At 40.4% G+C, this 60301-nt stretch overlaps 1 protein-coding gene across 2 annotated transcripts; it reads right to left on the bottom strand.

Annotated features, from left to right (window-relative positions):
- Positions 1–28333: 28333 nt before the first annotated feature.
- On the bottom strand, positions 28334–50572 carry TMOD2 (tropomodulin 2 (neuronal)). Of its 2 annotated transcripts, XM_010287576.1 has the most exons (9): positions 50365–50572; positions 48422–48578; positions 37018–37140; positions 34817–34903; positions 32010–32140; positions 31281–31388; positions 30864–31007; positions 30391–30535; positions 28334–28368 (listed from the first exon to the last, which is right to left on the bottom strand). In XM_010287576.1, the coding sequence occupies exons 1-9, from the start codon at positions 50488–50490 to the stop codon at positions 28334–28336; spliced, it is 1056 nt and encodes a 351-aa protein (XP_010285878.1). In that variant the 5' UTR covers positions 50491–50572. The 2 variants fall into 2 exon arrangements, with proteins under 2 accessions (XP_010285878.1, XP_010285879.1); XM_010287577.1 differs by lacking the exon at positions 31281–31388.
- Positions 50573–60301: the final 9729 nt, after the last annotated feature.

Below are 60301 nucleotides of genomic sequence, written 5' to 3'. Positions count from 1 at the left end.
TTCTGGCAGGCCCGGGGGGGTGGCTAACGCGTTTCGCTAACGTGCAAGCTGACAGATAACTCGCATTTTCCTGGAAAAAATTACCAAGCGAAACCGTTCTCTCTTGCTATGCACCGCGGTTTGTGAGTTGGCCTCCCTGCAGGCCGCAGGCCTCGGCACTGTTCTTCCACAGAAACTGCTGCGCCTCAGCGGTGGGCCTGGGGCCCCGAGGCCCTCACTGCGGGGCTGGGTGTACAGAGTCCGTCCATGGGGATTTATCACTCATTTGCCAAGAAAAAGGGCCGCATGGCCTTGTTCTGGGTCCCAAGATCTGTATCAGCAGTAAAGACTTGATGATTTTCCTTTTGCCAGTTACGAAGTGCAGCGTACTGGTGGCTGTGACTTCAACCAGTTGTCAGCTGGAGTCTCAGCAATGCACAGTTTGTCATTGAGACTGAGAAGCAGAGGGTGTAAAAAGGAATGCTTTGGGCATAAGTGCACAATAGAGAAGTGTAGTAATTATGCCAGATTTATTAGAACAGTAAGAAGTGAGAAAATTAATTTGAGAAAAAAATTATTTCCTGACTAATGGCTTATGTCTTAAAATATCCATGTTATTTTACAGTGAATATAATAAGTGTTTTAAGTGATTACTTCTTGCCAAGAAACCTGTATAAGCTTTCTTTGAAAGCTGAACTATTGTTACTGAACTGGGAGCTTTCTAACAAAAACTGTGTGGTACATACAGATGGTGCACATGTGTGCACCCTCTACAGGCACAATAGGTACCAAAACACCAAAAGTGTCCGGAGCAGCCTGCTGTAGACTGTGCTTGAGCAGGAGTATTGGACAAGGTGCCCCCCAGAGGTCACTTCCAACCTCAACCACTCTGGGATGTTGGGAAGTGGTGTATGTGTAACAAACGCCCAGTTTGGTGTAATTTTTTTTTTCTGGGAAGTCCTAGAAAGATGGACCTCTGGCTTAAACTTAAAAAAAAAAAAAGACATGCATGTGATAACCTCGACACTCCTTAGCCCAGTATGTATTCACATAACTATTTGGAAAAAATGAAATGCATCAACTGACATAATATCTAGTTGTAGTTTTTAGATTAATGATGTTCAGTGGGTGGACCGTGGAGTCTCTCTAAGGAATACAGTACAAAAATCAAGGCAGATGTGACAAATGTTGCTAATCTGGCTACAAGTTTCCAGGCATAAGTTAGGAAAATATAAAAGCTGCCCTGAAAGATGCACAGTTACTGGTAAGGAATGACACATCATCACTCCATCACATGAGAAGCCAGTGTGACAATCCTAGAGTGTCCAAACACAGGAACTGTAGGCAATGTGTGGATAAATCAGGGCAATACAAGAGATCATGTCAACTGATGGCAAGAAAAGGTTACTGTAATGTTTATGCAATCTACAGTGTATTTGAGAAGTTGGAGGCTCCCCTGGGGATGTCCAGTTGAGGCTATCCCAGCTCTAGAAAGAGAGCACCAAATTACGACATCTCTGTGCTTTCACAGTTCCTTGTGAAACAGCTTCATCTGCTGAGCTGCATCATCAATTCAGCCGTGACCCACCTAGCAAAAGAGCTGAACTGCAGATCAGCATTTATTAAAAATATCTACTGTGTGTGCAGTGTGGAGTCATGGCTCAGCTTCAGCCTCTTGGGGCTGATCAATGGAAATTACAAACATCTGGATGCCTGCCTAGGCCTGGAATTACTCAGACCAGTTACTTCAGCTAAAGTGGCTTTTAGTAAAGGGGAGCTGCAGGTCAGTAAAATGGAAATGTTGTTTAATGTTACTGATACAATGAGCTGAAAGTGCAATATCAATTAGTTTGAAAATGTGTTTGACAGGTGTACTAATATTAGGCAGTATTATTCCCTCCAGTGTTATCTTAAACTTGGTTTAAAGTGTGTTGCACACATTTCACATTTAAATAAGCTGTCACAACTCTGAACAGCAGCAGCATCTCTTGCATTAGTATAAAGATACCACAGATTTTAATGTTGAAAGCTTTATTTTAGTAATAAACCTTTTCAAGGATATCTATGAGTGTTTTTTTCCTTCTGGAGTTGCTGGATCGTCTTTTTGCATCAGTAATTTGTGAAGATGTTTGTTTCTTACCCCAAAATCCATATTATAGCCGGTGGAATGTTTGGCTCTGGGTTGTTGCCAAGATACTTGATCTAATTAACTGTCTGACTTTTCTCTACATACAGTGAATACTGTCTAAGCCAAAAAATTAGTTAAAAATTTGAGCCAGAACTTAAAGTAGGTAACCCATTTTAACCTGTATTTTTAATATGCATTCGGAATGACTTACAGAAGAAACTGGAAGTGTCTTGCTAATGAGACTTCATTTTTAAGGAAGAAAATTGTGTTAACAGCGAGAATGTGGAGTTCATGCTGCTGAAATATCTTCATAGAGTGGTCTTATGATCTTGTGAAAGCTAAGGGAAATACTAACTTGCCTAAGATTTCTTAGTTTTAAGTTTAAGATGAGAGGCTCTGAGATGCTGTTAATTGTCAGACCGCTGTCTGATTTGGGTAGAAGTTGAAGATCATTTCTCAATGTCATAGTAACGGGGCTTGAGTCAGCACTGTAGTGCAAATTGGCATTGTGCCTGTACTGCTTGCTTATGGGGTTTCCCCATGTGACTCCAGACAAGCTAACAAGCTGCTCTGGCAGGCTGCAGGTTTGTGCTGGTTACCCACCCCTGGAGGTGCAAGCATTCAATGTAGGGACATCAAACCTGCCAAATTAGAAAGAGTCCCTGCTATAGTTCTGGGATTCTCACATCCCCATAGCAATGTTCTCCCCCCCTCCGATCTCCGAATGAGCAGCTTCTTGGCATATGTGGCTATTTCCTGATGGGCAGGGGTTATATGGCAATTATTTCTAATTCATTGGTTTGCTGCCTGATCGTGTAATTCTCTGTCCACTTCTTTCCTCCCTGTTCTCTTCTGTCTTTCCTGTTTCTTCATTACCGCTTCTGTGATTTCTTTCCCTGTAGTAGCTTCCAGTTCCAAGGAGCTGTACTTGTCCAAACCTATTTTTTGCATTAAACCAGTAATTCTTTAGGTAATGCTAGCAGTGAAGTCACATAACTGGGGATTGCACTTCACACTCTCATCAGCCTTACACCAGACAGAGGAGTCTGCTCCTCTGAGTCATTGTTCCAAGGCTGGCTGCAGATGTCATTACATCTATTACTCATTTCACATTTCAGGGGTTATTGCTGCAACTATAGCAGCTAAAAACATACTTTTCAAAATTAAAGCTTTGATTTCAGAGACTTCAGCTAAGCATTGTGGAGTGCCTGCATGACTGAAGGGTTACTTAGAGCTGAGTCTGAAGAAGGGGAAACCCCTTTCTGCATTTTTTAAGTCAGGGACATGTTCAGACCTAGATAATACTAGCTCTGCATTCTTGTATAAAATCCTCGTACAGGAATTGGATGAGGACAGAGAAGATGTATGAGAGCTAATATTACAATATTTACTTACTAAACAGTAGTTAAAAGTAATTCTAATGAAGCATTCAATTCAGGAACTTTCACTGCCTCTTCTGTTTTTCTGAATATAAGAGTTTTCTTTTCCGTAGAGCTTCATGATTAATCTTATAAATAACCAACAGTATTTAAGTCTTGGATATTTAGCTGCCATTTTATCATTGAAACTCATCCATATCTAGATCAATATATGCACAGTGGTCTAGATTTTATTTTAAATATTATACAGGTCAACTGACTAAAGTAAGCAGTCTTCTAAAATAGAGATCAGTGTCAACTGAGTCTAGTTAAGGCAGCCCATATGATTTAATGGCAAAGTAAGCAGAGAAGAAAATACCTTCTAGCCAGGTAATCATTCTGTTAATGATCAGATATTAATAAGCTACTTTGTCAGTAAAGAAACCCAAATGTGCTTAGTAAAGGGTTAAATGAAACAGTGAGCACTTCCTAACTCTGCTGTTTATGATGCAAGTCAGGGACATCACCATTTATAATAGTTGCACTGATGTAGGACAGGGATGTTTTAGTGTGGGTTTTTTCTAATTGTTCCCCAAATTATCTTTCTGGGCTATGTGTATGGGCAGATTCACAGTAACTAGGACAGAATAGACAGAAAGAATGTATCGAGCTATGCTATCCACCTCTACTCATATTGCAACCTCCGATTTAAAAAAAAGATGTAATGTAGGAAAAAGAGCAGAGACAAATCCTGCCTTTTAAGAATAATAACTCTGGGTTCTGCAATTCATTGCAGCAAGGTGAGAGGGTCCTGCATGAATTTCAAAAGGAAAGTAGGTATGTCTGAACTGATGCACATTACTTAAGCTGTGCACATATTCCTCCTCAAAATAAGCCCATTATCTAGCAGTAGCAGCTGTGAGCCATTATTAATATTTAATGCTCTTAGCAAGGGTTACTGTGGGTTTCTGTAACAAGGTTACAAGGCAGTGTTGCAGTATCATGTGCTGTGAGTTTGCATTCTCAGAGCTTTTTTGAGTCTCTTTTTGTGCCAGTAAAGCTTTATTTATTCCCCTTCCCTAACATTTGCAGAGGCTGAATATATTTGTAAGCTGCATTGTAGTGCATGATTATCCATTCTCCATTGCCCCTAGCTTTACTTATACATCGACCTGCTGCTTAGTAATGTGTTACAAGTCCCATGCTGGTAGGAGCAATCCTGCTCAGGAAAGGATGCAAATGGTTTAGGTCCCATGGCAAGGGCGGGCTTGTGCTATCACAGATGTGTTCCATTTCCTCCAGCTGTGTGGCTTTTGGTGTGAGCTGCTAGAGGATGATGATGCCAGTCAGCCTCTTCCGACCTACATCTTTTGACTGATGTTTGTTTTCTACCTGTGCATGCTGAAAGGGCAGGCAGTTCTTGGATAATTCATAGTTTTTTCCACTGAAAATACATGGGCTGAACATGCAAGATGGAATTGCTGTGCCTTGTACATCTGCATCTGAGAAGAGGCCATCCATGGCTGTAGGAGACCTTGGGTCCTGGGGCCAGCAGGCAGTACCCAGCGCAGCACTGGGGACTTGGCAGGCAGGGAGTTGCTGCTGACACTGCTTTGGAGGAGTGTGAGACAAGCTGTGCAGTGGCTCTTCAGGGACAGCCTCTGGCCTCCAAGCTCTCTTTTTGCTCAGGTCTTTTTTTTAGCCTTTTTATTGTTTAACTTTTTCCTTTAAGTCATAAAAGCCTTGAAATCAAACTCTTTACAGCTCTTGTTAATAAGTTATCAGGCAATGAAGTCAACAATACAGCAGGAGGAAACATTTGGAGCAGCAGTATATATAGCCATTAACAACATAAACTACATAAAATGCTGCTCTATACTAAGATGCAATTGCTAGGAAGATGCCATTGGACAGTATCTGTTGTACTTCAATGATTTCTGTGTTGAATGTATTCAATCGACAACTAAAATGTGAGGCTGTAGCCTTCCTTAAATTCATGCCTTGATGTATGCAACCTTGAATTATATGTAGCAGATAGATACATGTTGGCTAACTTCATAATGTGTCGATAGTGTGGTCCCTCTTACACTGTTTAGTCAGTGCATTAGTGACAGGAGATATTGGCAACATAGCTTTTACTTCCGAGGGTGGCTTATAGATATGCAGGTCATGCTCCCTTGTGTTGCTTGTATGGTGGTGTTCATGTAAACCCTGCTGCAAGACAATGGCAACACATCATCCTCATTTTGGAAGAGGAGGGGTGCAGAGAGGGACACCAAAAAGTGTGTTGAAAACATGGAGTGTTGGAAACATTGAAGGTAGAAGTGTGTGAAGAACAGACAAATTTTTCACTAACTCCTGGACAGCTGACTGTTTATCACTGGACCTCATGACACCATATTTGATTTCAATTTCCAACATAAAATGAAGGTCAAAATCAGTTCTTGTGTATTACACTAGAATATTAGTCATTGCAGGCTACTTTTGAATTCAAACACGTTTGTCATTTACCTTCTGTGTGTTTCTATTCACGCTGCCTCACCTGTCCATGCTAACTGCTGCTCCCCATAAGCTTCCTCTGTTCGCATGTACCTGCACCCCAGCTAAGGCCTGTATATGCAGGATCCTCACCAGTATCCCTCTCTGCCATCGCTGCTGAGCCTTCTGGTGCCAGGTTAACAATAATGTCTTCCTTTCCCTGCTGAATTCAAATTCAGTGCAATTAACCCCTGCTTTAGCCTCTTTTAATTAAGAAGCAATAAATACAGTAAATCTGGATGCAATGTGATAGTTAATGGCACCTCCACTGATGTGTAAACACAATGAGCATAAGACGGCTTCTGTCATGTGGGAGAGCTGTGCAAAATAGCCAGAGGGCTAGTAATAAGGAAGTGTCTTGTCTTCACCCCATTACTTCGGTGACTGGCTTTTTCACTCTCAACATTTCCAGTTAGAGAATATTTTATTGGAAAATCTGTAAACAGGTGATTCACCACTAGAAATGGTTTATTCATACAGATATTTAAAAAACCCCTCACTTCATTCATCAGTAGGTGTTTTTTCTCTAAAGTGTCATTAAGTACCTTGCTTTGCCAAAGTAGTTCCAGTCATAGCTCTACCTAGAGCCAGTGGGAACTCTCTTAAGTGAAGAACCACAGAGGAAAAGACTGATTTACTTATATTATTACAATACCTTCTTTTAAGGCTTATTTTTAACAACAGTTTTGCATAACCTAATCTAACAGGTCAAGAATAACTTGTTTATTTTACACATGCTTTTAGATTTGTTTTAGCTCAGGAAGACTTAACAAAATTAAAATCAAACAGTCCTTTTAACTCTTCCTTCAGTCTTAGGTTTCAGTACAATAGCTATCAACTACTGATTTCAAAGAGGTCTGTCCTTTATCAAAGTGTACCTCAAACAGCTTCATCAGGGAGTCCAAAGAAGCTGTCCACAAATTCCCCAATAACATGAATGAAGTCAGCAGACATGCAAAAATCCAAATCAGAAGCCTTTCTTCTCCATGTGCTACCTACTGAACTATGCTTATTCTTTTTTATGCCTGCTCATTGACCCTATTTCTCTTAACTGTCCATCCTCATCCTACATTTTCATCTTTGTTGCCCTTTCTCCTTCTTCAGGTTGGATTTGACTTCAGCTATGGAGTTGAAGTAGTCTAAGGCAGAATCTGAACTGCCAACAGATGTGGTCTGTCCTCTAGACTCCAGTTTGCTTCAATCTGTGGAGTCACCTAGGTGATTAAGAGTGTAGCTTTGACATTCAAGCTGTAAATCTTCACCTGCCTGTAGATATCCCAACAGTCCTCCGCCCACTTGAAGGAACAGCTATGAGAAGCATACAGGTGCTTGCTTTTGTGATGTATGCTTGCAGGGTATACATGTGTCTAAGAGGAAAAAGACCTTGGAAAGAGTAGCAGTTGAAAATAAAGGGTGGGGGTTCTGCTTGTGAATATTTTCCTTCAAGGAAAAACAAAGTTTAACTCTTGCCTCGGAAAGAGCAGGTCAAATTAGGTTTTTGCTGTGAGTCACTTCTGAAATTACCTGTCTTTGAGTGCAGAGGATGCCTCAGATTACAGCTTCCCTGGGCCTGATGGTGGCCCTTGAAGGGAGCAGCCCGTCACTGGTAAGAAGGAAAGCTCCTCTTTGAATAAGATGACAAATCAGTGACAAGGGTGCATTGAAGCTGTGTAGCAAGCTTCTACTCAAAGAGCTCTCTTTGCCTTCCAAGATGTTTACTGGTGCATATTTTCTTCCTGTGGGAATATTTTAATGTGGCCTAATTGGTCTTGAAGCTCATGTTGTCGGTCAGTGCCCAAAACTGGAGTATGTTTTTGGCCTGTGACTATTTTTAGCTGGTGTAAATAGGGCAGTAAACCAGCAGCATTCATGCTTTTTATTACAGGCTTCTCACTTTGGGCACGGAGGAGTTGGCCTTACAACTATTATAATGGCTTTATTAGAAATGAGAAGGTGATGATGGACCAAGTGGGTCATTGTTCTGTATCCTGACAGTTTCTTTGTGCTGTTCCTTAACTTCTAAAGACACGATTGTACAACAACTTTCTGTGATCTGGTAGAAGACAGTTGGCTGGCTGAGTGAAAACTAACTTTTTGCCCCTCTTGGGTAAATTGTTTCCACTGAGGAGGAGGGTGGGAGGCTAGGGTGTGGGTGCATCTGCCTTTCTTTCTGGTAGCTAAGACACTTCCAAACTGAAGTGGCCATAAAGTCTCTGCTCTTATTTTTCTGGTATTGACCTCTTGTTCTTTCATTGCTTACACTTCAGTATTTTGCTTATATTGCCACCCTGTTTATATAGATACAGAAAGCTTTGAGATCAACCTGCAAACAAAATCTTCATGGTGAGCTAAAATAGTCCAGTAGTTTGATGTCCTTCATTTTTGTTCCCATGTTTGGTGTTTTTACTGAAATGCTGCCCTCGAGTGGTTGACCAGCTGATTGATCTCGACTGGAGATCTCCATGCTGGAGATCTCCTGCCTGGCTGGTGCTCCGTGTGCCCCTTTGGGGCTAAATGTTCCCAGTGCCCAGGTTGCCCCGAGCACATCGAGGCTCTGGAGCTGGTGCTGAGCTGAAGCCAGCTGGTCAGCCCGCTCTGTGCAGTAACTGATGCGAGGTTTCCAAGTGAGGTTACAGCACAGCAGCTTGAACGCCCTGGCAGCAGCAATGTCCTCAGCTTTTACAAGAAAATGGAGAACTGTAATTCTGAAAGAAATTTAATGATTTGAGATGCTACTTTGACCACAAGCCCTCTAAATTTAATTTACATGAATGCTTCTTCCAGTAACTCTGTTGGTTGCACTGTTTCACTTCATGGTTTTAATGTAGAAACACTAACTGTAGAAAAGTGTCTTCCTGTGACGGGTTAAAGATCTCTGAGCTTGTCTAAGCAGTACTTCCACTGTGTTCTCTGGGTTTAACTTTCTGTTAAACTCTTAGCAGGCTTGAGTTAGTCTCTGACAGCGTGACACTTCTGGAGAAAATGTCATGTAGCAAAGGTCCTGTATGAAGGTAGCCTCTGAACGAGCTCCAGATCACCCTGACAATTTAAGTCAGAATACAAGATGAAGAGTCAAAGGAATAAAGGTGGCCTGTGGGAAAGCAACTTGAGGCATTACTGCTTTCAATTTGATACTTTGCCTCTCTGCCAGAGGTTACAGTCTTTACAGCCGTTTTGCTAGAAGCTGTAGGATGCTGGCTCCTCAGTCAGCAAGTCATAGCTTAGTGTACTGGTTTAACTCAGAGTTGCTTGTTTTTTATGGGCCACTGAAAAGTGTGTCAGTATATGACTTGTTTTGCCTGCAAGATAAAAAGCAAAAACAAGAATGAGGAAGGGTTTTTATGTGAAGGGAGTTATGTCTTTTGGGAGGACTCTGTTTTAAGCATTCCTAGGGTATCTGAAGAATATTCCATGTTTCCATGCTTCATTGTAAACCAACTGTCCAAAGGGGTGTGTAGTGGTATATAATGGTATATAATACCATACTTTCTTTCTACAGTATCACATCGAACTAGGGATAGGCTTGTTCGTTCAAGCATCAGTATGGTTTGTGGAGTCAGGTGTAAGTGAATATATAACTTCGTGATAATTAGAATAGCTTCTTCCTCATCAAAGAATTTTGGCTGCAGAGTTCCTTCTAGGGAGTCCTTCAGGACTGGTTATTTAAGTGCCGAAGTCTTCCCTACTTCATTATTCCTTCTGAATCTCTTTAGGTGCCAGGCTGATACTTCTTTTTTTTTATTATTTTTTTTAGCTAGTTTCCCCCCTCACTGCTCCGCCCTCATCCCATAAAGTACTTGCTACAATGATCAGCTAACTCTTGCTTGCCATCCTTTGGGTGATTAGCCTTTGCAATAGTTGTGCCTATGTGTGTATGAACATATGGCATGTATGAGTATGTGAAGGCCTCTGAGAGCCTCTGTGAAATACGTATGTCAAATATTGACAGTAAAATCTCCTTGATTATTTGGCTCAGCTGAATACTGCCTGTACTGAAGAGCGCTCTCAGAAATTATTTGCATCTCTATTTCTAATTGCTGAGAGCTCCTTAATTAAGACTGGTACTGGCCATAAAATGTGATTTATTTTTTTTTTTAATGATTGTGTTGGCACTTTATGTGCTTTTACCCAGCACTGTCTGAAGTCCCATCAGAACAGAATAAAGTATGGGAAGACTGTCTGTGGCATTATTACCACATATAGAAAGGAATATATGCCATATATAGAGAGGAAATGCCCAGAATATTATGGTAGTAAACCAGGTACGTACTAGTTTACGCTCTGCATTTGTAAACATGAGTGCCAGACTTGCAAGCACTTGTTACAGACAGCTAATTCTAGAACCGAAGCTAGTAAGTTGGAGTGCTTGAAGCAGTAGTTATCTCTAATATTAAACCAGCAATGGGTCAGATGCTAAATGTCAATGACTGGGCTGTACGTGTATGGAGGTTTGGACAATGGTGGTTCTGAGAAGCAGTTAACTTTCACTGGCCTTGCAACTGAAAAGTATTTAGCTGGCCAGAGCTGCAATGAGAGGAGGCAGATTCTCTCTTTCAGCTAGACTGTACTAGTTACTTTAGATATCACACTCATTTATAATAAAAGTGAATACATTTTGATACATTTAATTCATTATTTACATGTAATTTGATGCATTTAATTTTGGTACATTAACAATTTACAATAAATGTGAGTTAAATGTATCAAAGTGGAAAGCCAGTGTATGAAACAAATTTAAAGAAAATAATTTGCTCTCACTATGTGAAAATGGAAAGAATCTCTGCTAGTTTCCATCAGAAGCTGTAATAGCATACTGTCACCCTACAGCTTTCAGTTATATCTGCTCACAAATGTGTTCTGGTGGGCAGGTAATCTATATAACAGCATAATAACCTTACAGTATAACAATGCTGGATTGATGCGTAAACACCCCTGAGTATATCAAATTGGTGTTTTATGCTGAAACTATGGGCACAAATATAGGCAGTAAAATATTCAAGTGGAATAGAGTAATAAATAGGAACAATAGATTAGTATAATCCATCAAAAAAATAGATTATTAGGAGTTCATTGTTAGGATTCATATTTAAATTTCCTGGTTCTTCTGTAAAAGAAATGAGATCAAAGAAAATGTTTTGCTTGGTGGGTGCAGTAAATTGGTTTTTTTATGAAAGCTTTCTATAGTGATTACTCTTTTCTATAGAGTGATGCAGTATAGTAGCAGAAGCATGTGAGATAGTGAAACCTAAATTGGAATAGGGCCCATTGATTTGCTTGCTGCTTACATCAAATAATCTTTGTCTTCCTTGAATTTCAAATTTTGGTCATGCATAGCATCATCTATGCTAGTGTCTTGTGTCCTTATGAAGATAACTTGAAAGGAAATAAAGGGAGCAAAATGGAGAACACTGGTAAAATAGGAATGCTTGCTCCCTGCAATTCAATGCAGAAAAGAATTTTTCCTTCCCTTTCCCGGCTGAAATCCTCAATATAGTTTTGGCTTTAGTTTCCAAGCTCAGTCCAGCATCCATTTGTTACTGTGCAGTGAATCTATGTGTGATACTAACTAGATGTGGCAGCTCTTTTCTAAAATAGACTGTTCCAATCTGTCACTTTATTCTTTGGCATCAGGGATTTTCATTTTCCTGGGATGAACTCCACTGCTGGCCATCCAACCTGATGGAGAACAGCAGAACAAACTCTGCCATCAGCTAATTCACCTGAACAGAGCAATGTGTGAGACCTACCTCATCCTGTGAGTGTCCTGTCATTCGCCACGACTCACTTGCCATCTTGAAAAATACTTGTTCAGCTAATGGGAGGAATTACCTGAAAGAGCCCAAACATTATAAAATGCATAAGCAAACACCTGTGCTGTTCTTAGTCATACGAGTTTGCTGGAACTTGCCTCACATCTTCATTCCTGTTAAGCAATTCTTTCAAGCTGCTCTGAATCATTTCCTAACTCCATGTCACATGAAGAGCCTGAAAAGTTATCTTCAGTGTCTCAGAATCAATCTTCTGCTGTTTCCTGTTGAGCATCCCTGGCAGGTTTGTTTCATTAGGAAGTAATCATGGATTTAATTAGCATTTAGTGTCAAGGTTGACTTTCTTGTAAAATTACATAAAACCCTTGAGGCCTGCCTGTTTGTTACACTGGTTACGGCTGCCAGGATGCTTTCCTCCATCAAAAAATGCAGCTTGATCGTGAACATATCACCACACAGTGTTGCTTTTGTTCACTGTATGTGGTGTTTGGTATCTTGCTTCTGAAAGAGCATGCCACAAAAAGCAAAGAGAAAGAGGTGGAGCAAGGGGTAAAGGAATCCATCAGAAGAGCAAAGTGGTCAGGAACTGTGTTTTCACCTTGCATGTATGAAATGTGAAGCTGAACTCTGCAGCTCCACAGCTGGGAACAAAAGCTCAGAGACTTTAAGCACATGTCAGAAGTAGACTCAGAGCAGCCCTCTGGAGCCAGACACTGTGTAAAGCTGTGTCTGTGCCTCACCAACAACTTTGTGTAAAGAAAAACTATTAAAATGGTTACTGTGATGATTTGGTCCTTGTCTTACGTGGATCCTGAGGGATTAGGATGGCATTGTGGGGTGGGTATTTAGGCCCTTTGTTGCCTCTGTTCTCTTCTGCAGCATAATGTGAGATAATGTGACTCTGCAAAAAGAGCCAACTAGCCTTTTTTCTCCTCACCTCACTTCTATATATTTAGTCATACAGATTAAACTCATCAAGCTGACTGCCAGTATTTAATGCATGAATTGAGAAACAAGAAGTACTGAATATATTAATCTCTTAAGTGTTGTGACCTAGATGCCATCTGCTTTCATTAATTACTGTTCTAATTGTCTGTCAGGGTAAGAGGTTAATATTCCTTCATTAAAAGCAGAATTTCAGACTATCAGTATATTTCTGCTCACTCATATGACTCATTATTATGAAATGTAAATTGAGTACAAAATATGCAAGAAAGAACGTTTTTAAAGTAGAATATTACATACTAATTGTTCTTCTGGTTGAGGTGAGGTCTGTTCATGTAATCAGTCCAAGTTAGTGCTGAGAAATACATAAAATCTAAGAAAAATGAAGAGAAGTCTGCTGAAATAATCTTTCTCACAGAAAGATATGACTGGATATCAAGTGGATCTGGGGGCATAATTTTTGTGAAGTTGCAGGATTTTTCACCTATCAAATGTACTTACTCATCTCAGTGAATATTTGTACAAATGGCTCAAACAGCATAGGAACTCTTATAGTAAACAATGACACAGGGCAATGAGTGCCTTAAAATTAGCATGCAGAAGGATAATGTTCAACAGTAGTTCTGAGATGCTGGCTCTGAATTAGATACTAAAATTGGAATTGTATTTCACAGCTTTGAATAGGAAAAAGCTGGGTTTGAACAAGAGCTGTGTTGTTGTTTTAACTGGCAAAATTATCTTCCTTGAAGGAAAAGGTGTTGTGAACTGCACTTCAGCTAGCTTGGTTATACCAAAACCAAGTCTGTTTTACTGAAGTAAAATTAATAGACGTGTTTAATCGCCTTGTGAATTGGGATCATTATTTTAGTATAGTCATAACTACAAAGGAAAATGTTAATCACTGGATTATGCAGTGACCTTTTAAATCCATGGTATTTGCAGTTATTAGACTTGCTTCAAAGTAGGAGTCAGAAAGTACTTTCAGTAGTGGACCTTTTGGAAATTGTTTAAATGTTTCTGTCCAAAAAATAACAATCAAAGAAATGCTACTTTCCAGTTACTGATTTTTGAGTTGTTTTTATAATCCACACTATGAATACACATGATGGTCTCCAGTGCCTCAGTGTCCTGAAAAAACAGCAGTTTTCAGCTTGTATTTATAAACTTGTGAACTTCTTTTTTCTTGATTAAAAGGCCTTGATGTTGTGGTTGGTTTGTTTTGTTTTTCCACATTAAATCTGAAAGTGGAAACGAGAAGCCCAAGTTCTTTCAGGCAGATCTTTCTCCCCCATAGGACTGCAGCTGCTTATGAATTGTAGTTCAGTGGCTGCAGTGGTACTGGTCACCTGTATGGGGTTTCTGTTGGGAAAGCACCTGCAAACACAGAAGGGTTTCTGTGGAGAGCAGTGGGTGAGGACCAGGAGGTGAGGAGCCCTTGCTCTCCTGCGGAGGCTGAGTGAGGTCCCTGGCCAGTCAGTCGTGCCTGGGCTGGCCCTGTCTGACTGCAGGTGCTTTATGAGGTACCTGGGCTTAAGGTCACTGGAGAGAGCAGAATATGTGAAGGCAAACACAGCTGGGCTACTGTATGTTATGTGCAATGGAGCAGACATGTGTTTGTAATTTTGAACTCTAAAATAGAAATAATAAAACTGCTGCTTTAGTTCCTAATCTCTTTGCGATGGTAACTATGCTTTTGCTAGATATTTGGGCTCTGCATGCACAGTGGGGCCTCCCATTCAGCTGAGGCTGCTAGGCTCTATAAAGTATAAATAGCAGTTACAAAAGCACATGCAATCCTTAGGGCTAGTTTTGTAGCTTTTAATTGACCCGAGTGATTATCTGAGCTACAGTGAGAGCACTACCTGAGCTGTTCTGTTGCAGGGCTTAGACTCATCTTCTTAAAAGCATCTATATGAATCATAACTCTTTCTGTCCTTGAATAACTTAAAAATGTAACAGCATTGCAAATCTTAAGATTAACAGTCCAAACCTCTTAATCATGGTTGGTTTTGACGCACATCTGAAGAAGTAGGTACCATTATGCATCCATACTTGGACTACATCCCTAGGTCCATATTGTAACATCCTGTAGTTCTGTTTCTTCATCACCAACTCCTGACCTGGCTCTGTAAACAAGCAGGCTTCTGTTGTTGAATGTTACATCTGGCAGACGAGTAAATTGAGTAGAATGTGTATTCAGAGCTGACATTTCAAAGGTGAAGCCTGTGAGGATTAGACTAGGATTGAATTTATTTTTTCCAAAAGTGATTACACTAAAACATATTTGTCTGCAGTGGACAATACTGTGCCATACTGGTAATTCAGTCCCTTTTCTAACTACATTCTGTAATCAGGAATTCTCTTAGCAAATGCTTTTGTTTGCAAGAATTTCTGCTCATCATCTCTATTGCCAACATATCATCTATGCACAAAACCTACCTTAGCTTCACTGACAGTCTGTGAAGTTTCATTTTAAGGTATCAGCTATTACATTAGTATATCAATGTTCCAACCTTAATGATTCTGTGATTCTGTTGGTCTTGTGTTTTGCATTCTCTCTGTCTCTCTAGTCCTTCTCATAAACCCAGATTCTGGCACAGTAGCAGCCTTCCTTATAGTGACCTCTGCCTCCTGCGCAGTCTTCCCTGCATGTGGCTTTGTTTTGGGTGGTTACATGGGATGAGGCTACTATTGTTTTAGCTGTGCCACTACACAGAGCAGCTTAGTTGCCCCTCATAGCTGGATGGCAGTTACAGTTTGTGCTGAATTTCAGGAGACTCAGGCCAGTCTATCACCATGAACTGCATCAGTTTCTACTTATTTTTATATTTTTATCTCCTAACAAGAGCATGAACTCTGATTAGTCTGTGGTGTGATATACAATAAATCTTTCAAGTCAGCCTGAACTGAGTTAAAATTAAAATCCTGATTCTTCTCCCAGTTTGCGTAAGCAAATGGATGAAATAAAAACAATAAAAGCTTGATGTTCTTTATTACAACTGGACTGGTTGTTTTGAAAAAAGTTTGATCTTCCATGTGTCATCAATACCTGCAAATAGGTTAGTTCTACCTTGTTAACATCAAACCCGACTGTGTCTCAAGTATGAAGTGCAGGACAAGGAAGCGATCTCTCATTGGAGAGAACACTTTGTTAGTCATGTCTTTCATCTGCACCCAGACAGGTTTTTCTCTATAACTCTCGTTCAAGAGAAAGTGATGTTTTGGAAAAAGACTGTGTCCCTCCTCCTCCCTGAGCCAAAGTAGGCCCTCAGCTCTTTAAACTACCCTCAGGAATTTCTTCTGGGCAGGTCAGTCATTTGTTCTTAGTAAAAGAAGCTCAGCAGGAGCCCTGAACCTTGGGCGAGTGTTTTCTGAGACAGTCAATGGCACCTGAGTAGTGGGGTAGAGGGGGAAGTCCAGATGCTGATTTATATCACTCAGTGCTGAGATGAAAATAGCGAGCTCTTCACAAGCCAGAGCTTTTAGCTAAAGGCTTGGCTGTATCTGGAGAAGTCTTTTGTGCTATCTACATTACAGGAAAAGCACTTCAGACTTCAAATCTTGAAGTCAAATTGTAAACTCTTGAAAGAACAGAGCTGTGCTTGTATCCCCTACACTACAGATCCTTTCTTGCTGTGGACATCAGGCAATTAGGGGGACAATGCTAGTCTCATTCTCCTGCTTCCTATTGCATACTTTGTATGTATTGGCAGTACCATTTATTTTTAAACCTGTTTTATAAGTGTAAAGCAGAGATCAACTTGAGTGCTTTTAGTTAAAGGCAAAATGGAGCTTCTCAATGCTGTGCCGTTTACTGCCGCGAGTAGATCTGCACCCCTTTCCCTAGTAGCATAAAAATGGTTGGGAGCAGCAGGTGTTACCTGGAAAGGTAATGCAAAGAGTTAGTGAGGAGATATGGGCTCTGTAATATGACTAGAGACTTCTTTTGGTGATGTATCTGAAGGTGGGATGAGCATCAGTGACCACAGGCATGTGGTTGTGGTATATGTAATGACCTTGTGATTAAGAACAGATTAATCCATCTTTCAGCTGTTAGAAATAGTCATCACTGAGGAGCTGGTCCTAAAAACCTGTAATGGTAACTGCAAAGGCCACATACTCAGGGAATGGTGGTGTTGCTCTGTTCAGCTCTACTGGAAGAACAGGGTACAGCTGAACAATTCTGAATACTTACAATGGTATGTGCTATTCTGACTATGCAATGATTTGGGGATGAGTTTAAAAATGCTTACATCAGGCCTGTGAGAATGTAGGTTTTTACAGCTGAAAAAGCAAATTGCTTCATGTTTTAATTTTTTCTTTTGGTCTGTTACTCCAGGCTGTGAATTTCAGTTCATCATTTAAAGAGGATCTTTACAGTACCTGTTGTATACCTTGTCCCAAATTTAATTTTTCTTTATTAAAAATTACTTTTAGCATCTACTCTGGATTTATGTCTTCCCATAGTGCATGGAATTTCCTTTGTTATAAAACATTTCAAAAGTGTCATTGCTAAAAATTACAAGCATGTAGAGGTTAGCCTTTCTTGTTGTCTTTGATTTTGCATCTTTTTCCTGAATGTTTGCTTGTATAGACTTTCACCTAATACTGAAACAGCAACAATCCCCAACACTTCTAACCATGTCTTCAGTTTGGAACTCTGTGCTATAGTGATTTCTAGCCTATGGTCTTTTGGATTCCTGAAGGTTAGTGGCCTACTGTCCATCTAACAGAAGACATAAACTTATCTGTAGTAGGTCTCAGATGTCCCCCTGGGAGGAGAGTGAACAAACCCTGGCCTCTTCCTTCTTTCCATGGTCAACAATACAACTGAGAGCATGCTTGGGAGCTTCTGATTCCAAGGATATCTTTTTCTTCCTTGCTCTGATGCTGAAGGGACTTTCTGAATGTTAGAGGCTGATAGGTGCTGGCAGTGAATCTTGGGTGTTTTAGCAAAGAGCACACAGGCTCTAGACAGATCTACTTGGTGTCCATCACCTTGGCACTGCCCTTCCTTGAGGCAGTGGTACCCAGCCCCGCTTCATCAGTGCTCCTTGAAGCTCAGGGCTTTTTCCCATATGCTATTTGGACCGGCTGTAGTCTCTGCTGTTTGCTGCCTGTTTGAAGTCTTTCAGTGGGAGTGAAAGAATAGGGAGTGCAGTAAATAATACGACTGGGAGAAAGGAAGGCATGAGAATCAAGCCATTAATTAAAGGCTGCCTAGTCTGAGTAACCCAATGGTTAATGCACAGTTGCCATGACAGCACTGCCCCTGGATGCTCCAGCCTGAGTCACGCTCCTCCTGCTCCCCTCTGCTGTGCTGGGGTGCCCGGCTGCGTGCATGCAGAGAGGGTGATGCTGCTCTCGCTCCTACCCAGACAATGAGCAAAGGCTTCAGTGACTCACAGCAGACATCAGAGGGGAAGGAGAAGTGTTTATTGCAGCCCCAATGAGCTCCACTGGAAAACAAATGCATGACTAGTAGATAAATCTTCATTGACAGGGTAGTGCATCAGGCTCTGTAGGAGCTGCTATAAGAAACACGAAGTGGACTTCTATTTTTAACATTTTTGTTGGGTGAATGGGAAAAAAGCATTGAATGTATCTGTGCTTCAGTTTCAACCTCTGTAGTGCGTTGAGGATGTGCACAGTACTCAGTTTGAGTGCTTTTAAATGTTTGCACCAAAACTCTTTGGCAAAATGCAGCCAACAATGATTTATTAATGATTTGAAGATGGTCCAAAGATTGAAATGTCACCTGACCAGACAAAGGGGGAGTGCAACTGATAGCCACCCCTTCTAAAGCAGGCTTGTTTCCTGGGTGTAAAGTTGACATTGGAAGGGACGTTCTGAGGATTGGTAACCTGAGGTAGCCATTAGGGCCCAGTTTAGAGACATGTGTAAAGATGCATCACCCCAAAACTATTTTATGTGCTTTATGTATTCCTCAGCTTTGCAAAAATTTCAGTGCGTTTACAGTAAGTCTCTCACATTCAGCCCAAATCTAGTCCTGCCTCCCCTCTCTCTTCAGTTAACAATAAGTAACTTGTTTGTCATCCTGTGACTTCTCTGTTACTGGGGGAAAACCTGCTGTACTTGCTGTCCCTGGCAAAGCAGCTGCCAGTACTAACCCACCCAAAGCCTCAGCGGGGGAGTGGGGAGCTGTACCGTGCAGGGCACCCCACTGAACGCCAGCACTTGTTTCACAGCTCGCTTTCTCATTGCTGCTGCTCATAAAACTTGCTGAGGGTAATGTCGTCATTTGCCTTTCCAATAAGTTGGTGTTAATAGTAGGTGACTGGTGTTTCCAACAAAGTACGTGTGTGTTCCCTGTTAAAACCCAGTGAACTAAACCCTATTTTGTGATGATGAGCAGGCAAGGATGGGCAGTAACTTGCTGCTTGCCTGGGCTTTCCTTCACGTTGCAGGAATACTGTTTGTGTCCTGTGCAGCAGGTAAGAGACAATTTCCAAATATAGCTCAGCCTAGCAGCACTGTTTATTCTAAACTCCTGGATGGTAGATGCAGTCTGCTTAGGCACCCTCAGCACACTGATGATTACTGCAGGTGCTGCGCATGGTCTGAGTGAAAGCAGTTAAAAGGTGCTTGTTAACTGGGATGGTGATGAGGTTACACTCTGGTTGTGCAGTGCCAGACTCCTCAGAGCTGGGATGAGAGTTTTACTGTATGTACACTTTGTGGAATCCCAGTTCTTTTGGGGGTAAATTTCTCTTTAATTTGAGAGCAGCTTTATTCAGGGGAAGAGATTCAAAGTGTCATCCAGAGGGCTGATTAGCTTGGCACTGGTTTAAACATTTTCAAGTAAATTAGCCTGCTGAGGTCGTCTTTGTTAGGTTCCAAGCAGAGTGGGCCTGATGTGAACATCCGGAAAAGGATCCAGAAGGCTGGTGCCAATGCTTTTTTAGTATCTCTGGCAGACATTGTGTGCCAAACTGCTCATGTGTCCAGATGTAAACTTAACCACCAGCTCTGAGCTGATATCCCTCCACCCCAACTGAGCTGACAGAGGTTTTCACTTTCTCTGTAGCAGATGGCTTTTACTTTCAGCACATGGAAATACCTGTATGTGTTGTACCTCATTCACTTTTGCCACTGCATCACTTATTTTCTGGAACACAGTTCTAGTGTGAACTTTCATGCTAAATGAGGCAAGTATTTTGGCCCGATTAAATTGTAGGCTGGGTACTGGCATGCAATTTAAGGATACTGGATACACAAGAGGCCAGACTAGGTGGCCCCATTGTCCCTCTTAGGGAAAAATGAGACCAAATAGTATCATTATAAAGCAACAAGCAGTTTCAAAGCAGCCGGAGCTGACAGTAACTCATGGGCAAAGCTGTGGCCTGTACCACCAGGGTAATTAAGTACACATGTGGCCTTTGTGATAGCTTATCTGACACTGATACGAGTGGCATAGCTGGACACTACAATGACTGTGTGCATCAGTGGAAAAACAGTAAGCAAAACCTTTTGCAGGTCTCCTCAGCACCCAGATCTCCTCCTTGGATATTCTTGCAGTGATTCGTTCTGACTCCAAGCTAGCAAGACAGCCCAGTGAGTCCTTCACAGGACCAGCAGGTACTTCAGCTGGTGTCTCTGGGGATTGCCGCTCTTCTCAGCTCTGGCTTTGTGCAGGTGTGAGTCCTGGCTGACTTCAGGGCATGCAGGATCTTGCCCCTTCTCCTTGGAAATAGTGTGGTTTTCCATTGTACAAATATGAAAAGTAACTTGTTCTGACTTGTTCATTTAATTATGGAGTCAGTTTGAAAGCTTCAGAACAATGAAGGGAAATCATATTTTTAATTGGATTTTTCTCATTGTACAGAAATACAATAGGAAGTAAGTAGAAGATATTAAGTACAACTGTCTCATTTTAATGAAAACTGTATACCAAATGGAAGCAAATGCATTTTTATTTAAATGTCATCACATATTTTTAAGCCTTCAGTCTTTCTCATCATGGAAATGATCTTTCAAACTCTATGAATCTGTAATGCTGGAAGGGACTCCAGCTCTTGGCAGGTGGCATAACTGCTGATGTCCCTGCTGGCTGGGTTTGTTGCAACTGCTGAGTGCTTCTGTTCGCTTATGACCATCAAACTTCCATGTCCCTGTTGTCAGGCACTCTCTTTTTTCTCCACAAATGCATATGAGATCAGTACTTGGCAAAAAAGCACAGTAAGGGGAGCAACTTAAATGTGAGGTAACCAAGTCCAACTTCTTATGAAGTGCCCTTGACCTTATTCCAGGCTCAGAAGAGATGCCATAAACTTCCTTGCAGTGCATTTAAGATGATGTCACAGTAGTTCACCTGGATCAACCAGCGCATTTGGAGTGTAAAGGCAGGGAGAGCTTAACTGGAGCTTTAATCAGCTGCCACAGAGTAATCAGTTCTGAAAACCAAAATTTAAAGATTATTTCAAGGGGATATCCTTATTTTCTAGTCAGCTTGACATGTTTAATGACACTCTGTTCTTTTCTTTTCCCTAAGCAGCCTAAAAGCATGCAGGATAAAATACGGGAATGGAATAGCGTGCCTGTGCCGCCTAGCGGGGCCAGGCAGCCGGCGGGGGGGAGGCTGTGGGGGAAGCCTCACTAGCAGCTCCTGCTGATGTCTTTATTTTTCCTGTTCCTGAATGCGGAGCTAAGTGAACTGTTAGAATGACAAGAAGAGAGATTCGACCTCTAAGCAACCTAGTTAATGTGGATGACTTAACACCAGTGTGTGCAGTGTGCCAACACTGCGGGAGTACAAACTAACCAGGAATGCCAACGCCTCAGTTCACCAGACACTCGTACACGGTGACCTCTTTCTCCACCATCATCATCTGAAAGATCTTAATGCTGATTTAGACAGATGATGAGTATATAACCTTTTCATGAATAAGTGGCAGAATTAATCAAGTCATGGTTGGATCTTAAAGGTCTTTTCCAACATTAATGACTCTGTCATTCTGTAATGCAAGATTCTTAATCTTGGAGTTCTCTATACGTAGTGTTCACCAACATAGATTGAGAGTCCAGGCAGCTTTTAGGTGACCTACACCTGTGGGACAGTTGGGAAACAAAAAATTTGCAAATATGAAATGTTGCTTCCAGATTGTTCAATATATTACCAATGCAGTCATCAGAAAAGAGCAAAAGTGAAATAATACATGCAGTTGCTTTATCTGACAGCCTTGTTTTCTCCTCCCTTGCTCATAGAATGAGTCTACCTAATGTCAGACTGAATAAAGTCAGGCAGCTGGCTGTAAGAAACGAACAGACCCTCATTAAGGGAGGCCCCTCATGCTGCTTTTGTTTGTGCTCATCTGCTTTACTGGAATGGACAAGAGAAACATGAATATTTAAAGCACTTTGCTGTGGCTGGGAACCAGCTGAACACAATTGTGCTGTTTTTTCCCCCCTCTTCCCCTTCCTCAAAAAGGAAACCTCAAATGCCACTGACCATTCTGCTCGATTCAGCCATAGAGGAGCACTTGCTATAGCTGAAACAGATTAGAGTGACAGAGATTCCTTGGTTGTTGTTAGTTTTAATGTGCAAATGACATCCTCTTAAAATAGCTAAAAAGTTGATTTGAGAGCTGCATGGTTTAGTCCAACACCCTCACACCCAGCAGAGTACTCGCCCTGTGGTTTCCCTCCAGCAGCCAGTGCTGCATTTGGATGCCAGCCTTCTGCAGGCTTGGCAGCAGCTTGACATTGGGCACAGAGTGCAGAGCTCCTGGCTGTGGCTAGAGAAACACAGACAGATCAGAGCTTCTGCAATATGGTAGAAGCCTGAGTCTCTTGAATCTCTTTCTTTGATGCTGTATTGAAGCTCCCTCAAGTCTCTGTGTCAGTCAAAATTGAGATCTTACTCTTGGGTAGATGTATCAAAGAACACAGACAAGAAACCTCCTGCATGGCAGAAGCAGGAGATGGATGCCCAGTGGTAAATGCAGCTTGCTGCAGTATAGACTGTAGTTCTGTATCACATTCATGGGGAGACTGACTGACATTGTAGAAAATGAAGCACATGGGGTTTGCACTGCTGGTGCTCAGGCTTGAGAGAGGAGTGAACAGATTGGAATAGGAAAGGTATGAAGATGCATGCTCGGAGACTGTAAGAATAGTATTGAGCCTCTCTTTGTAAATGAGTTGTCATTTTTCAACTGTTTGTACACGAAATTTTCATTCTGAAAAGAAATGGGTGCAAGGGAAGAAGCCAATTCCTAAAATAAAGGTTCAGAGTGAGAAGGTAGGAGACGGTATCTGTGTTTCTTGGATATATTGCATTCACAGTCAAAATCCCAAGGGACTTGAACACAGCCCCTGTAACGAAAGGGATGCAAGACCAAAACCAGTCTATTTTTGCAAAAGCTATGATGTAGAAATAAAACCTTATCTTGGAGATAGGAAATGGAGTGTGTGACTTCGTGAAGTCACAGCTTCTCTGCAGCTGTATTCTGATTCCCTTACGACTGCAGATCTGGGAATTGGGCTGCGTAGTTCCCATGAGCACTCCCTCTGATAGGTTCTGCAGATCCCAGCAGAACCATGTACTGGGACACAGATACCTCTTCTTTCACTGAGATTTCCTCACTTTCTTGAAGAGTCTCATCCATTTTTTGGCATGCAAGAGAGGAAAAGTAGAAAGATATGGTGAGATTTTGGAGTTATTGACATAAGTAAAAGCAGTCTTTGAATGGGTTGGGAAGATGTTTTGTTTCTCTGTGGGTAAGCTGTGAACTTCCCTGGGATTGCAGACAGCACATTGTGGGGAGGTGTTCTGAGGTTTCTTTTTTAATTGTCATTTTTCATGTGTGGTTATGTGTAATGTACAGAGCATTTTAATGTACAGCATAGGTTCAAAGGGTCAGCTTAACCATTTCATTAACTCAGCCTATGCTTTCAGGCACTCTACAATGTGCTTGAGTCGCTTGAAGCTTAGAGCTGTGTATATCCTGGAAGAAATCAGTATATGTGCTTGGTGTCAAATTCTAGTGAGACATCATATGGAAAATTGCTGAGACACTGTGGAGAAGAGGGCAGGAAAGATGTATGTGTCTACCTGATGCTCACAGAAAGCCCATTTTGCAGGCTTTCTGAGTAGAAGCTAGCTGAGGAGGGATAATTTGACATAGTGCTTCTGCTATGCTTTGGATGCAAGATCCTGATCAGACAATAGTGATTTTATGCATACAACTGCACACGGTTGAACTGGATTCCCAATTTTGAAAAACAGTGAAATCTCCGATTCCTGAGTTAGTGATGAAGAAAATGTGAAATTTAGTCTTTGCAGTTCCAATGGCAGCAGCCTTTCATAAATTGCACTCATTTTTACTTCAAAAAAGAACAGCAGCCTGCAAGATCTATTATTGCTTTGTCACATAATTTCAGAGTTGTAAAAATTGAAACCAGAGCTAAAGAAAATATTAAGCCTTGTAGAATAAGGGTCCTGCTTTTCAGTCATCTTTGTTTTTCGCTATGTACTCTTTTTTGGAGCTATGGCAAAAAAAAAAAAAAAAGAATGCTAGTAATACAATCTAGCTTTGGGATATGGGGCATAATTTTCAAAAGCATGTAAGTTCCCAAAAAGGGGTTGGGCACCTGGGCCAGATTCTTATGGTATGTAGCTGTCTAAGGACAGGAACCAGTATTTTATGTATTTAAACTTAAAGCTGATGAGAACTGGTACCTAGTCACTCCTGAAAATACCATGGGTTTTCATGTGCAGCTTTAGATGTCTAGATATATCACAGAAATCTGATCCAAAGTATCTCAGGTAGTGATACATTCTGAAAATTTGAGGTTTTAATTTCCCATGCATTTCCTTTAGAGAGAAGTATATCTCTTGCTGCATCTTCTAAGAAGCTCAGTTTCACAAGCGTTCACTGAGTTGGGAGGCAGGAAAGTATTAGGTTGATGTTAGAGTGTGCAAGCTTAGGCATGGATAAGTATGATGAAGTTGCTTTAAATCTGGGATGTCTGTTAAACCTGGGAGGAGAATCCAAGTTTCTCTGCTCCCAGACCTGGTTCTGAGTACCCAGAACCATCATTCACAAAGCTTCAGCCCGGTGTATGTAATATGGGGGGAAGAGAAGGTGAAACCTGGTAGATAATCCAGGCAAGTGAAAGCTGCGAGAGCCACAGTAGAGAAAGCTGCTTAATCTGATGTCAGAGCATCAAGGGAGGCTTGATTCAAGGCACAAAACCATGAGAAATTGCAAAAGCCAAATCCTTTATGAAGATTTAATTAGAAAAAACACAATGCTGGGGAGTCACTGTTACATAGCGTGGCAATTCCCTTCCTCTTGAGTAATATACATCATACAGTGCACATGCAATTACTTTTGTTTGACAGAACATCTTCATCGAGTTATACATGTACACATACAGTCCTTAGTGCACACTACGATTCACATATATGTTAGGACACGCACAAAGTTGAGCTTTTCCATGAAAAAATTGTATAAAAAATACAAACAAAACTGAAGCCGTCAACACGAGAAGCAATGTGCAAAAATAGACAAAACTACTCCTGAATGTTTGCTTAAAGAAAAAGTCTACTGTCCCTGTTCCCCCTTCAGCATTGACTATGCCAGATGTTGCTTGAAAGTAGAATTTAAAATAACTAGTCACATCCTGACCCCCTTCATGTTAGTTGCAGAGATTTTTAACCAGCTAAATAATCCTGTATTAATACGAAAATCTGCCTCCAAGCATCACCATTGTGTGCTGCTGTTCTGAACAGATCTTTGTATTGTTGCAATGTTTGATCCGTGATGCTCAAGGCCAGGTGACAACCAAGACCTCATGTGGAGCACACAGAAGAGGCAGGACAGAGATGTCCCTGGCCACCGAGCCCCCCCCGGCAGGGGCTGGCAGCAGCTGCCTGGAGAAAATGGCCAGAGATTAGGAGTTCTCACACATGCTGGAAGGAGCCAGACCTCCCAGGTCCCTGCCATGGCGTGCACAGCTCCAGGCGCTGTCTGGTCGTGCATGGTGGGGCTGGTGTTCGAGATGATACTCTTGAGCGCCTGAGGAATCCTCCCTTCAGAAACACGCCTGTGCAAAGCGCATGGCAGATGAAGGGACGGAACTCCCACCCAGCCTTCCCCAGCTGGGTACCTTGGTCCATGGTGCAAACTGTAGCTGACATGGATGGTGCCACCTGACTATATAACCACTCGTATGGCTTTGAGGAAAGCTACATAGTATGACATGCTGCAGACATCATGAAGCAGCCAGACCAATCCATCCTTGTAAAACTTCTGCATGCAAATACCAACACTTTAAATGGCAATTAAGACTAAAAATGGATTGCACTTTATTCCCTTAAATACATACGTACCATCCTTTAACAAAAAAGTAACCAATAAAATAAAATCTTCAAAATGTATTTAAAAAAAGATTGACAGTTGGGTTCCCTTGGTTGGATCAAAGGAAGAGAAGAATAGGGGCGGTGTGATTCTAATCACGGAAGTTTGTCAGCAGCAATGATCTTTTGGTTTTGGGGATGAGGATTCTTCTTACAAATGAGACTTGATGCTGCAAAGCCTGGTATCCCCCTGGTAACCAGCATGGCTTTTAAGGACTCTATTTAAGCTCATGCGGTTGTAACTGTGTTACAGAACTTGTCTTTTTTTAATGGGATATCAAAATTTTTCCACAGCAGATCCTGCATGGTTCCAGGATCTCAGCAAGACTACCCTGTGTGTTGCGTTTTTTACTTGCAAAGCAGAGGTTTCAGCCTTATTCTAAGGAAGGGAAGGAGATGTGAAAATCATAAAGGCTGGGAACTCTCCAGGGCAGTAAACTGTGGATACTGCACTTTAGATCCCAGCTCAGCAGTCCACTTCAGGAAACTATTTTAAGTGGGATTTAAGTGTACGTTATTCAGTTTGGGCCCCAGTATGGAGACCAGTATCCAATGGGAAGAGTGTTGCCTTGGACCTACTCATTTCCATTATAAAAGGCACAGAGTGGGGTTTCATCCCGCTAGCTTGCACTCCAGCTCTGGTCACAAAAATGTCACTTGGGGAAGTATGTCAAACATGTACCAACTGCTCCGGGGGCTCCCGTGGTTTCCACTGCCTGGATGCCCAGCTGCACGGTGGCTCACAGCTCTCTCCTTGGGTCAGGAGTAAGCTGTAGTGATCGTGACCTCCAGTGTTGTCCCATCACCCGGGTGAAGGAAGCAGTGCTTCGTCCCTGCTGTTCTAAAGCAGCTCTGGCAGGAGGGGCAAGTGTTTCCTGGGTAGCAGCACTAGCCCCGCATGTGCTTCTGCAGCTTTTTTGAAAGCATTGGTATGTGTGGCGCACCTAACCAGAGTCTCCCTTAGTTCTTACAGCATGCGTGCGTGTAACCAAAATGAATCTCTGGCTGTTTGTCAGACAACTGTTGGCAGTGATAAAACATAGAGAATAGTTTTAGACTGTAAAATACACAAAACAAAACATCAGACTGAATTCTTGCTAAAACTTTGATGCTGTTGAGCATTGGGGTTAGCTGTTGCTTCACAAGTGCTTTCCACTGGGTTATGATTATGTACAGCATCTGAGTTATGTAGTTGGTACAACTACTCTTTTAATGTTTTTTCCTGGTAGTACAGCTGCTCTCCTGGATTAACTAATTAATTTATCTCCATCTAAAAGGTCCTGAGAACAGTTCTATAATACTAACAAATGTACATAAATACCAGAACCAAAAAAAGTCAAACTCATGGCAAAACAAATATTGCTCAGAATACTTTAGATTAAGATTAATAGCTGTAAACTGTGCCTTCTAGTAGCAAATAAAAACCTGTTGGCCTAGGGGGGAAAAAAAACCCACAACCAAATATTGAAAGCCTATAGGATTGGCAGCACTAATATTACTTTACAGTGTGGTGTAAGAATAACAAGTATCAGTGTAACATTGTGAAATGATCCACCTAACTTAAGTTTATGTAAACAAGTAGACTTTGACAATGTTTATACATCTATGTGTGAGCCTGCACTTGGACCTGGACAGGTGGAGACCTGAGAAGGTAGAAGGGGGCTGTTCCAATGTGGTTCCAGCTGCCGAGATCCAGCTGCAGGAGAGAGGCTCAAGGGTGTGATCCTGCAAACTTGTACTGGCATTACTAGTTCTACTCCTGGGAGCATCCCATCGCAGGATTCAGTTTGGCAGGACTATACACATATAAGTAAAGATTATTCACAAACATAAGGCATTGCAGGACTTGGCCCTAAAATTTCTATTTTCAGCAGAGAATCCCGTTATCCATACACAAGTTCATATTTTAACCTATCAAAAACTGTCTAAAACAAGGGTCAGTGTCAATGTTATGTATGCTCAGTAACACAGTTAAGGTTCTGCATATTGGCTTCAGATACTGTAAAACTTTTTTCATTAAAATCAAACCAACTATGAATCTTTCTCATAAAAATTAAATTAACTGTGAAAGTATAAAATGAACAGACTGCATTTTCAACGTTAAAAGGAGACATTAACAGAAAAGAGCAACTCCCATTGCAATGGTTTTCCAGTGCCTTCCCTCTGACCAGTGAACACTGAGATTGCAGTTGTTGGCACCCTCCAATCTTGCCTTGCATCCTCTATGGCGTGGCTACTGCCGTTCTCCTTCCACCCGCTTTTTACGAACTAGGCCAATAAAACAAGAAAAGAGCAGTCAGTATTGCTTTCCTGAGAACCTAAGGACTTTTCTCACTGACACACTCCCTTCTCACTAACAGCAGGATTATGTCCATAAATGCCATAATTAACAGATCTTAAGCAAAACAATTGTATGTAAACTGTACTTTTCTATATCACAGACTGTAGAATTTCACCAAATGTTCCTATCAATACATTTTCTATAAAATCAGATTCTGAGCTGAAGGTTTTAGGTGATGGAGAATTCACCATTTCCAGTGCCTCCTCCCAGTGGCTCAATTTAGATTTTTGTTACAGTTTTATTGTTCTTTCCAAAGCCACAATGTTCCAACTAAGCTGATGCTGGTCTGCTCTAGTCTGCATGGTAGTGCTCTGGATTATTTAAGCATTAGGCATCAAAAATTAATAACTTTTCTAATTGCACAAGTGTTTTACTATTGGTAAGCACCAATCATATTGTCTTAGAAAATAATAATAAATGTGACAGAAACAGTATTCCGAAGTACTGATATCAGTGACTACTGGCAACAAGGAAAACATTTTGGGCCTTTCAGTATCTGTTTAATCTTCACATGCTCTAATCACATCAGCCGTCAGATAGTACATTAATTAATTCTGGATTCTCACTAGAAACAAAATAGGTTGAAGTTGCCATTTAGCAAAGCAGAAAGCGACAAGCTTTGTGTTAAGGGCAGGATTATTTTGACAGGCAGTCCCATGTGAATTTTTACAGCACTTAGGATGCGTTACAGCTGGTATAGAGCAGGTATAGCTGGGCACCATTTCCTACTCCATACAACAATAAAAATGTATTGAGTCTTCTCTGACTTTACCAGATAAGATTAGTGAGGTTCTCCTGTTTGTGTGATACAAAATTTGGTGTTGTATTGTCATGTCCTGTTTCTGATATTGAACTGCTGAAGTACAGAACAAAACCAGTAAAACTGGATGAATAAATGCTTTTCACTACAGAAAGTTATTAACAACAATATATTACTACAAACATCCTGTTACTTTATTATCAGGAGGCTTATTTCATAGTGCTTTCTTGGCAAACAGACTGCATTATTCCAAAGCCCACAGTGCAGTATCAGTCATTTGTGTCTGCTTTCAGTATTTTGTTGCTTCATTTATTTTATTTTATTGAATTTTTTAGGTATCATGCCCTACTAAATCTTGAACAAAACCATACAATACGAAACCAGGAAAATTAAGATTAGGTACAGAGTATATGTCTAATGGCAATTTGTTAAATAGTGGGGAAAAAAAAGTCCTTCTCTCTTTGTTGGTGAATGTTTTAAATACCATTCCAGGACACTAATAGTTTCAGGAACAATAGTATATCATGGGAATACTTAAGTACGCTAAAAATTAAAACTGAAAAAAAAAAAAAATTAAAAGTATCCGTTGAAAGAAGTGTGTTCTAGCTCAACTTTTATCTTAGTTCTCACAGAGGGAAACCTGAGCTGAAGCCAGAAAAGGCATCATGGTTTGACACCCCACTTTGTTATTAATCATTTCTACTCTGGAGTTGTTTTTCTATTATTCTTACTGTAAACTACTCCTGCCTAGTCATCTCCTCCCTGTTCTGTGTGTTGAGCACACAAGGTAGAGCATGTCACACTCAGGTAAAACCTGCAAAGCTGTACGAAGGCTTTGCCTGTACTTGGTCACGCAAGCAAGAAAGGCTTTTTTTGTTCCCTTCATTGGGCAGGCTTGGTCTGTCATGGGCAGGGCAAAGAATTGAGGAATTCTGTGTTCATGGAACAGACAGGATGGGTTTGGATCTCTACCTACTGGCCAGAACAGCTGACAGGGCAGCTAGAAATCCATGGTGCTCCATGGAAAAGGCTGAAGTAACTCCCCTTCCCAGAACACCCCTCACATATAGCAGATTGAATGTTGTAGAGTTAAAATTCAATCTCATGTACAGACAGGAAGAGTTGTGTCTAGGAAGGTCGGGGCTTGGCTTACATAAACAAATGATGAGTAGATTTAGCAGCATCTTACCCAGATCGTTGTTTTTAGTGATAGCTGCTGCTACCCTGGTTCTTGGACCTTGCTTTGTGAACTGGTACCCGAACTTGAGAATCTTGGAGTTCTCCTCCAGCATCTTGGCAATCTCCATCTCTACAGCTGTCCCCAGCTGCTGCCTCTGTTGGTGATGTGGTGAAACATTGCCAAAAGGAAAGAAAATATTTGTTTTTCATGTAAGAGAGAAAAAAGTGGTTATTTCAGTCCTGTGCTGCAAACTACACAGGGAATCCTGTCCGTAGAGATTTTGCTCTGGGTTTTATATTTGGCTTTGACCAGCTTTATTTAGAAGTTTTCCACTGTTTCGTTGCATGGGCATGGGACATGAGCTGCAGAATGACTGAGCCACAGAGGCTGCCTTGACTTTGCCAGAGCCCTCTAGGAAAACCCTCTGGGAATCCATATAGAAGGGAAACAAAAGTGGAACTCACTCAATGCTCTTTCTTTACCTGGTTATCAATTTTAATCTCTGTCAGGGATTCATTCTCTTTCAGTGCATCAATCAGTGCCAAAATACCCGTCCCAGTGATGAAGTTGGATTCCACATTCAGACTCTTCAGTGTTTTGTTCACTTTCAACATATCTGCAAATGCCTGAGGAGTCAGAAAGAAGGAATATGAGATAATGTCTCGAAAGTGTCAGGAATAACAGAGAATCTACAAAACATAAAACATGGCTTCGTACCTACAAAGAATAAAACACAAATAGGCTTAGAAGAACATAGAGGTAGATCAGAATAGATTACACTTCTACTTTGCATAGTCACAGGGAAATTCTGCAAGGGAAAACGAAGAATGCATTCTAAAGCAGACAAAGACTTACTTAAAAATTGTTGTGACTTCTTTCTAAACAGTGTTTAAACTTACAATAGCTACAGGGTCATTGCTTCGAGTAGCTGCAAGGCTGAATGTCTTCACATGTGTGTTGCTTTCCAAAGCTTTTGCAAATTCTTTCAGTGTTGGAATAGGAATATTCTGCATTAAGAAGACAAATCCAGTAATTAGGAAAGCTAGTCATATCCCTAGATGCCGATTTTAATTCTCATCAAACTGATCAATAGCTACAGTCTATGGAAATTAAACATCCCTGATGCTTTTAAGAGTATGTCGGAACGGACAAAGCATCCTCTGCTTATAGTGGCCTTCAGAGACCTGTGGAGGCCTGCGCTAGGATGCGATGTCAGCACTGCCTTTAATTGGGTCAGGCCAATGCCAGCACGTGACCGATCACTGAGCTAGCTTCCTATTTTGCTGCTGGTTGCTCAATCTCTGCATGCCAGCTCCTCCTCTATCTGCATATGTGGGCTAATTGAATTTGGCTGGTGATGATTATATAGTGCCCATGAGATCCTGCTTTACAATCTGCCAAAGAAAGGCAGCCAGAGGGAGTCACCCCTTGGGCTTTTAATTGGCATCTAATTCAATATCAGGCATTGATGACCTTGGAGCCTCTACAACAGTTCCCTCCACACCCCTTTCTTGTGTGTCCTGCTTTTCCTGAACAGCAGACACAAAATTTGAAGATAAAAGGCAAAGGCTTCGGAAATACTTGAATAAACTCTCCTATGAAGACATAAATGAAACCACAGCATCTACCTTTATGTTGTTGAGATTAATTTCTGTGAGACTAGGGTCATTTGCCTTTATCTTTTGTAAACTTGCTTCCACATTGGTTGGATTAGGTGGCTCCTCAAAGATAGGCTTGACCTTTTCACCTTTCACCACATCTGCAACACAAGATCTCATGAAATGTTGATGTGAGGAACAGGCATCATCAGTAACAGTCTGGCTTTTCAAATCCCATTTAGGTTTGTACTGTAGCATTCAAAAAAGGGTTTAGATGAACCACAACACTTGGAAATAGGAGAATTGGCCCCATTATCCTTCCCACTGCACCTTCTGTGCACTCAGAAGCATGTCACTGGATGCTACAGGCCCAGCAGCTGGGCAGTATCCTCCCAGGCAAATTCCTCCTTTCTGTACAGAAGTCCCAGTACAATTAATTTGAGCTAAAGCAGATTTAAAGACTATTGTATAGGATGTAACATACTGTAAGGGCTGCTTTGTTCTTTGTCTAACACCTGTAAAGGAAGGGGTGCTCAGAACTTGCCCATTATGTTACTGGGAATATTTATAGATGTTGTGAACATAAAGGAACATGATCAGGAGGTCCCTCTGTTTCCTTCTCTAGGCTGATACTATCAGCCTTACTATAAATTCAATTAGCTCTTGTAAAATTGCAACATCTGCACTTTCTAAATAATAAAGCTATCAAAGCATGAAAAGCAAGTCCATCTGCCAGCACCAAGATTTATGAAGTCTTTGAGTATTCATGCTCCAAAGAGATGCAGTTTTTAATGTCAGTTATGAGCTATAATTATTCTTAGAGATGCATTAAAAAAATCATAGCTTAGAACACAATTAGTATTTCTAATTCCCACGCGCGTAGTTGTGGAGATTAATCTATAAGTCCTGACCACCCAAGCCACCAGAGGCAAGAAAGGAATACGTTACTGACCACAACTATGTTTAAACCCTTTTATTTTATGTTGCAGACAGCGAGTTATTTTAAAGACTGGGGCTCAAGTCTCAATGTACTATGCATTTCTGTTCAGTGCGATGGGTAAAGTTCATGTCATACCATGGGCCAAAAGAAAAATATTTTTTAAAACTCATACTCTTAGTAGAGCTGAAGTCATACACAAATGTTGATCTGGTTTCTATTCTGCTCCCTTTTACCCTGAACTTTTTTTTTTTACTTATTCCCTGAGAGACCTCACATATGCCTGAATAACCGTCCAGCCTTCCTAGAGAGTAGGAAATTGAAAACTACTGGTAAAATGCATATTAGAGAATTCACCCTATCTTGAAGGCAAGGATGGAAAGTAAAGAAAAAACAGCAAAGCATTTTTTTGCAGTTGTGGCAACACCCTGCCAAGCTGGCAGCTAGGGAGAGACTTGCACCCTGTCCTCAGGTTAAACATCACAGTGTACTCTGCCTAGAGTTAGCAGTATTTTTCACTTTCTGCTTCTCATCGCTTCCCATGAGTTTTATCTTTTTTCTTTAATAACGGTGCTGTTTTGCCACACTGATGGGCAGCTTTTGAGATGTCACCTTCTTTCACTGAAGCAATTCATCTGGGTAAGGAAAGGTAATGCTTTCGGACCAAAGAATAAAGTGACGGGACGGTGATTTTTCTGGTTCTTAAGTCTGCAATTGGAGCATAGTTTAGCTGACTCACATAGCTCACATTTTGACTCAGTACAACAAAAATAATCTGAAATCTATGTGGATTAGTAATGCATGCAGTTGCCTGTTATGAGATAGATGGCAGCTTTCACAGGGCCCCACTTGGGGAGGCTTGCAGGGCAGTCTTAATCCTGAGAAAAATGAAGTGACACAATGTCCTGTCTACTTTCTCACCTCCCCTTTAGTAAAGAAGGATGGAAATGAAAGTTCATGGTAAAGATAGCTGTGGTTCTCAGGCCTTACAAGAAAATACTTTTTGAGTACTGCTTCCCGAGAAAAGGGCATTTTGTAATTTTGTCTTGAAAAGCAAAGTTTAGCCCACTTGATATCCCAGAGCTTGGAGGTGATGAGCTCTGGACGGAGGCTTGGCAGCCCTGAAAACTTGGAATTCAGACATACTCATTTCTCCCCTCATCCAGTCTCCTGTTGGTGGCTGAGCTAAGATCTGATTCACCAAGGGTCTGTTTGTTTAGTGCAAACATTTCTGGATTTGTTTTTAGTAACTACAGCTGCTTCTGACGGGGGATTTCCTGAACAATTACACTTCCCATGTATCTAGGGAGCCGTGTAACAGCCAGCGTTTAAACACGCTGCCACAGGGCTAACATGGAGGTGGTAGATCAGAGAGAGCAGCTGGGGCAGGAGCACATCCACGTGGTCTTTGCCTCTCTGTGAATGCAGCTTGATGTGACTCTGCCAGGGATTCTGCCACATTCGAGCCCCGTGCTTCCAAGTTGTTCTTCAGTTGCGTACATGTAGGTACTTGAGGCAAGATGGCCTGACCTGGGATGTGGCCACCTCTTAGCTACAGCTCACTATGTTTTCTGTCCACTGCCTAAACTGAAGAGGAATAAACGTGTATGTCTCGGCTTCTTAAATACTCCCATCCTTTCAACCACCTCTGCAGAGCCAGATACTGCTCTCTAGGAAAACAGAGCTCCTTAGGAATGATTTATTTGCATAGTACTGTTGTCGTTATACATAATGAATATTAAGATTATATTTACTTTAAAGAGCTCCCCCTCATGATTAATTAGTTCAGTCAAGGCAAGGCCCAGTTACATTACACTACATTAGACCAATACACCCAACCTATAGGTGTACAAGTCCCTAAAGATGACATATAGCTCACAACAGAAATCTGCTTGCTTACTTCTCACGGTTCCTTTTCCATCTTTACTGCGGGCTCCTCCTTCATCAAATTTTGGGTTGTTGACCATGTTGTGCACTCCAAGAACAGCTAAAATACCAGCAACAGGATACAATGTTAATAGCAGGAACAAAGAGTGCAGAAAAATGTGCTACACATTCTGGTTTAGTTTCCCAAACAAAAAACCCTTTATAAAATATTAACTCTGAGTCATGCTTGCTTGTAGGGAGAGTCTTTAGGGGCCTAAATACTGGAAATACAGACATTTTTAATGTAAGTTTTTGAACAACTGAATCAATGTAGTACACATATCACAGAAATGCCAGCTGGAAGGAGCCACTGCAGGTCATGTCTTGTCCAGCCTCCCTCTCAAGTGGGAGTGTTGCCATCATTAACCAGGTCAGCCATGGCTTTGTCTAGTTGCATCCTGAAAATATCCAGGGATGGAAATCCCACAATCTCTTTGTGTGACTTGTTTCAGTGCTACACTCCTAATAATTTTTTCCATAATATACAACCTGAACCTTGTTTTGCTCTTTGTTGTACTGTTTGGCATATTCAAGAAGAATTCGACTTTGCATGTGGTTAGCTTAGTAAATTGGTATTCACACTGGTGTTTCTTAAAGAAGCACATGGATGCTAATGTGCTTGGAAAAAAAAATATTCCAGGACTTTAAAATAAATAGTGAGGACATAAACTATTATGAGAGAAATGATAAGAGGAACCAAAACTCCATAAAAGAAGCTGCAAAGTTATGTTTTGTACAAATGAACTTCCATAGTGTCAGAGAATAAACTCTGCTTTGTTTGCTGATACTTCTCCCATAAATTATCTAATTGGACTTTAATTAATGCATGATCCTGTAAAATAAAAGTTATTAACTTGATGTAGATTTTTACTTTTTCCATAATAAAAAAAAAAGATAAATACTCTGTTGCTTTAGTTGCTGTTACAGATGATTTTCTGGCTGGATACTGACAAGAGCTGAGCAAAAGTTGGAACTTCATTCCATGAACTTCAGACTTCCTGAGAAGTGCCACCTGCATTATAATCCCATGATATACTACATTTCAGTCAGTGCCAAGACTAATGTATCCAGAAATGAGTTGTGTAGCCAAGAATTACAGAAGATAATGGCAAGAATAACCCTTCAATAGGATGATATAGTAGCTACAAGAGTTTTGAGTTTAACGTTGATCTAACCCAGACTCAGATTAATCTAACATGCTGAAATATTTCATGTAGATTTTCCTAATGAAAACAAAAAAAATTTTCAATAGACTTGCAATTCTCCCACCAAAATTTTTGTATAACTAGGCCCCAAAAAAGTAGACCATGGCCCTCAGAGAACCCAGGTTCTCTGGGTTCCACTCTGAGCAGGGTGGATGAGGCAGGTGTCAGTGGTTCTACGGGAAGGTCTCAATACTAGTTTGAGCAGGGTTTTAGGATGACCCATTGACTTTAATCTCACCAGCTCTGGCTGGTTTGCTTCTTCCCAAATTAGGGATTCAGATGATGATCTTTTACTAGCATAAACATATGACATACCCATGATACAAACTGCTTGAAAGTCACAGGTGGCTCAAGAACTACAGATTGGCCTTTGTTATACTGTAGGTTCAAATGTTATTTATGCAAGTGGATACACTTCAAAATTATTTCCTTTGTGCATACTTTAGAACATAAAGTTATACTCTGGATTAAAGGAAAATAATTAAAAGTTGTGAAGATACCCAGGTCTAATCATCTGGCAACCACTTTTCTGATTCAAGGGGTTAGATTCCAAATTTTCTCATGGATGTGGGATCTTCATCCATTGAATCCTCTAACAAGTTCTTCATGGCATTTGGGCTGTGAGAGCTGAGAGGAGGTAGCAATAGTATGCTACAAACAATGCAGATGTAGCAAGATCAATGGTCTCCACTACAATGCAACTACCATCTACCCTTCCTTCCCCTAAATCACATTAGCTGGTTCATCTTCTCCCCTTGAGTGCCACATCAAACATAAGTAGATGAGAGAAGTCTAAAATGCAGCATTAAGTCATGCTTGGAGTCCTCATGGGCAATGTGTGGCCCACAGGTTGCCACCTGTTGTATAGTGAAACAGGTACTTGAGAGATGATCATGAGATGCTCCTGGTGGCAAGCCTGGGCAGAGAAGAACTGGACGTGTAGGGGGATCATACCTATGTGTTATCTAACCTGCAAGGTCGTAGAGCTCAGTATCTGAAGCGCTGGCCAGGGCTTCTTCTAGTTCTGGATCCAGGGTGACCTTCTCTTCTGTACGGGTTTCTATGGGCTTTTCTTTAGGAATAAATACTTTTCCTAAGAGCAGAAAAAAGCCAGAGTTAGTAATGAATTATTGGAACAACTCCTTTGCCTCCTGGCAGTGGGGGGAATAGGTCTGTGACAGTGGAACTGCTTGGAAATATTATCAAGTGCATGTTTTCCTCTTTCTTAATTGATGCTATCCTCCACATAAGAGTCTAAAAATAGGTGTGGATTTCTGCTCTGTGTTGGTGACTGTTAATGTGGAAGCAAATTTCCTAAAATAAATCCTCAGGAGCAGTCACAGCTGGGATTTTTCTGAAGTTCCTGTGGCCTTAAATAGGCAGAATCAAGTCTACACGAAAAGCTTGCAGAAATTTCATCCCTGCATTTAAATGAGGCACTAGAAGTAGTTAAAAACATCCTACTGCAAGAGCTTTTCAGTTTACCAAATTCCATACAAGAGCCTGAATGCTCAGCAAACCTGTTCTTTTCCAGTAACTAAGTTTAATTCCCAGCCTCTCCATGAGTGTTTCCCCTCTGTCTCCTGATGATCATTCACAGAAATAGCCTTATCCTGATCATCTGCGCAGGCCTGAAGAGACTGAACTGAGCCTCATGTTTCCCAAGAAAGACTCTTTGTATACTGCTGTTACATTGGGGTTAGCAGGTGTGTGTTTCCATGCAATATTCCCCCAAGACTGAGATCATCGGCCCTTCTGCTGAAATGAGAAAGCTGTAGGACAAATCCAGAAACAACACAAAAAGTCAGACTACTCCCTTAGCCTGCTATTATAGTTCACCTCAGCAGTGTGACGATGTAACTGCAAATGCTTGGAGCAAGGCCCTTTAAATCAGAGCCAGGGCTGCACTTCATGTGGCTTTTCTCCCGCTCAACGCTTTCCTCTACCAAACCCATACAGTCAGTAACACGTTAGATGATGCCACATGCAACAGATGGTGTCATTGCTACAATAATTCTGTGAATTCCCGTGTTCTACTGTCCACTGCAGAGCGGCTCCCCTCACCTTGTCCCTAACAACTACTTCTCAAGCAGGCTTTAGTTAATCCCATTGTAATGAACCTGTGATGACCTTTGGATGCAGGTGGTTTTGGCCCACTGTCAACTTTAAATGGTCTTTTTGTGCAGCTTTGTACACTCCAGATGTAATGCATGAAGCATATCATGTGGCTTTCTCAAATGTGTCTAAATTAGTTTAATTTTAACTCTATTAGTGATATTATTTTATTACCACTAATAAATTTAGTGTAGAATTACAGATGCTTTCCCTCTGGTTTTTCAACACTGACACCCTTTTTGGTGTCAATTTTATGGCTCAATTTTTCCCCATTATGGTCCAACGTATCATTTTCATGTAGATAATACCCAATTCATTCATCTCTTTCATATAAGTTTGTCTACAGCAATTTCTGTACTGTCAGCTTCCATGACTGAGATCACTGAATAAGCTCAGAAAAAAATGTTAATGGAAATTTCTGAAACTCTCTCAAGGTTTACTGACGCAGGATTCAAATTACCAAGGCTAAATAATTTCTGAGTACAAAACTGGACAGAAGGTTATGTAGAAAGACAAAGTAGTATCATATTATGATTCATTTTTCCTGTGATATTTTACGTAACTGATTTTTTTGAGAGGAGGCCTCTAGAAACCTTTGTGGGCCAAAGGTAAGAATTATTTTCACTTCCACCATGCACTGGGTGATATGAATCAGACAGCCATCCTAGCAATATCAAACAAAAGTCAAGTGGAAATCTGGGGTGAGAAATGCTCTGTGAAGATAGATTAGTCATCCTCCCCAGATTTCATAACAGCACAGGTGCTAAGATTTCAGACTCTCTCTGTACTACCACCTAATCTGAAGGTGGCCATCTGTTAGATGGCAGCTTCTAGACACCACTGACCAAGACTTAACTTGATGCCAGCTTGAGTGGTAAGAATAACACATAAGGAAAAAAATTCATGACTATGTTGGAAGCTAGAAGACTGAAGTTAATCAGAATATCTGAGTAAACAATCAATAGTGACGTCCACTGTCCATAAAATATTTTCCTTTCAGATCACTGGTGATTCCACATGAGTTTCTAGTCATCAGTAGGTCATCTGAGATCTTGAGGGAATCCTACTTACCTTTATCTGACTGATAATGCTATCCACTAAAAGCTATAGTCCACAGAGCCATAGCTCGCGTGAAACATCTCCATCAGGCAGTAAGTGATTCTTCACAGACCCAGACCCCAGCAAGTTAACAAATACGGATGGAAGTCTATACTTTCACACATGGCATTGTAAGGGGATGCAGGACCTCGGGTCTTGTGTAAACCGGACGTGGTATGTATTACAGTTGGTCCTTCTATGTGGAGTTTGGATGTGGATTGGCCAAGTATCTTGTGTAGCAAGAAATCCAGGGGAAATGGAAACCAGTACAGGCTTATACTTTTTTCCATGCAGTTCACATATATAGGAATGCCATTTTTAAGCATTTGTTTCAGGCATATGTAATTCTTGGATGGCAGCCCAAATCTTTTTAAATGTGTATATGACTCCCAATGACAGTTTCATTTAAAGCATTCTTGGCAAATGTGTCAGAAAAAAACTCTATTACTGGTTATATGAAATATTTAAAGGGGCAAGGTCATGTCAAAGATGATAATATATATCTTTAATATATGTGGGTCTTGCTTGCGTCCAGTGGCGTTTTAAAAATATTCTTTTTTCTGCTATCTAGATAAGAACATTCTTTTGCATTATCCCACTGTGAAAAGGTGCTATGGCACAGCAGATAGAGGTTAGGAGAGCTTATGCATTTATAGCACGTTTTTAGGAATTCGTTACCTGTCCACCAACAGCAAAACTGTGCATCTGTGTTTATAGATGGCTGTCAACCATTCATTATTTTAAGGTCAGAGTTTAAAGATCCAGGAGGTCCCTCCCACATTTGTACGTTGTAAATTCATTACACAGTGCCATCATGGAATTCACTGACAAAATAAAATATGGATTGTGGCTTGCTTGTTTCAATGGTCCAGCTTAAATTTAAAATTTATTCTTTGGAAGAAGAGTGACATTTTATTATTTAAAGTGAGATTTGTAAAGAAGGCTGCTGCTCTTGGTGCTCTTTATATTTACACTGTATTTTAGAAGGTACTTTATTATAACATTCCATATGGTATAATTAATGTTGGCTGTTACATTTTTACTCCAGAATATACTAATGTTCTGTGATAAGTCTTAATAGTAATAGCTTATCTTTCTACCAATGAAAAACACAGTGACAAAAGTTATGTTTAAACGTATCATGCTTGAGCTACATCAGTGTTAACACCACTAAGATAATGTTTACATTATTGTAAATAATTTATGTACAAAAATACATTTATGTGGTATATTCTTGTGTTTAACTACAAAACAAAATTAAATTCTGGTGAAAAAAGAATAGTAAGCATTAAAATATAATTTTATTTTTACACATCCATAGAAACCTGAAATATCTGGAATCCAAAGTGCTTTTTTTAAACATCAAATTTTAAGCATAAATCAATGCAATTCTTCCCTTCTTTATGTCAAATTGGGGTAAGTGCCTGTGGTGACCTGGATGATGACTGAGGCAGCTTATTATAACCTAGGGACTTTCTAACTGTAAGTGCAGCGCGTAGAGATTTGTCCTGGCTCAGTCTAACAGCAGACCTATTCCTTTTCACTCCCTGCAAAACTTCTATTCAAATTGAAATACGATATGGTTCATGTTCTACTCGAAAGAGGCTCGAGGAAAAAATCCATTGAAAATCAGAGATAAGGATTCAGTAAAAAAGAACTACAGAGAGACAAAGAAATGCAGAATGAGATGAAAGGAAAATAAATTCTATGAAAAAGAGAAATATGCTGGGTACAGTTATAAAACCATAGATGTAATTTTGCCACTAGGTTTCAGCAAGCTCTGATTTCCCACATTATGGAAATGCCACCATTAAAGCAATGTCAAAGTAAAGCAAGGAAATGAGACATATCCCTACCTCCATCTCTTTGTACAATAGTTAACTACATAACCACATATACATATCTATAGGAAAATGTATTCACTGAACAGGGAACTGCTTCATGTGTATTTTCCTGAAGTAAGTTTATTTGTTTATTTTTATATAAGGGGCAGGGGGAGGAATTCGAATAGCATAGTTGGTAGGATTTTACTAGTGTGTCCAATCTAAAAAACATTTTGAGGATTTCATCTTCATTTATAGTTTAGTGTATGTCCTTTTATTTAAAATCAGTTTTATTAAGGATAATTTCTTAATTTTATAATACAAATGCATTTTCTGCCATGATTGTAAAGCAAGTTCAGATTATTGTACTCTCAAGAAAATACTGGCTACAGTTAGAACTTCTTACTTTTCAATGAATCACTGACTACAGTGAGTGCCTGTTTATTCTCAATTGCAGTATGCTACACTGACCTTAGAAGTGAAACTCAATTACCCTGGAAATCCGCCTTGCACAAATCACAGGCACTTGATTCACTTTTTCCATTTTGCACTACATTTTCTTTTGAAGCTTCCTTAAACTCCTCTATGAGGATCTATGAAAATGGAGCTAAACTAGTTCTTACCAGGAATAAAATTTGTATTAGGAAGAAGAAAGCGGGCCAAGTTCAAATAAGTGTGAAGCTGAAGGCTAGTAGTAATTAAAATGCAGTATCATAACTGCTGCTGTACTGTTACTTTTGGATTAGTGTGCACATTCTATGCCTTAAAAATTATGATAATGGAATAGGAAGGTTGCAAAGTTAAGCTTTCCAAAGTTATTAAATCTATTATGCATCTACACAAAGAGCAAAGTTAAACTGCAGCAGCATCTCTGATCAGCGTGCTGTGATTCTGCCACCTTAGTGATACCCTTTAAAGAATTCTTCTGAAAAGTATACTTTCTCAAATAAAAAAAAATAAAAGCCAACCTATAATCTTTAAAACAGAAGGAAGCCCAGAATTTCATCAGACCCTCCCATGGCTTATCACAATGGTCAGGATCCCTGTAGCCGTCCTCTGGATTACCACCTGGATTAACCTGGTCACCAACAGTAGCAGAAAGCTCTTATGTCTGATGTGGCATGGCAGCAGAAGAGGAAGACAGTCGAGCTGTGCCGCTGGGCTTCAGGTTCTCATGGACACCAAAGAACCTGGAAACTTAGGCAAAGCTAGATGCCACACTAGTTATGTTCCTCTCTGGTTTCTTTTCTCCCATCCCTGCATGTCCTTCTCCTCTGTTCCTCTCCTCATTGCCTCCCATGCCTTCTGCATCCCCTGTGTCTCCTTGTCCTGTTCACCTTTGAATCTTGACCCTTCCCACCACCTCCTTTCCTTCCACCCTCTCTTCCTTACCACTGCTCTCTTCTACACCTCCTTTCCCCAGGACTGCCACATCTAGTCCTTCATCCTGAACGTATTTGTACAGGTCCTCAAAAACCAATCTCTCCACCTCTCTGCACTAGCCTCTCTGCCGGCTGTTTACTCTTTTTTTGTTCTCTCTTATGGTGCCCTTGCAAAGTGAGGGTAGCACCGTCAGAGCAGGAGAGTCTCCCTGCCCTTGGGTCTGGTGTGACAGTGGCCTCTCAGATGAGCAATTTCAAAGAGCATCCCACGCAGCCCATGCACCCTGCAGTCGGCCACGCCAGGTCTCTCTGGGTGCTGCTGTGCTGTGACATGTGCAGTCTGCACATGCAGGCAGAAGCTCTGTGGACATGACTAATACTCAACTGCAGGGGGAATATTTGGAGAACACTATAACCAACTGAATGTACAAGAAAGTACAATATTTTGAAGATCTCAGATTCAAGTGTATTTCCCTGGGGATTGCAAAGGGCATTTCAAGTCCCCTCTTCAAAGCATGGAGGCACTGCAGCTCATAAAAAAACAGCTGGAAAAATTTACTTTAGATGGCTAACAAAATGTGTTTTCTCCTAATCTTGTTCTTGGAAACAGCTGAGTCCTTTTTGCTGACACTTTCCAAAAATTCAGCCCAAGGCAGACTCTCAGCATGGGAAATTTCAGTGTGAACTGTGTGAGTTTGGCAAAGTCATGAGCAACTAAAACAGGGTCTTACAAAAGCAAGCAGTGAAAGGCACTGGCTAGAGGCATTACTGTCAGCAGCTGCAGCACTTTCAATGCTTTGAGACAAACATTGGTTCTAAATTTAACGCTTGAAGAACAGGAAGAAGGTGGCAAAAATTTTAAAAAAAACATTACAGCGTTGGGGGTGAAAAGACTGCCTTTGTCAATCCAAGATAGATACCATGTCTCTAAACTAAACCCTAACTTTTTTATATAGAGTCTGTTAGAGAAACTGGAATTGGAACTCATTAGCATCTACTCTAATATTTTGACCTTCTGAAAATGACTGTCGTTATTACTAGAGCTGCATATTGATACTCTGTGCGGCACAGCACAACACGCAAGATAGATGGTCTCTGCCAGAGCAACTGAAAACGGGTTTGGCCAAAAGTTCTCTGGTTTAATCATCCTTATTTTCTTCCTTTTCCCTTTTATCAGTTGGCTAAAAATGATAGCTTTAATCACATACAGGCGTGCTGCCCTTCCCTTTCTAGCCACAAATAATAATAGCCCAATCCACTGGAGTTTTTCCCATTACTTTGATGAGAACTGGATTGGATCCAAAATGAAATGGTTTGGCAAGGAGCAGAAGACCTTGTAGAAAACAGGGATAGTGGTGAAGGGTCGAAACAGCAATCCGTATAGCAATTAAAAATGGCATGGCCAACTCTTCGTATCTAATGATATTTCACAACAACAGAATTTTTTTCAATGACATTTCACTAGTATGTTTTTAAGAGAACCACTGCAACAGAGCAGAAACAGAAATGTTGTTAATAGCTTTTGTTTTTGTTACAGTAGTGCTCAGATCTTAACTGAGATCAGATGTACATACCACGTTCAGTAAGAGAAAACATGCAGCACTGACATTGCTCTTTAATATTTTGTGCCTGCACTGTCCCTTCCTTTCTCCCTTTTTTCCTTCTATTCCTGGACCCTTCATGAACTTGAAAATGATACAGAAAAGGCTTCACAGTGATCTAAGTGTGATAACTGGCTGTTCCAGCTATATGTGTTAAACGCAGTGGGTCAGTCTAAGTAACTTCTGTAGCTCATCAGGTTCTACATAAGGATTTCTAGAATATCTATCCTAAGTAGGAACTAATCCAAAAATACATAAAATAAACACTTACAAACTGCCAATCACTATGGCTACAATTATCAGTCCTAACTCCCTATACCTCCATTGCTCATTAATAAGGAACCGCTGTTTGTGGGAATGGCTGATTAACAGCTGTGTTGCACAACAGTTCCTGAAAGCCACCAGATCATTTGCAAACCACAACGGGAGCAAACACTCGCCATGGGGACATTCAAACCAAGTACCCAACCCTGACTTGTGTTAGGGAGAATGTGGGGTAAAGCGGTCTGAAAAAACTGCTTGATGGCCAGTTTGGGTGTGCGCCTGTCGGGCTGCAGCCGCTCTGGCCCCAAGTGCAAAACTTGGGTTTTCGTTGAAATTTGAGAGCTATCCCATACAGGCTTAAAACCTTCTTTTTGTACAGCAATTAACATCGTATGTTAACAAGCTGAAATACGGCAGAGGGCCAAAACCCTAATGCATGCCATACGTTTGATTGTTTTTGCCAAACGTTTCCAGCCTCTCAAAACCACGACTACAATCAAAGACAAGGCAATTCCCTGCACAACCAGTCCCCGACCTTGAGCTCATATTTAACACTTCCTGTGTTTTAACCACTCTGAATATCCCTGTCAGCTCTGGAATTTGTTTTGGCTTGTTTTGTAGCACAATCAAAACCTGATGGCGGTGTTCAGCATATAGAGACCAATGTAGGCAACTGAATTTTGTCCTTCAGCAGCTGTTTGGTATTGCTTTTCCATCAAGAACACTCCAATAAAATATTAACACAAAAAAAGAGAGGTAGAGACACTAGATAAACAATAATGATGTATCACAGACTATTCTGGAAGGAGGATATTTTAAATGCCACCTTCTTTTTGGCTCATCACTGAATTTTCAAGACAGTATCAGCTTTGCATAATAACCATAAGAACTGGTAGAAATGTCACTTAACATTTGGTAGAAGCATCCCACTTCCTAAATTTGAAAAAAATAAATACTTTCCCAAGTGGCAGAAAAATATCAAAGTACAAAACAGTGACAAAAGCTTAACCAACACTTGATGTATTCTAATCCTACTGACACACAAATGGTCCCAGGTGGTAAATAGTGCCAAATGGTACACTGACATCAACACCTCCCGTTTCTAATTATACACAACTGGATGCATTTTGGAGCTGCCCCAGAACTTAATTTTTAACCAGCAGAATTAGTGTAAAATTAATTAGGGACTATTTACAGTATGGCTACATTATAGTGCTGCTTTAATGTAAAGAAACAATTTAACAGGCTTCTATATAATATAATGTAATCATGTAAATATTTACCGATCTGTAATTACACCTTAGAGACCGTCAACATGCAGAAGGTGAGGAATAAGCTCTTCCTCAAGAGATATTCTTCTTTAGTTTCTTTTGAGGATACATTTTAGAAATGTAAATTATTTATCCTGAGCTAATTACTGAGCTTGGAAGAATACTAATTATTCTCTAATTAAAGTGACTTTAAATCTAGCATGTATCTTGGAAATGTCTTTGCCGGATTGCTTTATTTCCTTGCACAGAAAATATCTTGGTACAAATGAAAATCATGTCACTAATATTTTAATACAGACATTCTGTTATTGTCTCTTCAATCGAGCTTGTCAAAACCAGTAATGCTGCAGTTAAAAGCATGGATTCTAAGATCCAGAGCTAGCCACACGTGGCCTGTATGTGACATTCATCATGTTTTGCCAAATTCACCTCACTGGCAGAATTATCACACGATTCATAGGAAGATTTCAGTACATTTAGCAGATGGAGAGCTCAATCATATGTTTTATAAGGCTCAGATTCGGCAAGAAGTCTTAGCAGTGCGGAGCAAGGAGGAAGGAGAACAAGAAAAGGAGGCAGCGAAGCCCAGTGTTTGAAGTCTGGTGGTCTTTCCACAGGACCCCTCCTGCCAAGCAAGCTGGGGGCAGCAGAAGAGAAACTCAAGTACCAATATGGGATCAAGCTCAAAACAAACAGCCAAAGAACTCAGAGCCAGTTCCCTTAAAGCAGCACAAAAATGACACTGTGCTGTTCATCCAGTTCTCAACTGTCAAGGTATTGGACCTCATCAGGTATACAGATCTCAGGTTAATTCAGCGATTTCTAATATTAACAAAGGAACGAGGGTATTTTCATGGCATTTGGCCTTTCAATTCAAAGAAAATTTAGTAGAATTCCTTGCGTTTAGATTGGAATTGTAAAATGACTGCACAAATCACAGAATATGTGGTGGTTTTCATTTGACTTAATCTGCTAAAGCCAATACTGAGGATTTTGTCAGGAGAAATTAAGGGAATAATACCCTTGGACTAAAATGCTGTCATAACCTTGTAATTGTGATAATTCTTAAAATTATAATTTTGCAGTAAATGATCACAATGAATGAAAAAACAAAGTAAGAATAGCTTTAAATGCTAGCATGGCTGAGTTCACTCTGTGATGAGAGTAAAGTGACGTGCGGTTATTTGTGTTTGTAAAGCAGTGGTATTTCCACATCAGAGACACCAGGAATCACTAAGCAACACTAATAAGCACTTTAAGGGCATCTGGAAGCAAACGTAGGAATAATACTGCTTTAGCCTCATCAAAAGAAAACTGAAATAGAATAAACAGGCCGGTGCCTACAATAACACTGTCAGGGACAATACAGGGCTCAGTTTTGTACAGATCGAGTGCCAGTCCTATGGGTATATAAAATTCCACGCACCACTGGTTTTTTGTGTACTTATGTTTCAGGCATGTTTGGAGATCTGAGTCATGACTACAGTGCAAAATGCAAAGTCTTAGCTCTAAGTCGGTAAATATCAGTAAGGTGAGACCTGACTGAAGATGTTAGTATAAATATGCAGACACCTGCAAGCAGTAACTTGTACTGCACTGATACAAGTGGTATATGCGAGACTGGAAAAGGGTAAAAATTGGTAATAAATTCACACTACAGTAAACCGTTTTCCTTTCTGTACAGGTGAGCTTGATCACTCCTGCTACTGGCAGGATCACCCTGTGAATAGCAGTAAGTGCAAGTTATGATGGAGGAAAATGTAGGTTAAAGAATATGCTGCATGATAAAATCACACATCAGGTCTAGCTGAAAAATTCCTCATTTGTCTAAAACCATTGTTTCAAAGACTAAGAACACAATGTAATGACAGTAACAACTCTTGGCCTGCAAATAACATTTTATATCTTTGACAATGATACATAAAGTAAAAAAATGTTGCCTTTGACTTTCTTGAAATATCTGCTTTCCCTTAAGCAGGTCCCATTGAAATAATGGCAAATTCATTAGATGGCCAGGAATGGACCCAGATGTAGCAAGTTCCTTCTTGAATGAAGGGGTGGCCTGAGGTAGACATTTTTATCCACTGTATATACATGAGGAAAAGGAAATAATGGTGCTAAAGCAACACTGTTTGCTTAAAAATACAACTGTTCCTGCCCTAAGGTTATCCTACTGATGTTTGAATGATTAGAATTAGGTTTTCCTGTTTTTCCCTTTTTTCCTGTAGCTGTAGGACAAGGGGAAGCAGAGAAACTGTCTGCATGAATAGCATTGCCAGATGTGCTAGTAAACAACTGGAAAAATACTTATTTTTTGTAAGTGTATTCCCCGAGCTGTTACTTACAGCAACTGTAGGCAATACTTACTTAGAAAGGCATTTAATATGTTTCCTCCTGAACACCTCCCTCCGTACAGTGCCCTTGCATGGGCCTAATGCTTAACGTGGGAGCAGTCCCAGTGGGGTCAGCGAGGCCACCACCCTTGCCCATCCTTGACTGCAGATAGAGGCACTTGCTGATCTGGGAGCTGCCGATGGAGCCCTTTGCCGGACTGTGTTCCTGTGTTCCCATACCCACCAACAGGCCTGACAAAACCTGCCATTATAACTCCAGAGTAGCAAGGCAGACCACTACACTGCAGATAAAACCTCCACTTCATCTCCTGCTACGACAGCTCTAGATCTGAGTCCTGAGCTTCACCCTGCACAGTAACAGCCTCCACCTCTTTTGTCCCAGCCTATTCCACAACAAGGCCAGGCATGGTGGATGCCTGCGCTCAGGCAGTCCATTACTGAACACCGACACGGAGACGGATGGTACCTTTCTTTTCCCCTGTAAATGGTACAAAGTCTTCTCTGTCTTTGTGCTCAAGTGCTTGCTTCTCCAAGTACGAGAGCAGGCGTTCTCTGTCGAAAGGGCCCGTAGCAGGTTTAGTGGTCTGGTCCTTTTGCCGAAATCCTGCTGGAAGTAAGGCGTTCTGTGAAAGAGAGGAAGGCACGTAATGGAGATGCAGCCGTTTCATATACCATTCCAAATTTCATTTCAATAATGTTGTTTTTTTAGTGAAACCATTCTTTGCGTGTTACTTCACATAATGCTCTTCGGTGACGGCAATAACATACATTACCTAAATGTAGCCATTAAAACCAGTATATCTTCCAGGCTTCTCGATTGTACCACCTATTAATATTTTTATTAACCATATTTACAATCACAGCACCAAAGAACTGAGCAAGATCAGAGCCCTTTGTGTTACGCATATTGTAACCACGGAGTTTTCAGTCCAGGTAAATAGGCCAGGGTAAGTTTTCTATGCATTTTCTTCTCTTCATTTAGTCTTTTTCCTCCCCATTTTACTCTCTCTCTTCTTTATTTTTTCAAAAATTCCTTTCATTCTGAAGAAGATGTCTCTTGGACTTCAGAAATGAATGGCACGCGCAGAAAGTAATTGGTGAATTATGTGGACTTCAGCTATTTAGAGCATGCAGGAAGAAAGCAGATGAAGCTCCACTTTAAACATGTAGCTGTGTGACCATGCGATTGCATCTGCATCCCATAATGTAAGAAGATGCATAAGGCTCCCACATTTCAGTCCAGGAAATCCCAGAAAGGAATACAGGTACATGGACTTTCCAGTGCATGTGCAGTAAAGCCAACATGTTGAAGATGCCCCAGAGTACTGCAGAAACACTTCATCGTTGGCCCGAACACGCACGGTAAGTCTGATCCGTGGCAAATACCCAGTGAATCCTGAGCACATCCACTGAACTCAAGTCACTAGACATTTTATCTGTGCATGCACAAATGTGCCGAGAGTGCTACAAATTTACTGCACGTATGTAGCCTGACTACAAATGCACTGTGGCCTTTTTTTTTTTCTTGAATGTTCTGTGTCTCCATTTGAGACACCAGATACTTGAAAATACCAGAAAAATGCACTGTAGAAGTGGTAGTAGTGAGGGAAGTGGCAGCATGGAAGGAGAGAACAGTAAAGCCCACCCTTAATGTCCAGATATATTTGTGCTATAAATCTAGGAGCTTTAATTTATTGCATTTTTTCAAATTTGTTTTTTCTCCAGAGTGAATGAATTTTATCTGCCAGTTTACCTGCCAGTTTCAAACTCCTCCATCAGTTTAGAAGCTTTTGGGATAGGTACAGTCAGAATTCCCAACCAGCATGCTTGTGACTGTAACCTCATCATTGTAGGACTGAGTGGTTCCTAGGACAGCGATCTTTAAATTCTTTGTGAGAGTGTCTTCAAATACCCAAATTATCCTCGCTCTCTAGAAACTGACAGTTGTGTAGCTGACTCTTATTTTTCATAACATGCCTAAACATATTCTCTTCAGCTAAAAATATCTGTGCTGAATGACATAGTCAACAGATTTCAGAAGTTCGAAAGATTTGATCTTATTTCACTAGTGTTTGTTTGTTTGTTTGTTTGTTTGTTTGTTTACTGCTGTGCTCAGAAATAGCAGCCATAAAAAGCTTCTCATCGTGCTGCAGTGTACAAACATGATTAAAGATTTAGATTGCAGACAAGCTTGTGTCTAAATAGACAAGGGATAGAGAAAGGACACACTTGTACAAAAGCAAGTAGCACACCATTAGCAGGAATAAACCCAAAATGTCCCTAGCTGAGCTGCTCATCCTTTAGGGTAACTGCCTCTACTGCAACAGAATACAAATATAAAATGCGGCAGTAATGGCATTTATAATAGGCAGCTTTTGAACTATGATCTCCCCAGTCCCCATTACTAACCTCAGGATCAAGGTCATCAAGAACATGCTCTAGCTGTTTCAGTTCATCTTCTGAGAGTTTGCTGAGTATTTCATCTTCATTGATATTCTTATATTTCTCCAACTCTTTTCGGAAGGGCAGAGACATGGCTTCTGCTGCACTGCTCGACCGACGCTGCTCTTCAAGATTTCAACCATCCAGGAGTACTGAGCTTCTTGCGGCTTCACTCACTGTTAACAAGAAAGCATTATGAGTATCTCCATTGAGCTAATACAGTCCTAAAGAGCCCGCATGCTGAGAGTCACATTTACACTTTATTAATGAAAACAAAGCAGCAAGATGTCCTGGTTCAGTGGAGGGGGTGTGGGAAGCACTGGGGCTGCCTGTGCAGCAGTAGCCGAGGAATAGCAAGGAAGGGTACAGTACGCTTGGGAACCTCATGGGTGCAGTGGCAAAGAGAAGCTTTGAGGCATAGATGAGAAAAAACATTGGGAACTTCTCCTTTTCCATAGAGGCAAATCTGTTTTATTTAATTTGCTTAGAAACAACAGTATCTGCTTGTTCTTTTGGATAAAAGCAGAAGAAAGTGGCACAGTCACAGAAAACAGTCCAGTGCTGACAAACAAGAAACAAAATGTTATGCCTTGAGGTATTCTATCTTATCCCAGCTTTGCTGATGGCTGAAAGCTTACCCACATCATCTTGGCTGGCTTTTTGGTACGTTGTGGTTACCTCGGCAGCTTTAAAGTATGCTGGTTGGTAGTCTTATTTCAAAATTTTTGTCTACAAATGATAGCACTTATCAAAATAATTCTTGCAGTGGGGATATGCTACTCATAGCTCAAAAGATCATCTGTAAATTAGCCTGCTGCATGGGACACCGGTAGGCATTCAAAACACGGTCATGAAAAAAATATGGTCTTAATATTTCACAAACTCTTTAGGTCATAAAATTTGAATGTGGTTCCTTGTTAGATGATCCCAACTGACCAGTAACAAGAAAGTGTCATTTGCATGGCCCCAGTAGTCATTGTCATCTAATTTGTCATACCACGAAGGACTCTCTGTCTTTACTCACTCTTTTTTTCCCCGTCCAGAACCAATTCTAGAGCCAGAATCTGCATGTAAATGGATGGAGTCAAAGAGAATTAATATATGATCAGAAACAGCATTAGCTGGGGACTTTAATTGTGCTCCAGACCCTCCCAAGTCTGCTCAGTTTCCCATCCCAGCACCACAGCTCTCTGAATCACACACCTAGCTGTGCAGCTTTACAGCTGAGTTTCTGCATTCACAAATTTCAAAGTTATGGTCGATATGGAAACCAACCAACTGGCACTTATATCTGACTTATCTACCAACCAGAACTCTGATTTCCTTTGGCCAGGTCCTTAGTTGTCATAAGCTAACAAAATCCATGCGAGTTCTGTCATTCTTCATATGAGCTGGAAGCCTGATCTTTATTTTTATTTTATTAAAAATCCAAATGAAAATATTGCACTTACTTAAGTTTCACTATTCAAATACTAAATATTAAAACATATCTAATTTTTCTATTTATAGAAAAGACTATAAATCAGCAACCTATAGAAAGGGAAGAGAATGGTGAGTAGAATTACAAATTTGAAAAATCTGGAATTCTATGAATACTGCAAAGCCTTGACTTGAAACACTTATTAAACGTCCTATTCCAAGCAAAAGCATTATTTCTCCTATACACTCCCATTTTCGTCTTCATTACTGCTCTGTTTATTATCCCTTTTTTCATAGCATGACATCGTTGTCAATCCATTCCAAATGTCATGGTAGATTTCAACCGTTCTTTAAATTCTGAATTTCTTTTAGGAAGTTAGTCAGCATCTGATGTTTCACAAAGTTACAGCAGTTGTGAAAAATTCTTACATTATCAAAATTCCGTCACACGTGATGAGTGTGAAACACATTTTGGCAAAAAAAAAGTCCAAATGAGCGAATATTTTTGTGTACTTGGTGCTTAAAGAGAACAGTAGTTCTACATATGTTTAATTGATACAATTTGTTACCAAAACTACTTGTTAAATAATGAAAACATTTTATTTGAGTGTGATATTTGTTTAAACTGTAAAAACAAATTCAGCTGCAGTACAACATTTCTGAACTAAGGCATCAGGCGCCTTCTCTAAGTTTCTTTGGATAAACTCATTAAACATTAACATTTCAACTAGCCGTCATTAACTGTGCTGAAAAATTTCTTTGAGGGGATTAGACCTTTTTAAAACTCTATTTAACACTTTAAATAGTTATTTGATTAGAGTTTAATCGCATCCCTGGAAAAGGCAGAAATGTAATCTCAAGGTTAGATTAATTAGATGTTGCTGGAAAAGTAACTAGTAAGAGTACATAACCGTTTACCTTGCTGAGGTTCAGCACTTCTGTTGCGCAGGATGCCTGGTGCCGGCACCTCTCCCTTGGTTGTACGGCGTTGCACGACTCCCATCAGGGAACACAGCCAAGGGTTGTTTTACTGGTATCAGCAGGACCGTGTATGTAATGGCTTTTGTGAAAAGGTTTGCAAACCTGAATCCAGGTGCAAATGAGTAATTACTGCAGAGTAGGATGTGCGTGTACCGGCCATTTTTGATTGCTTTGTGAATTACTTAAGTGCTTAGCCATAAAGGGAAGACAGGCCAGGACACACTTTTCAACATGTGACAGTTTTCAATATTGGAACTCTTTCCTTTTAATTATTAGGAAGATAAGATATTTGACCATGTGCAGCAAGGATACCCACAGAAAAATATAAACCTAGATATTAAACATGCGTCAGTCTGGCATGAAGCACTATGTTGGATAACCCTTGTTAGATTAGTGGCGCACGGAAGAGCTTGAAATCATGCTTTTCTTGCACGCATACATTTGCAACAGAAATTCCCTTGATATTTTCCCTTTCACAACTGAATCCTACTCTTCTGTGGCTACACAAAAGCAAATGAGACTGCTTAGGGAATTTCCTTGTCCACAATCCCTGCAAGTAGTAAAGCTTTTCTGGAGCTTGCACCCTGCCGTACAGGCTAGTGAAAGCTCTGATGAAATGCCAGTCGTTCATGTCCTGGCTTTATGCTCCCTGTCGACCTTTCACCACAAACACATTAGCTCAAACCAAGAGAAAGAAATGCTGAAGTCTTGAGTTACATACTCTGGAACTTGCGGTCTAATGTGATGATTACGATCTCCACCTTCCTAACTGGATTTCATACTGTTAATTTTGTGTATGTAAACAGGGCCATATGCTGTCGGTGCTGCTTCTCACGGTGGTTGGACTTAGTCTGAGTGTGCGCACACTGTTCACTTCTTACAGATGACATCCACTGGATTTCCTTCCTTAGATTACTGTATGAAACAGACATACTCCAAACTTTAACCAGCTAAAAAAGCAATCATAACTAACCAACAGCTCCTAGCCACTGTTATTGTGAGCATACAAATGCAAATCAGGCATCACACAGCAGAGAGGAGATGTTCAATCTAATTGCAGAGGTGATACGCTCTTGAACGTTACCCTGCATTAGGGACACTGAGGGAAGCAGAATGAGGGACCATGGGTAAGACTACGGAGTTTCCCTTCAAACTTACTGGGAAGAGTGAATAAGGAGAGTAAGGAACAGAGGAGCACAAACCCCATTTGTTTTTTTTTCCATTTAGTTTCCATACGGAGCACCACAGTTTACCATGGCCTCAAATACCCACAGTTAAACAGTTACCCAAAGGTAAAATCTATGCAGATTCAGGATAGTGCAGAACTACAAAAAGTAGTATTTCTGCTAACCATGTGCTACTTTTAAATCTTTGTGGAGCACAGATGTTTCGCAGTAAGCTTCAAAGATTCCATTGCCATATTTTTATCTTTGATTACATCTAAAGAAAGAAATGCATACTTCTGTTTTATTTGGGACAGCTTTTTCACCCATGCCTGTCAACATCAAGATTCAAAATACGCTTTCAAAGACAAAAAAAGGTGTCATTAGTCAGCCTGCATAAAATCATTATTGCTGTCTGTAGTCAACACTTGCTGTGCTATACCTCCTCTATACTTCGCTGTGTTCCGTAAGTTTTTTTGGTTATAATCCTTATACACTACTGAAAGGGTTTTCTAGAGCAGCTAGGCTGTACTTTCTGCTGATACCATAACACTGTTGTAATTTTCTACTGCTGATACAGATACTTCGTTCCGAGATGGAACCAGTCTCTGCTGAATTAATGTCAGAGGTCAGAGAGGTCCCACTTGCATTGGCTTGGATCCATTGAGGAGTGTTGGAACAAGCTGAACTGTAGGACCTTCTATGGACCAGCAGCTACAAAGGCACATCAGGTCACTCATGCTGTCTAACACACAGGCTATACACCCAGAAAAATATAATGCCTCTGAGGTCCTGTAGAGATGAGAATACTGTGATACTGATGATTTGAACTTCTAGCTTTTGATAGTGTGTACAAGCTAAGAATGAAGCTGCATGGCAATGTAAATTTCTTATGCAAAGAGATGTGCCAAGTGGGAAATAATCCAATAGAGCCTGCATTTTTATAGAAAGAAAATCTTTTTTTATAATCAAAATTGAGAAATTGTTTAGAAAGGAAATCCTGATGCACAATCTATTTTAAACTACCTCCATATTCAGCGGTGGATATTTCCGCTTTAAAAAATAGCTGTGAAACTGATTTGTAAATGTGGAAAAAGTCTTCCCTTTCTTTAAATACTATCAAGTAGCTAAACATGAAAATAAGAAACAGGTGGAATAAATCCCAAGTTAAATTGATACTGGACCAAATAAATAGGATTGGGACCATTATGATTAAGAGCAGTGTTTGTGCAACACAAGCAGATGCTCAGTAGAAGGAGGGTGATCGTCCCACACTGTCCAGGCAATGGAGTGCTCCCAATGATATGCTTAATCCAATGCCAGATAGAGGACCTCTCTGCTGTCCATGAACTGCTATGAAAAAATAAGGCTGGGTTGTTGAAAGTTCAAACTTAAAAAAAAACGATTTTGAGAAATACTCCATTATTTGACATATAAATAAAGTTCCTTTTTTATTTTTATACTTTAAAAGCAAGACTAATACGTACTTTCTAACCATGAACATATGGAAGATAAAAACTCAGAGATTATGTTTTGTGGTACAAAATTTCTTCTTGGTTTTGAACTAGAAGGTTCAGAAATCTCAGAAAAGGATGCATTAGGGCCAACACAGCTTATTTTTATACTTTAAAAGCAAGACTAATATGTACTTTCTAACCATGAACAGATGGAAGATAAAAACTCAGAGATTATGTTTTGTGGTACAAAATTTCTTCTTGGTTTTGAACTAGAAGGTTCAGAAATCTCAGAAAAGGATGCATTAGGGCCAACACAGCACTAAATTATGGTAAGAACATACAGTGAAGCATTATAAAACTCATTTTTTTGTGTGTATGATGAAAATAGTATTAGCTACAGGTCCTTATTTAGGTAGGGACAGTAGGCACATGAAAGAAACTCATACAGGTAGAAAATGGAAGAGGTCTGTGGAAAAGGATTTGGTCTTCCAGAATCCCCCAACTTTTCTGCCTGTTTCCCCAAAATAACTTCTGAAGAACTCATGACGTAAGGAGCACTGGATTTTCTAACCCTTTCCATCCAGGACACAGCATGATCACTTGGTGGATCAAAGCAAAAAACCTGTTTAAGGTTTTGTAGAACTGGGTCCATGGAGATGGTGTCTCAGGGCTGGTGGGGAGCACTCTCAGCTGCACATGGCACTGAGCTCAGGGCTGGCTGTAGGCGAGTAATGACGTGGCCAAACCTCTTCCATTCCCAGCCCAGTTTGCCATCTTTCATCATGCTGTAGCAAAAAATCCCTACAAATTTAAAAATGCTGTTTTTCCCCAGGACTAATGTAGGATTATTTCATGTTTGTTCCCAGCAACTGGTTTAGTCCCCTACAGAGACTGGTAAATAACTAACAATTGTGTTGTCCTAATATTAGACTAGGCCTGAACCTTTAGGATAATCATTCAGTGATCAGAAACACCACAATTAGGTGAGCCTTTTTGAACCTTGGTAATGCTTATGCCACTCTGTAGTTTACATTACAGTTAGCTTCTTTACTGAGGTATTGACAACTCCTATGCAAATAAAATATGAGACATCAATCCAATTTAATGGGAGTTCAATCATGCCCTTTATAAGAAAATAACCATCATGTATATTGCAAAATTATCCATATGAATGTACCACTATTTATAGAAGATATAAAGGGATGTATCCCTTTAATTCAGATAACATGAAAAGTTTTTCACTGGCGATTAAAGAAAGATGAAACATTAATGCTTCTCCCACTGATGCAGAACAAAGTTATATAATAGTAATTTCTGATTGTTTCTAAAATAACATTAATGGTATTATTCATAACCATTCAAAATGGTTACAAATAATAAGTCAGTCCCGGGAAGGAAGTAGTTTTCTTTTCAATGCTTGGTGAATTTATAACCTGTTTCTGGGTATCATCATATTTTTAGATCATAAGCACTAGAATTGTTTCCATACAAAAATTATGACTAATTATACAATGACTATATGAGGATTTAAGCCAGTCTTACCAAGAAAAAGCAATCTTTAAATCACTTAGTTCTTACCTACGGGAAGAGGAAGCATTACAGATATTAGTGAGATTGCATATGGTGCTCTGACACTCCAGTGATGTGTCAAGTATAGGAAATGGAAAAAACTAGAGACACTTGTCTGTCTGTCATGTCTCCTGCAAGGACAGACTCCACCTTGCTTTTAGAGGGGTAAAGTTTTAGTTATAAAATAACAAAGAAACCACCTTCTATTTCTGCTCATTGCAACTGGTAACTTTGTGGAACTGGAAAGTAGGTTTCTTCCATCTTTAGAATTTAACTGATTATTCAAAAATCCATGCAAGGTTAATTAGCCTTTCTAAAATAAAACCATAACATAGTTCCTGTCTAAAACGGAGGGCAGTGTGAAGTGCTAGTCTGAAAATCCTGGAGAGCAGAGTCTTTTTATATAGACAAAATGGACTATGAAATGGCGGCTCCACCCACAATTCATCATGTGTAAGCTTCAGAAACACTCTGCTGCTGAGCTGGCCAAGTCGTGGTTGACTGACGGTCCCTGGGATGAGACTATCGGTAATGATGCTGATACGTGTCATAAGTCACAGTATAACAGTAAAAGTGCCCATTTGATAGCAACTGGAAGAAAACAGCCTTGTCATTTTCTATGGGGTACCAATGATATTTTAACTTCTTTCAATAATGAAGAGACTCAGCAGGTTTGATTCTGCCACAGGCAGGTGCTGATTTACCTTGGAACAAGAGGTTGTACCTCCCCTGGTGAGCACCACCCCAGAGCGTACATAGTCCCAGTCTTGTGATACAGCAGCCCATGCTCTGTGGTCCCCAGATGAACAGGAATGAATCAGTGACTGGATCATGCACATTACAGGAATGGGCGTGAGGTTTAGAAGATGGTGTCTTCATCCAGTTAAGTGTCACAAATTTTGTGTTGTGTAAGGAATTGTAGTTCTTGTCATCAGCACACCTACCACGAAAGCAAAGCAAAGAATACACTGGGGTATGAATTACCCGCAGCTTTGTAAAAAGGCATTCTAAAGAAGCCAAAGGCCAGGATCTGGTATCCTCATTGATTGATAATGTTTCCATGGAAACCAACTACTCTGGTGCCTTAAACACCATCAGCCACACAAGAGCCTCTCCATTTCACTGTCCCATCAATGGAAAGAAATGCCTTGTTCCGGGTCAAATGGAAAACCTGCAGCAAAATGAAGAATTGAACTGTCTTCCAAATATCAAGTATTGGACAGCTTTTCCTTTGGCTATAGGTTTCTTCTTCCCTGGACAGTCTTATTCATTTAAGTGGATCTTTTAAATGAATGACCTATGCTAGGTGAAAACACAGCAGAGAGAGAACCAAAGGTTGGTTTAAGAGTTTATACTACTGATCACAGAACTATGATCATTTGTTAGGTAACTTCTAAAAAAACCTCTTCTTGCATCTTTCCTAAGCTGATTTTTCTCCTTACAGTGTATGGAGACATAGTAACTACTTACATTTTTTTGTATTTTAGCTCTAAACCAGCAGAAACCATCTGTGATGTGCGCATTCTGATAGCTGAAACAATAAATAAATAGGAGGAGGAATTGTACCTGGAAACGATCATTTTTACACCAAAATAGATCAGATCAGCCCTGGAAAAGACAACACTGGTGTTTGTTTTCCACATATTGGAAACATCAATAGGAAAAAAGGACCCTGGGTAATATTAAGAAAGCATCATTCCACCAGTGCTGCCAACAGATAGCAAACAGCGTGCTACCTTTTTGTCACTGCTGTTCTGAGATTTCCCTACTTTAGAACAGCAGCTGGACCTTCAGACCCAGCTGTGCTTTGAAATAATCCTAATAAAGAAGGATTTAAAAAATAAGCTCACAGTTTTCTGGGGCACCAAATAATGATGACCAAACTCCACTGTTAAGTAGAAGTCACTGCTACACTTGTGTGCTATGGTCAGCAAACGGAACATGTGCATTCACCCCGGTGTTAACCTAGCATGTGCAAATACACGTGGCTACAGGATGCTACCTGGCACTTCTCAATGCAAAACCCTGCATAGCTCCCACTGCCTCAGTCAAAAGGATACTCAGTCTCAGGAAGACATCAAACTAAGAGATTCAATAACTTCGGAATGCTACAAAAAACCCTAGAGCAGATTAATAACAGCAGAAATGCAAAAACATTGCTTGCCAGAAGCTGTAAAATACTGGAAATAATAATAATTTGGGGAAGGAAGAAAAGTTATGCAATGAGGGAGCAAAGTGCACCATTTTGAACAAAATTATTTAGATTGTCAGGATGAGAGAGGCTACTGGCTAAGTTCAGACAAATCCAACCAAGCTAGATGAATGGGAGAAAAGATACATATGGAATTTAGGTTGAAAAACTCATTAAAATGATTCACATAACCGTCTTCATTTTTTACATCATGGTAAAAATTTAAATACGTGTATATTGTGGAAGCCAGTTAAGAGCTGCACAGCATACAGCAGCACAGCAAAGGCAGACAGTCTGTTAGATAGCAAATGGGTGCAGAATAACACAGAGAAGATTGTAATATTGTTAGTATAATTCAGTGAGACACCTCCATACATCCCTGAGTTTGAGTTCATTTTTCTAATACTTCTATCCCTCACAAGGCATTAGAAGACACGATGCCTGCAGTATTAGGCCAGTTGGTCCCGGGTGTTTCTTTCCCATTACATGTTCCTATCTCCAGAAGCGGAGAGCAGAACATAGGAAGTTCAAGGACAATTTCTGAGAATCAGTTAGAGAAAAGCTTTTATATGATAAGAAATTGAAGGACTGCACCTATTTACTACAAGTATGCAATGCAGTAACTTACTGAAGGCTTCCTCTGCTAAACGTTTTCAAAAGCGTAGGTCTGCACAGTGTATCATTCATGATCTAAAAATATTATCACTTCTTCCAATTATTTTTAAATTGGTATTTGATATTGATACACTTCTGAATTTCTCTCATCATTAATGATGTTACAAATCTTTTTCTTAAGTTTATGTTGCTCCTAAGCTCCGGGTGGTCACCTGAATCGAACCAGTTTTCATTTATGTTTCAGTGTTAATAGGTCTCAGGTTTCTCTACATGTTTCTCATTGATCAGCTGTGGGTCTTCACTCTGGCAACAGCAATTCCCCCAAAGCTTCCATCAAAGCAAACCCCCAGAGGTGGCAGAAGGCCCCCCTGCTAATTTTGTAACCAGGAGATGACAAAACAGAGCACATGTGATACCTAATGCCGACGTGCAGGTTCTGAGGACACATTTTGCTCATCGAGAGCTTGGAAATGTGACTACATCTCACCGAAGCCGCATCCTGCTCCGAG

The sequence above is a fragment of the Phaethon lepturus genome, unplaced genomic scaffold (genome assembly GCF_000687285.1).
Source record: "Phaethon lepturus isolate BGI_N335 unplaced genomic scaffold, ASM68728v1 scaffold2605, whole genome shotgun sequence".
NCBI lineage: Eukaryota > Metazoa > Chordata > Aves > Phaethontiformes > Phaethontidae > Phaethon > Phaethon lepturus.
The sequence above is the reverse complement of the archived record's forward strand: the minus strand, read 5'-3'. Positions and strand labels throughout refer to the sequence as shown.

Coding starts and splice junctions, on each gene's coding strand:
- TMOD2 (XM_010287576.1), bottom strand. CDS start 50,490: ATGTCTCTGCCCTTCCGAAAAGAGTTGGAGAAATATAAGAATATCAAT. Junction 32,141..34,816: donor TGGAAAAGGAACCGTGAGAA/GTAAGCAAGCAG, acceptor CTTGTGTTGCAG/ATGTGGTGAAAGGTGAAAAG. Junction 31,008..31,280: donor GCAATGACCCTGTAGCTATT/GTAAGTTTAAAC, acceptor CTGACTCCTCAG/GCATTTGCAGATATGTTGAA.